The sequence below is a fragment of the Leucopleurus acutus genome (assembly GCF_964270905.1).
Source record: "Leucopleurus acutus genome assembly, contig: HAP1_SCAFFOLD_194, whole genome shotgun sequence".
NCBI lineage: Eukaryota > Metazoa > Chordata > Mammalia > Artiodactyla > Delphinidae > Leucopleurus > Leucopleurus acutus.
Genome location: NW_028139128.1, coordinates 77,967 through 150,055, shown reverse-complemented (window position 1 = coordinate 150,055; position 72,089 = coordinate 77,967). Strand labels below are relative to the sequence as shown.

The following is a 72,089-nucleotide window of genomic DNA, read 5'->3' as shown; positions in this document are numbered from 1 at the left end:
CGCTCCCTAGTTTCTTCCCGGCTCTTATTTGAACATCACGCTCACTTCCACATTGTCACTAGGTCCACGATGTTCTGCTGTATTGTGCCTCACAAAATGAAAAGTTCCCAGGACTTCCTTTTTCCTGCTGAACTGAAAATATTTTTCTCTTACCCTATATGCATTTATTAGATGGTTCACCGGTATTACTAATAGCTTTATTCCCAGTTGCCATTTAGATTGTTTGGGTCAGGGTCATGTCAAGTAACAGCCACCAGGTTTGTCTAGAACAACTGAACCCCTCTGATTATTGGCCTTGTTCCCGGAACTGGCTCATGAGGTCACACATATTTCCCACGGGGACTCTCTCTGAAACTCACCAACCATGCTTATCCTTTTGTTCACTTTCTGTGTGCAAAGTCATCAACTACACAAGGGCAGTATGAATCCTCACTGTGGAAACAGGTCTAGGATGTTGGGTGGGGACTGCTGGCAACACCTCAGTCACAGCCGCTGGCCAACCCCACCTGAAAGCCACTGCACCCGGGGAGAATCCTGCTACATGAAGAGTAGCTGGCTTGAGTTATTTTATTTTCTCTTTTCTTTTTTTAAACACTAAAGTCATTTAATAAATTATATTGCTTGGGATTTTATTTATTTTTGGATAATTTTAAATTTCAAAGAGGAAGTAAATCAACATTGTCATTTTATAATTGGGGGGAAAAAAAGCACACTGAAGTCCATAGCTGTGTGAGGGGTAGACTGAATCAGGATAGAGAGGAAGAGAGCATGTATTGGAGTATTATTGGGAAAAATAGTGCAGCTCTGGACTTCCCTGGTGGTGCAGTGGTTAAGAATCTGCCTGCAAATGCAGGGGACAGGGGTTCGAGCCCTGATCCAGGATGATCCCACATGCTGTGGAGCAACTAAGCCCGTGCACCACAGTGACTGAGCCTGCACTCTAGAGCCTGCGAGCCACAACTCCTGAGCCCACGTGCCACAACTGCTGAGTGCAAGCACCTAGAGCCTGTGCTCAGCAACAAGAGAAGTCACTGCAATGAGAAGCGTGCACACCACAACGAAGAGTAGTCCCTGCTCGCCGGAACTAGCACACAGCACCGAAGACCCAACACAGCCTAAAATAAATAAATAAATAAATATATTAACAAAAAATAATGCAGTTCTGAATGAGGGAATTAAGTGATATTTTGAAGGTAGAATTCGTAACATTCTCTGTGGTCCTAGAATCCAGGTCTGAGACTATCTCTCCAAAGTTCCACCATTTGTCTCTTCCGAATGATTTGTCTACAGTGATAGTGGTTCATATGTATTGAGAAATTACTCTTCTAGGCCATATGCTAAATATCTCCTATCTATGCTCTCCTCTAACCATTTGTATAGCCCTGTTGATTAGGTTCTATCATCAACGTACTACAAATGAGAAAATCCAGGCTTAGAGAAGTTAAGTTAATATATCCTGTGTCACAGAGAAAAGGAGTATCAGAACTGGGCTTGGTCAGATGGCCTATCACAGAACAATACCCAGGGGAGCTGTGATTATTATGTAACTAATACTATAGGTGCAGTGAAAACATCCCAAGAAATAAGATATTCTTATATAACTTACATCTCTGCCATGGTAACACCTGCCACCTCAGCAAATACTATAGCTCTATTTATCAAAATGTCAAGCGTAGACAATGTTTATTGATTCTCCTGTTAATCCATCTGGAAAGTATACATTAGAGGTCAGAAACTCACCAGCACTCCCTGTATTCTCTCGTGGCCCCTTTCAGCAGATCACATCTTCCAACAGCATGCAAAGTTTGCCAAGAAATGGGATTTTGCTCACTGACCCTCCTGACGTCTCCTTGAATCTTTTTTTTTAATTCTCCTGACCCTATTTCTCTAAATTCTATGCCATCTTCACAAGCCACTTACCCTCATCAAGGAGATGCCGTTTGGTACCTTACCCAGTATTTCTTGCTCTTGACCTCAACTCTACTGTTGGCGCTTGTTCTCCCCTTGACTTGGTGCATTTTTGGGAACTCTCAGCTGAACTGGCCCTAGAAACTCCTTCTTTTCCTGTTTGTGTATATTGTCAACTCCCAACCCAGATGCTATGAGGGATGCAAGATGACACATATCCATGTGCCCGCAAAGACCTTGCAGTGCGGTGGGGTCATGAGCCACGTCCCTCCAGAGCCACTAACATTGCAGAGCCAAGAGTCTTAGTGTCTCTTGACACTAATAACAGGCTTATAAGTAAAGGTGTAAATATACACAAACCGACTCATGTTAATTACACTTCAGAACAAATTTGGTTATGAATAGATTAAAACATGATTGTTTATTCTAGAGCAGAAAAATCCATGTGTGTGAAACTACATCATTTAGATTATTATATCACTACTGCTCCTGCTAGGAGAGAAGCCTGAAGCAGGAAATCTATGGCAGAGCAATGGAAAGGGTGATCACAGTTAATGAGTCTAGTTTCGCTTCAGTCCATTTACAGGCTCAGCAATAAGTTTTGATTTTGGGATCTGTGTGATGTCCAGGGATGTGTAAAATAATTTTTCTTATTCTCCTACTTCCAACCAATAATCAATATTCAAGTAGGGGAACAACTCAAATTCTTAAATCCATGACTCGGACACTTGACATTACCATGAATTCCAGGGAAATATCTGCCCTGGGAGAATCTGCCTAACTGAGCAGAAAAGCTACAAGGCTCCTGTCTCCTCTCTGCCATAAGGTCTGCATGAAAGGTCAAGTGAACTGTCCCTGAGCCCCTTTACTTTATGCTCACCTTAGATCGTGTCCCCGTATGTCCCAGTGCTCTGAGGCAAAAAGTGCACAGAGATGAAGCTAGGGAAGGAAACACAGTCTTCCCTGAGCCACTGGGATGGCCTAGGCTGTCCACACAATCACATGTCTCTTCTGGTCCCTCTCACAATCTGGCCAGGATTCTTTGGTGCAAGGACCGTGCTCAGCATGTCAGCCCTCATTGTCACCAAAGACCAGGGAAAACAAACGACTGAAAGGGAAGCACTCCAAGTGAGGGGAATCGCACCCATGATGAACTTACTAGAGTTTGGCTTCATTTGCTAGAAAAGGAGTGGAACTCTGCCCGGTGGGGTTAACAGGAAGTGGTGACTAACGGAAATCTTGAGCGCAGCCCGCCTTCGGGGAGCAAGCTCACTTTAATTGTTTTGTTGCATGTCCTCCAAGCGTCGTGTTGACTAAACAATAAGGTTTCACCCAAGTTCTTTTCGGGAACTTGGAGTCAGCTGCGTCTAATTCAAGCTTGAGCTGGCTAAGACTTGTTGGGACCACTGCCCCCAAACCTGGGCGAGTGCAGGTGTCCTGTGAATGACCGCTTCACATCAGAGGACCAGAATGTCCACCCTCAGACCATGCTAAGTGCCTCCCCCTTTGAGCCTACATCCCACGAAGAAGCACATTACTCATACGCCTCTGCAGAACACCAATTAGCTCACCTTTCCCTACTTCCAGTCACCTTTCCCCAGGCCTAAGGCCACCCAGCTTCTGTATCCCTCCAGTATCTCAGCCCCTGACCTTTGGGGAGGGGGATCTGAGATTTGTTCTCCTGTCTTCTCTCTTGGATGCCTTGTGAATAAAGCCTTTCTTTGCCGCACCTCAGTGTCTCACGTTTTCGGCTTTCTTTGCATAGGACACAAGAACCTGGTTCAGTAGCAGGAGCACCCATGTTTCTTGTCTTGAGGTTGACCAAAGCTCCTCTTACCTGGGAGCGGAGTGGAGCAGGGGTGGCTCTTAACTTCTCTGTTGGATTAGGCTGGGTCACTGATGTTGGTTTACATTGAAGAAGTCTGGAATTCTGTAAATGAAGATGTATAGTGGCAAGTTCAGTTAGAATCTCTCCATATTACAAGTTTTAAAAATCCAAAAAGGAAGCACATACCCTCCCAGAGTCCATGCACAAACAGTGCACTGCCCTGCTCGACATCCATGTAAGAGTCAGCCTGGGAGCCCCCAGCAGAGCTGAGTGTCAGGCAGAGACCAGAAGGAAAGGAGGACAGTGTGCTGGGTCCTGGTGGTGGTTATCGACAGACACCATAATGGGGGATCCACACCCAGGACCTGTAGGCTGACATGAGTGGGAAATAGTGAGAAAAGTAACATTTATTGTCAAAGCATTAGCTGTGAGAATGTCAAAAAGGAAGGGCTTGGAAATGAGTATGGGGCATGGGGCAGTCTCAGGCCAGCAGCATGATGGAGAAGCAGGTGGCCTCTTTAAAGGGGATGATCTTTGGGGGGTGTGGTAGAAGCACAGAATACTGCTAAAGATGAGACTTGTTGGGCTTCCCTGGTGGCACAGTGATTGAGAGTCTGCCTGCCGATGCATGGGACACGGGTTCGTGCCCCGGTCTGGGAAGATCCCACATGCCGTGGAGTGGCTGGGCCCGTGAGACATGGCCGCTGAGACTGCGCCACCGGAGCCTGTGCTCCGCAAAGTGACAGGCCACAACATTGAGAGGCCTACGTACAGAAAAAAAAAAAAAAGATGAGATTTGTGGAACCTGATATAGTAAAAGGAATCAGAAGACATATCAGGAACAAAAAGAATCTGTACTGTGTAGCTGCACACAACCATGGCAGCCATCTAGGACGCTCTCTAAATAAGAATCCAAGTCACCACCCACATGCCTCTCACCACCTCCTCATTTATACGCGCCATGATATTTGGTGGTTGAGGCTGGGTTTAAGGTGCAGTGGTCAGTGCTAACATATCAGGTACGGAGTGGCTAATGTAGCCTTCTGAAAAAGCCAAAAATCTCTGGTTTCTTTCCTGGATCTGTAGAAAAATGATACTTCTGCATAGGGTTGATCTTAAACTTGTCTTTCAGATCTTCACTTACCCATCCATAAAGTACAGTTCACATCATCTCTCGTGCCAGCACAGACACTTTAAGTGTGACCCACCCACAAATTCTTCAGAGGCTCACGGAGTTGAAATAAGAAATCCTACCTGCTCATCCACCCTCATGATTCCATTCCTGCCCTTCCCACTGCCATTACCTGCATCACACAGGAACAGTTCACTTGTCTTACCGAGCACACATGGGGTGGAAGTCACTTTCAGCGCATGGAAACTAGATATTTAATGGTGATTATATCAGGCATTCCATATGTCATCTCAAGCACTGGCCTACTTTATTTTTTCAAAAAGGAAGCGGAGCAAACACCAAGAGTACCCACCCCAGTTATCCCTGATTTTCTCTCATTCTCCATATTTTTTCTTTTTACAAGAATGAAATCTAAAGCAAGAAGTTACGGTAGAGTTGAGCACAGTAAAGCCACACCAAAGGACAATGTATCCTTTCCAGTGTCGCAGGTTTTCATCATCAGCTTTTGGACGAGTGTCACCACTGTCCTCTCTCAGCCAAAAAGAAGCAACGGGGGCTCTTCCTTCAATAACCTGATGCCTCCTGAGTGTCGTGTCCCCCGCCTGTTTGCAGGCACATTGCAGGTGTTCTGCTGGGTTAATAAGGGATTGTTCACACAGGGTGGTCCCCACTGGCTCAGCAGCATCTCAAGCACAAACCTGGGCCCCACATGACTCATATGTGGGGCTCCATCTCAGGCCCAACAACTCAGACGCCCCCGTTTAGTTTAAAGACTAAACATAAAAATTTTTCCTATGACATCCTTCCTGAATAAACTTGTTAGCCCATCCAAATGCATTCTCTCCTTTCGGTGACCCTTTCCCCCTTAAAGTGTGTGGCATAGGATCTTTCCTTCACGCCCCATCTGCCCCAAATTTTCTTAGTTTACCAGAAGAGTCTGCTTCTTCCCAAAAGAGACCAGGCCTCTCCCCTGTCTCCATAAGAGAGCTCAGTCATCAGCCATCATCAGTTCAAGCAGAACGTCCTTCCAGCAGAAGCACCGCAGGTTACCTGGCAGCCCCAGGTCACGAGCAGCTGCCACTAATGTGGGCAGAAACCCGTGGCCTCCTTCCCTGGCTACACCTCCTGCCAAGTCTCTCTCCCCCGAGAGTCATTTTCCTGAAACCTGACGCCTGTGCAGAACAGCTGCCTGGAAGTGAAGTGGTGTCCAGAGAGGAGCAGTGCCGCATCCTGTCCCAGCAGCTCTCAGTTCTCGCTGTCACTTCCCACCGTCAGCCATGGACTCTCTTTCCTGTCTTCATATGGATCCCAGGCCCTCCTTCAGAGTGTCCTTCTGCTGAGTCCCCAGCCGCCATTGGGCCTCACCTGCCACAGTGGACTTCCTGTCCCCTCAGAAAACAGATTCTGTTCTTTAAAACAATTTGAGTTCAAAAAAATTGTTAATGACATTTTCTTCCAGTTTTTTCCTTCTTCTTACATCTTGTATCTGACTTTGCAAACCATTGGAGGGTTTACAACTCTCCAGGTCACTGAAAAGGGAGAATTTTCAGTTAAGTTTCAAAGAGGATCTGGGAGGGATGGTCAGGGTTTCTGCTGGATGGTCCAGGAGACATGAGCACAGCAGTTACCCAGGGCCACTGGAAACCTCAAAGACCAGGACAGCCAATGTGCCCCTCAGCAGTGGTGGCCAGTGCTCACTCATTGGCAGCAGAAGGTCTACGGGTCTCAGCCAGTTTACCTGATGCCCACACCCTGCTGATGAGGGATGATTTCTCTCCACGGTGATTCTCATTACCCATCAGTAAATCCAGCCAGGTCCCCTCATCCCTGAAGCTACAAACCCTCCAAGATCAGCCCACTGTCCACCCACTTTTCCTCTCTCAGTCAGAATGAATCTTGTCTCCTCTCCTGGGACAGGGTGGTCTGTGTCATTCTTTTCCTCTTTCCTCTTATTGCTGGACAGGTTATCACTGTGCTGCTCTTCTATCAGAGTGTCCTCATTCTTATTTTCTAGGTCCTTCTCTTCATTCAGTGAATTTCACCTCTTCCAAATGAAAGGGATAGCTTTTGAAAACAACTATTTCCAGTCTGGACTTAAATAGCTTATTTTGAAAATATAAAAGCAGAACATTGGACCATTCTTTCTCTTTGCATTCTTGTGATAAAAACCTAATCCTTTTTGAGGCAACATACATGTCCCTTGCTAACAAAAGAAAGGGTCATATTGAAGAAAATAATTTAAAAAATAGAGAAAATTATTTCATGATATCTCCCTATGTCTGTTAACAATATAATTTATAAAAACTCAAAGGAGTCCCCACAAAGGGTAATCTCCAAATGCATCATTTTACTTTGGGAGAATAGCATCGAACACTCTAGAAAGTTTCCAGTGTGCAGCTCTTTGTAACTCATGCATTAAGCCAACAATGCAGGTAAACATGGTAATTCAGAAATGAGTAATAAATAAGCCTTGCTCAGATACTGTCAGCCAGGGGGACTTTTTGGATCGTGTGATATTTGACTCAGTTCCTATAATCCTAAGTGTTATGGAGCTAGACACTATCAACCTTCCATTTTTCATGGATGTAATACTGAAACCATGTCCCTTCCTGGGTTAACAGAAAGTAGTGACTAAGAGAAATCTTTGAGCTTGTGTTACAGAGCAACAGATAAGGGAATAGCGTGTTGAAAACCTGCCTCTGCTGATTGAACTCACTTTAGTTATTTTTTCCCTGTCTTTCTTTAATTCCATACACTCCAAGCTTCACGTAACCTAGGTAATATATAACAAAACACTTTAACCACCCCTGTAGATAATGCCTCCGACTATGGGTCACTATAGTAACAGGGAGGTTTAAGTAGTTTTAAAGGAATTTCGAGTTGGTTCCTGTTCAATTCCATCTAACTAAGACTGGTTGGGCTCCACCACCCCTAAACCTGGGTCTGCCCAGGGGTCTGATGAATGACCATTTGATGTCAGAGTGTCTAAACCTCCAATCTCAGAACATGTTGAGTGCCTCCATCTATGAACATGCGTCTCATAGAAGCCTGTGATCCAGACACACATGGGAAGAACACTGATGACCTCAGCTTTCCCCCACAGCCAATCACCTTTCCTCATGCCTAAGGTCGCCCTGCTACTTTATCCTGTAAATATCCTGAGCCCTCACCTTCGGGGAGGTGGATCTGAGATTTCTTCTCCTATCTCCTCACTTGGCTGCTTCATGAATAAACCCTTCCCTGCTGCAAACTTGGCGTCTCAGTGTTTGGCTTGCTGTGAATCAGGCAAGTGAACCTGGTTCGGCAACAATATCTGTTTTAAAATTTCAGATTTATTGAAGTAGAAATGACATAAAATTGTAAGATATTCAAAGTGTACATCATGTTGATCTAAAATATGTATAAATGTGAAAAGATGCCCACTGCTTAGTGAATTAACACATCTGTCGCCTCACATATTTATCATTGTGTGTGTGTGTCAGAGGACATATAGGTTTCACCCTCTTAGCAAATTTCAGTTACAACAACAGCGCTATCAACCATAGTTACCGTGGTATACATTAGATCGTCAGACCATAACCATCTTATACTTGAATGCTTGTTCCCTTTTAGCAACCCCTCCCTCTTTACCCCAACCTGGAAACCACCATTCTTTTCTCTATTTCTATGAGTTTAGTTTCTCATGGCTGTAATATCTGAGGGACGTAAGCAAATACAAAGTTGCTTTCTCAAGATCATCCCTCCAATTGTGTGTTATCTTCCACGTTATGTAAAAAGACTCTCAACCAAAAATGGATCAGGTCATGTCCCGAGAGGACTTACAGTGTGGAAAGCATTACTTTGGGAATTGATCATGGGATTAATCAGTTACACAATTTACAGCAACCTAATTGACATCACACAAAAATGGATTTATTTATTGTTAGAAGGTTGATGTTAAAGCAAACCCATACAACTGGTGTTTAAAACTAGTCACCATGGGAAATTAAATATTTCCAGGGACAGATGGGATATACTTTTGTAGGATAACATGGGTTCTTCCGAGCCTGTGTTCAAAAAGACTAGCCTCCAGCCATGACCCTTCTGGTATAAACAGCCAAAGCAGCCCATCACCATGGTAATAAAAATTCCAAATACGGTAACCATGGATGAAAGAAAGCTCTGGTGACAAGATTTATTTTAAAAGTATAGAACTACACAGAACTGTGATGCCAGAGCTGCGGTTTTATTTCGCCGTGTTTGCTTTTAGTTATGTGACTGAGATTGAATGAGAAAACTTGTATAGAATCAATATTTAATAAATCAGGCAGGCTTGTTTAATCTTCTCATCTCTTGATCATTAGGACAAGACCAAAGTGAAAATCCTGCACACGGTGTAGTATATGGAACACTTAATTATCAATTTATCACAGAAGAAAACACTTTAAACCAGGAAGCACAAATGTGCAAGTTCAACAATAGTAGGCAATTTTAGCCAAGGATGGCTTTGTTTTTGACTACCAAGGATTCACCATCAGTAAGTGGATGAGCTTTTTATTCTGCTCTCCCCGGTGAGAATATGATTCCTCCTCCAAATATCTGGCTGTTGTGCAAGAGGTGGGCTCAACCTAGGCATGTCACTCACGCTGCTGAATGGGTAGAGATCAGCAATTTCAGAGAGCTTATGGGTGGAAGCAGGGGCACTGCACTACAATGAGAAGAGAGAGAGAGAGAGTATGTGTATCAATTACGTGACTTATAGGTCAACCAGGAAGAGATTTTTTATCTCCCAGAAATGGAATCTTGAACCATCCAATTAGGAATCTCCTGATCAGGACTACTTAGGTTATCTGCCCGCAAGGCCCCTCCCATCCCCTAAAGGAAAGGAACTTTGCAATTAGCAAGGAGCCTGCTGCCTATCGTAACTCTCTTGCCCTGCTCCCTTCCACCTGTAAAACCTCTTGCCTTCTTTAGCTCTTGGAGCTCCTTTCTGTCTGCTAGACCGGATGGTGCCAGATTCAAGAATCACTGACTAAAGCCAATAGGATGTTCAACTTTTACTCAGTTGAATTTTGTTTTTTAACATTTTGAAAAATTGTCAACTGAATTGCCAAGATATAGAGCATCAAATTACATAAGTATCAATAAGTGTAAGAAAAGATCTGTAAAATAGCTACATGTTAAGGGTAAATTGATCCGCTGAAGCACTTTTTCATCAATGAATGGTCAGCACAGGTCCTGGGAAGAAACGGAGTGTGAACTTTGGTCTCGTGGGGAATGATGACAAAGACACAGGAAGCAGAGAGAAAAACAACCCTGTGTTGACCGCAAATTCCCAGAACAGTGTCCTGCTTGAAACAAAAGGCTTTTATTTGGGGCTTCTTAGGACTGCAGCCCAGAAGACACACATCCAAGAAGCACTTGAACTGTGTTCCCGCAGACTACAAAATGGGGAAAGTGTATAAAGCAAAAAAAAATTCAAGGTTGCTTAAATTGTTTGTCAAGAAGTGGGATTGAAGTTGGCAAGAAGAGGCTTGTTAAGCAAGGATTTGTTTGGGTTCAAAACCAATATATAGATTTGAAGGAGGGTGATTTTGAAATTCCAGTGTTGCAACTGGCAGCTGCTGGCAGACATTGTTTGGAAAATGCTAGTCGTGTCCTTGAGTTTGATACAGCCCCCAAAATTCAAGTTCTCACTGATGCAGGGATGTATATAAAACCACATCGACAATGGCCACTCGACTCTATATGGATGCCTGAAGCATAGTTACTCTATTTTGATTTTTAAATGGTCTTAGATGTGTCATCAACCACAAATGAGCTCTGAAACCTCCCTGTTTACAAGACAGCTAGCACCCATCTACTTTCATCTTGGTCAGGTGTTCCCCTGGTGCATGACTGCCATTTCACTCTGGCCACAGCTGGAGACCAAAGTCAACACTGGAGAGAGACCTACATTGACAACATCTGAAAGAGGGAAGGAGAGGGTTACTAGGCAGGACCAAGAGTGCAGGCCAAGATGGAGAAGAATGAAGACCCAGTGAAGATAATTGTTGTAGGTATTCTTCCCTTGAGGTAAATAATATCCATCTCTCTACCCAGTCCAGTCATCAGGATGCCCTTTGTAAAGTGTCTCTAATTTCACACTGGAAATATAAAAGACATAATAAGATGACACTGTATGCCTATCATGGTCAAGACACTGTGGAATTTTACAGGAAATTTCTTATTTAATCAGCAAGAAAATATTATCATGTCCATTTTACACACAAGGTCACTGAAGTTTGAGGGGGGTGGGGTGTGAGGGACATGCCCTGAGTCACAGCTCCCACGAGGCAGAGCTGAGAGGCACCCCAGGTCTGTCTGTAATTATAAGCTGAGTTATCAGGTGGAGCATTAGGCCAGCAAAAGCTCAGGTCTTTATACAAAAAAAAAAAAAAAAAAACAAAAGTAGAAGTATTTATGTGAGATTTTTGAAGCAATGGCATTAGTTGAGGATTTCATGAATCAGGGCTGTAGTATTACTAAGTTATACGCTGTCCTGCTGCACAAGTGCTTTCTCCTCCGTGACTGGTGGGCGGCAGGCAGGCTGAGGCTGCGGTGTCCCCTGCGGGACCGTGGCCTGACCTCTGCTGTCTGGGGGTCTCTTCCCGTCCTCTCCACTTCTCGCCTCTTCTGCTGTGACTTCTTCCACCATCCCCCACCCACCAGGTGCTCTGTACTCCGCCCCTTCTGCCTGTCACTTCTCTTTTTTCACTTGCTTTCCTCTTGCGGTGCCGTCGCTGCCTTTGGTTCCCATTCATGACCCAGTTTTCACATTTTCTCCCCATCTGCTTTGAATGCTCATCTTCTCCTGGGGTCTGGTCTGCTCTCGGGATCCTGGGCCTCTAGGGAACCTAACTCCACACTCATCTTCAAGTAGTGTTGTGTGTGACTTCCCTGGTCACAAGGACTTTTGCTCCCTCTGCCCACCCTGACAATATGGCCATGTTGACCAGGTCACTGCTCATCACTGTGGCCTTGAGGTCAGGGCTCGACACATAACTCACGTCCTCAGGGATGTTCAGTGTCAGGAAGAACTTATCTACTTCCTGATGTGGGCCGAGGAACAGCAGTGGTTGTGACATGTAGGACGTCCCCATGAGGCAAGGGAACAGGCAGAGTCAAGGTGGAATGAGAGGAAACTGTCTGTGAGGAAAAGGTGACAGGGTGGCCTGGCCAGCCATCTGTCCAGGGACAGGCTGATACCCTTGTTTTCTGAAGCAAATGCAAATCAACCATCATCCCGAATTCTAACCCCCAGCAGGTAATGGCTTCAGTTCTTTGAAGTGCACCACCGCAAATAACCCAAGAGGGTCTCCCCAGCTCAAGATGCTTAACTTAATCACCCTACAGAAGTCCATTTTGCTACGTGACTTTACATCTTCATACTGGAGATTAGGGCCTGGACAACTTGAGGGGCCATGTTTCTGCTGGCCACTCTACCCTTCTTTGTCACTTGAAAGGACATTATTTTACATAATTGAAAATTCTCCTCACAACACTTTAGAATACAGCTAAGTACTAAAATATGAGTTACAGATAATCAAACAATGGGGGTAATCAGCGTGGGTCATAATAGATGGATACAGAATAATGCTTTGTTAGTTTATCACCTTCAAGAAGCAAGGCGTGCACACTATATGGTGACAGCCTGTCAGGGCAGCTTCGTGGAGGACGAGGTGGGGAGGCCAGGTGGTGTGTGCACAGCCAGGGATGAGCCAGGAGGGTCCCCGGGAAACACAGGCACAGAATCCAATGGACAGCTAGGCCTGCTGGGGAGTTTAAGCAGAAGAAGCCCAAGACCTTGGGGTGGCGGCTGGGTGGGCAGGGTGCATCTGTGGGTGTGGGTGTCCCTGAGACACTGACGCTGCTCACTTCAGTTATTTGCGCAAGTACCCCGCCCTCTTTAACACCTAGTCTCACCCTGGTGTCCCGATCTAGAGTCCATTCAACACAAAACAAAACAGAGAATATTCGGAACAGCAGAGTATTCGGAGCACAGAGTGACTTCCCGACCATTGAGGTCGAGGAGAAGCACAGGGAAAAGCAAAGGCCTTGAGTGAAGAATGGTGAACCCCACTTTGACTTGAGGACACGCAGGGTGGAACAAGGGCAGAGAGCAAGGAAACCCTCCTGGCAGGTGTCCATGGCCTGGAGCAGGTGTCCCCAGGTGGCCTCCACTTCTCAGACCAGAACTCGCCCAGACCCTCCGGAGGTCACGTCGCTGCCCCTGTGGGTGGCGGACAGCACTGGTCGCCTCCTTTCAGCAGCGTCTCAGGGCCCGCGCACGGGGTTGGGTCAGGTTCCTGGGACGGGAGTCCGGGCGACCGAGGCTGTGGAAGGAAGGAAGGACGAGAGGGAGGGCTCCGTGCTCCGGGGCCAAGGGGCGGGCAGTTTGACCGCTTCTTCGGTCAGAGCAACAACTGGCCTCGCTCGGAGCCCCTTCAACGCCCAAGCAGCTCAGACCCAGAGGAGTCGGAGCCGGGCTGTGCTGTCCCTGCATGTCCAGGCGCAGGGGCGTCAGGGTACCCTGGGTGCGCAGCTGCGAGTCTGGAAGCTCAGGGACCTGCCCTTCGGAGACTCTGCGGACATTTGACATCGCGCCTCCTGGAGCTGCCGCCCCGGATACCCTGCGCAGAGTGCGGCGAGGCCGGTGAAGCACGTCCGTGGCCCCGAACGCACGGCAGGTCCCCATCCCGGTAAGACGCCGCCGCATCCGTGTCGGGAGGCGCTGCTTCCCCGGCTCCTCCCACGCTCATTCCCAGGACCTGCCGACGCAGCGGCAACCCAAGCCTTTGAGCAGGGCCTCCCGTCTAAGTCTGGGGGAGCACGGACGCTGCCACTTCCCGCTCCGCCTGCCTGCTGGTCTGGCGCCCAGGGAGCGGGAGGACTGGAACGCTCCGGCCCCTCCGCTGTCTGCGTGCTGCGCGCGGGGCCGCTGCTGGGACACCAAGTCCACGCCGCACCCCGCGCGTTCCTTCTCTGATCCTTTTCTCTGGTGTGAATGGGCCCAGGTTTCCATCCTGGTAATAACGGTTCTATAAAATTATTTTGTAGAAGGCGTTCTGTCCCCTGCCAAAACAAGATGGTTCATGAATCCAAATGCCAGTCATCCTTAAGCTTTGGCTGTGAGTCTCAAGAGCTGGTCACAGCCTCAACCACCTTTGGGTGCACAAAGCACAAAACAGCTGCCATGCTCCACTGGCCATTAGCCGTCAGAGAAGCAGGACTCAGTGGCCGGACTCCACGTCCAGGGATGGGGCTGGAAAGACAACTTAATGCCTTCTGGGAGACACTGTAGGTACTGGTGACTTGACGGATGATGATCTGTACCCAGCAAGTAGCTGCTGCTCAGAATTAAAGGGGGTCCTGCATGCGGAAGAACAGGGGGCACAGGGACAGGACAGCTTTCACTCACTGCCAGTGGCTGGGGATGGCAAGATGAGGAGGCCGTGCCTGGGGGGCTGGGGCATCTTGAGGGGGGACTTGATGGGGAGCCTTTGGTAATTTGGTATTTGTTTTGTTTTAATATTTTCTGGCATGTGTCAAATGCAATCAGTTTATTTTGCAACGCTGATCTCTAAAAAGTGTCGGTTCCACTGTGGCTCTATAGATCATTCCATGGCATCCTGCATCCCGTGCGCAAATCCTACCCCAGCCTGTGCTGGTAGGACCTGCAAGTTAAGAATGGTTTTTATAATTTTAAATGTTAAGATATTAAAAAAAAAAATTGTGAGACGTGAGAATTATATGACCGTCAAATTTCAGTGCCTATAAATAAAGTTTTATTGGAGCACAGCTATGCTCATTCATTTACCTTTTATCTGTGGATGCTTTCCTGCTGCAATAACAGAGTTGAGTTGATTCAACACAGGTCATGTGACAAAGCCTAAAAGATTTACTATCTGCCCTTTAGAACATTTTGCCAGACCTGGGCTAGGAAAGTAGAATTTTTAAACACTACATGTTGGAGTTTTACGTAAAGAGCAGGTAAACTTAGGAAATTTTGCCATGTGAAATAAACCTTTTTTTTTTGGTAAATATAAAACTGGTGACATTACTCTGAGTAATCTTAGTTAGAATAAACACTAAGACCCAAAAGGTACAAATTTTACTGCTCTGGGGAGGGAACCTGCTGCCTTCTCTCATCTAGGAAAAAAACCACAAATCCCTGTTACTGAAATAGAGCTTCCACCTGGATGAGCTTCAACTATAAAAACTACCAGGTATTTTCTGAGTATGAAAACAGGGCACCAAAAAGCACAAAATTATTTAGTTTGAACTTTGGTTTGGAGACATCTCTTTTGACTGTGGCAGTGTTTGCCAGAGGTCATTGAATATGTAATTTTTTTAAAAGAATAGCGGGAGCATTCAAGATGGCAGTGTGGGAAGATGCGGAGTTAGCGTCTCCCCAGCACTAGGGCGTCTGCAGGCGGCTTGTGGGGAACTCGGACCCCCAAGGAGACGGGAGGAATCCCAGAGTGAACTGGTAGGACATACGGGGACCGAAGGGGAGGAGAAGTGTAATCCAGACAACATAGGCGCCCCTGAGGCTGGGGATATCAGGAGAGGCAGGTGGGAGGGACTCTCCGGGAAGAGCAGGAGAGGAGTGGAAGGCGATCGCTTGACCCACTTGGGCCGGAGAGCTTGCTGAGCTCCTAAGCCTGTTCCCCCCCTTCCAAAGCCCCATGCAAGCCGGATGTGCCCTGGGGGCATAGGAGGGAGGCCGGCTGGATCAGGAGAGGTAGGTGGGAGTGGCCCTCTAAGACCGGAGGAGAAAAGGCGAGGAGAGGAGGGCATTTGCTCTACCCATTCGAGCACTGGAAGCCTTATGGGCTGCCAGGTGAGGTCCCCTACCCTCTGAAGCCAGGGATGGTGGGCACGCGTGGGCCCCTTTTGTTCCTTGAGCCTAAGCCCCACCTCCCACAGCACCCAGAGCCCTTTCCAGCTCTGTGGGTCCTGAGCATTGGCACCACCCACCGCCCAAACCTCACCATTGCTTATGTCCTGCTCTCCACAGCCAAGTCCTCCCCCTCCGACCCGCCCGTTATTTTTCTTTTCCTCCCTCCTCTTTTTTACTATTGCGGTACTGTTGTACCTTCCAGTTGTTGATTCATCTATATATTTATTTTTATATTATTTCTAACATATCTGTTATTTTCCTAGTCTAATATTATTTTTTACTTTGTTATAGTTCTTTTCTCCCTTTTTTTTCTTTTTGGCTGTCCCACGTGGCTTACAGGATCTTGATTCTCGAGCCTAGGGTTGAGCAGAAACTCCTGCAGAGGGAGATCCAAGTCCGAACCACTGGACTATCAGAGAACCTCAGGCCCCAGAGAATATTCTCCAGAGTGAGGTCTCACAGAGGTCCTCATCTCGGCAGCAAGACCCAGCTCTAGCCAAGAGCCTACAGGCTGCAGGGTTGGAAGGCTCAGGGATAAAATGCTGTATAACAGGATCACAATCCCAATCATAAAAAAAAAAAAACAAAAAGAAAGACATAGCAAAAAACTATGTCACAGTTTAAGGAGGAAGGTAAAAACCTACAAGACCAAATAAATGAAGTGAAAATAGCAACCTACGTGAAAAATGATTCACAGTAATGATAGTAAAGGTGATCCAGAATCTTGGAAATAGAATAGAAGCATGGATTGAGAAAATATAAAAAATGTTTAACAAAGATCTAGAAGAACTAAACAATAAACAAACAGAGATGAGCAATACAATAACAGAAATAAAAAAGACACTAGAAGGAATCAATAACAGAATAACAGAGGCAGTAGAAAGAATAAATGAGATGTAAGACAAAACGTTGGAAATAACTGCTGAGGAGCAGAATATAGACAAAAGAATGAAAAGAATTGAAGACAATCTCAGGGACCTCTGCAACATCATTAATGCACCACCATTTGAATAATAGGGGTCCCAGAAGAAGAAGAGAAAAAGAAAGTGTCTGAGAAGATATTTGAAAACATTATAGCAGAAAACTTCCCTAACATGGCAAAGGAAATAGTCACTCAAATTCAGGAAGCACAGAGAGTTCCATATAGCATAAACCCAAGGAAAAACACACCAAGACACATATTAATCAAACTAACAAAAATTAAATTCAAAGCAAAAATATTAAAAGCAGCAAGGGAAAAACAAAAGTAACATACAAAGGAATCACCATAAGGTTATCAGCTGATTTTTCAGTGGAAACTCAGCAGGCCAGAAGGGAGTGGCAGGTTATACTTCAAGTGATGAAAGAGAACAACCTATAACCAAGATTACTCTGCCCAGCAAAGATGTCATTCAGATTTGATGGAGAAGTGAATAATTTTTCACACAAATAAAAGCTAACGGAATTCAGCACCTCCAAACCAGCTTTACAACAAATGCTAAAGAAACTCCTCTAAATGAGAAACACAAGAGAAGAAAAGGACCCACAAAAGCAAACCCAAAACAATTAAGAAAATGGTAATAGGAACATACATATCAATAATAACTTTGAATGTAAATCAATTAAATGCCCCAAGCAAAAGACACAGACTGGCTGAATGGATACAAAAACAAGACCCATATATATGTTGTCTACAAGAGATCCACTTCAGACCTAGGGACACATACAGACTGAAAGTGAAGGGATGGAATAAGGTGTTCCATGCAAATATAAATCAAAAGAAACCTGGAGTAGCAATACTTGTATCAGATAAAATAGACTTTAAAATAAACAGTATTACAAGAGATAAGGAGTGGCACCATATAATGATCAAAGGATCAATCCAAGAAGAAGATGTAACAATTATAAATGTTTATGCACCCAACATAGGAGCACCTCAATACATAAAGCAAATGCTAACAACCATGAAAGGAGAAATCAACAATAACACAATGATAGTAGGGAACTGTGACACCCCACTTACACCAATGGACAGATCATCCAAACAGGAGATAAATAAGGAAAAACAATCTCTAAATGGCACAATAGAGCAGATAGACCTAATTGATATTTGTAGAACATGGCACACAAAAGTGGCAGAATACACTTTCTTCTCAAGTGCACACCGAACATTCTCCAGTATACATCGCATCTTGGGTCACAAATCAAGCCTCGGAAAATTTACAAAAATTGAAATCGTATCAAGCATCTTTTCTGACCACAACGCTATGAGATTGGAATTCAATTACAAGAAAAAACTGTAAGAAACACACATACATGGAGGTTAAACAGTACACTAATAAATAACCAAGATATCACTGAAGACATCAAACAAGAAATTAAAAAACACATAGAAACAAATTACAATGAAAACACGCTGACACAAAACCTATGGGATGCAGCAAAATCAGTTCTAAGAGGGAAATTTATATCCATTCAATCTCACCTCAAGCAACAAGAAAAATCTCCAATAAACAAGCTAACCGTACACATAAAACAACTAGAGAAAAAAGAACAAAAAAACCAAAGTTAGTAGAAGGAAAGAAATGATAAATATCAGAGCAGAAATAAATGAAATACAAATGAAGAAAACAAGAGCAACAATCAATAAAACTAATAGCTGGTTCCTTGAGAAGATAAACAAAATTGATAAATCCTTAGCCAGACTCATCAAGAAAAAAAGGGAGAGGATGCAAATCAATAAAATTAGAAATGCAAAAGTAGAAATCACAACAGACACTGCAGAAATACAAAGGATTATAAGAGATTACTACAAACAACTATATGCCAATAACATGGAAAACCATGAAGAAATGGACAAATTCCTGGAAAGGTACAATTTTCCAAGACTGAACCAGGAAGAATTAGAAAATATAAACAGATGTATCACAAGTAATGAAATTGAAATCATAATTAAAAATCTTCCAACAAGCAAAAGTCCAGGACCAGCTGGCTTCACAGGGGAATTCTCTCAAATTCTATTCTATTCTATTCTATCGAATTCTATCAAATACTAGTTAGAGGAGAGCTAAACTGATCTTTCTCAAACTCTTCCAAAAATTTGCAGAGGGAAAAACACTCCGAAATTCATGTATGAAGCCACCATCACCCTGATACCAAACAAAACCAGAAAAAGATATCACAAAGAAAGAAAACTACAGGGCAATATCACTGATGAACATAGATGCAAAAATCCTCAACAAAATACTAGCATACAGAATCCAACAGCACGTTAAAAGGATCAGACACCATGATCAAGTGGGATTGGTCCCAGGGATTCTTCAATATACGCAAATAAAACAATCTGATACACCACATTAAGAAATTAAGGAATAAAAACCATACAATCATCTCAATCGATGCAGAAAAAGCGTTTGAAAAAATTTAACACTGATTTATGATAAAAACTCTCCAGGAAATGAGCATAGAGGGAAGCTACCTCACCATAATAAAGGCCATATATGGCAAACCCACCACAAGCCTCATACTCAATGGTGAAATACTGAAAGCATTTCCACCAGGATCAGGAACAAGACAAGGATGTCCACTCTCACCACTCTTATTCAACATAGTTTTGGGAGTCTTAACTACGGCAATGAGAGAAGAAAAAGAAATAAAATGAATCCAAATTGGAAAAGAAGAAGTAAAATTTTCACTATTTGCCTATAACATGATACTACACATAGAAAATCCTAAAGATGTCACCAGAAAACTACTAGAACTAATCATTGTATTTGGTATGGTTGCAGGATACAAAATTAATGCACAGAAGTCTCTGGCAATCTTATACACCAACAACAAAAAATCAGAAATAAAAATCCAGGAAACACTCCCATTTACCATTGCAACAGAAAGAATAAAATACCTAGGAATAAACCTGCCTAAGAAGATGAAAGACTTGTACTCAGAAAACTATAAAACACTGATGAAAGAAATCAAAGGTGACATAAACAGATGTAGAAATATACCATATTCTTGGATTGGAAGAATCAATACTGTGAAAATGACTATACTACCCAAAGCAATGTACAGGTTCAATGCAATCCCTATCAAAGTACCAATGGCATTCTTCACAGAATTAGAACAAAAAAAATTGCAATTCGTATAGAAAGAAAAAAGACCCTGAATAGCCAAAGCAATCTTGAGAAAGAAAAACAGAGCTGGAGGAATCATGCTCCCTGACCTCAAACTATACCACAAAGCTACAATAATCAAGACAGTATGGTATTTGCACAAAAACAGAAATATAGATCCATGGTACAGGATGGTACAGATACCCACAAACATATGGACACCTAATTTATGACAAAGGAGGCAAGAACATACAATGAGGAAAAGACAGCCTCTTCAATAATTGGTGCTGGGGAAACTAGATAGGCAAATGTAAAAGAATGAAATTAGAATACTCCCTAACAACATACACAAAAATAAACTCCAAATGGTTTAAAGACTTAAAAATGTAAGACCAGACACCATAAAACACTTAGAGGAAAATATAGGAAAAACACTCTTTGACATAAACCACAGCAAGATCTTTTTTGACCCACCTACTAGAGTAACATAAATAAAACCAAAAAGAAACAAATCGGATTTAATTAAACTTTTGCACAGCAAACGAAACCATAAACAAGACAAAAAGACAATCCGCAGAATGGGAGAAAATATTTGCAAATGAAGCCACAGACAAAGGGTTAGCCTCCAAAATATACAAACAGCTCATGGAGCTCAATATCAAAAAAGCAAACAATGCAATTAAAAAATGGGCAGAAGACCTAAATAGACATTTCACCAAGGAAGACATACAGATGGCCAAGAGGCAAATGAAAAGATGTTCAACATCACGAATTATTAGAGAAATGCAAATCAAAACTACAATGAGGTATCACCTCACGCCAATCAGAATGGCCATTATCAAAAAAGCTAGAAACAATAAATTCTGGAAAGGGTGTGGTGAAAAGGGAACCCTCCCACACTGTTGGTGGGAATGTAAATTGATACAACCACTATGGAAAACAGTATGGAGGTTCCTTGACAAAATAAAAAGAGAACTACCATATGACCCAGCAATCCCACTACTGGACATATACCCTGAGAAAACCATAATTCAAAAAGAGACATGCACCACAATGTTCATTGCAGCGATATTTACAATAGCCAGGACATGGAAGCAATCTAAATGTCCATCGACAGATGAACGGATAAGGAAGATGTGGCACATATATACAATGGAATATTACTCAGCCATAAAAAGAAACGAAATTAAGTTATTTGTAGTGAGGTGGACGGACATAGTCTATCATACAGACTGAAGTAAGTCAGAGAGAGGAAAAAAAATACCGTATGCTAACGCATATATATGGAATCTAAAAAAACAAAAAAGGTACTGATGAACATAGTTGCAGGGCATGAATAAATAGGTAGATATAGAGAATGGACTTGACACAGGGTGGGGGGCAAAGTGAACGTAGCATCGACGTATTTACACTACCGAATGTAAAACAGTTGGCTGGTGGGATGCAGCAGCATAGCACACGGAGATCGGCTAGATGCTTTGTGATGACCTAGAGGGATGGGATAGGGAGGATGGGAGGCAGCCCCGAGAGGGAGGGGAAATGGGGATATGTGTATGCATATGGCTGACTCGCTTTTTTGTGCAACAGAAACTAGCACAGTATTGCGAAGTAAGTATACTCTAATAAAGATGTATTTTTAAAAAAGATATGACTTTAAGAGTGATCACAGATTTAATTTTCCAGGTACTGAAAAAAACCAAAGTAGTGAAATTGCACTAAGGAAGACAATAGAAACCAACTTCATTTTTATTTTATCTGCACATTGCACAAGAACTTTTAACCCTGTACATCACTGCTTTTTAGAAGACAAATTTCTTTCATTATAGGATCCCTTTTTTTAAATAAATAAATGTATTTATTTTATTTATATTTTTTAGAAAAGAATACTTTATTGATAGAAAACTATCAGGAGTTAATGAGTTCTAATTTACACTTGGGAGTAAAGCAAACTCTAAAAATGGTCACATTGATGAAATAATGAATACATAATTTAATATGCTACTGAAAACTTAAGAAAAATAACCAAAGTCTAGAACTACATAATTTTCGGTTATTAAATACAAAAACATCTTCATGCAACTTCCAGAGATTCTTGCATGTCTTCTAACATTTCTTTCTTAAAAGTGCATTCTTGCATAATAATAACAGAAAAAAATACATTTTGTTTTTTTATTATATATTTATCAATACATTTCATTTCAAATTTATCAATAATGTATATAGCTTATAGCACATTTCAGGAAATGTCTATATGACAATACTGTGTTATTTGGGAGTTTTGGATTCTCTAAAATTAAGCTAAGAGAAAATTAGGAGCCCAAAATAATGATTTAAATAGAGATCCTCTTGTACAGTATTCTTGAAAATGATGCCCCATGGATGTTCAAATAAAATGGCAGATAAATGAATTTTAAGGCACATGTGCAGCAGAGTTTCTATTCTAATAAAAGCCATTATTGATTTTCAAAACTTTATTTTCGAATCCAAACAATTAATTTAAAAAAATACTTATTTCATGATCCAGTAAACAGGAAACCTGGCTCTTAGGAAAAGAAATCTAGCTTTACTCTTTCTAAATCTTGCAGTGCAACTTTACAGAAGTTCAGAATATTAGACAGTATTTTTAATAACCCAGCCTTTCTGAAAATATACAGCCTAGTCAAGGATCCAGAACTGACAATGTTTTCAATGTCAACTTTACTTTGTAAAGTGCCAACTTTTCTTTGTAAACTAGTAGCAAAATTTTGGAATTATACAATGGGTAAACCCTTATTTACATTTAATTTTTAATATCAGTAGTTTTATTTTGCAGGGTAATTTAATTTACTGTATTAAGAAGAAGTGTATGAAAGTAAGGCCATAGTATTATTTACCTTTCAATCCTCATACCAGTTCAAATTCTGAAATATTGGAGGGTCTCAGAAAATAGTTGTTAATAAATGAAAATTTGATTAAGGAATGAATAAGGTGATTTAGATGATCTTTCTCCTGAATGACACATTTATGTGGTTGATTCCAGAGTCATATTTTCCCGTAGGATCACATGGATGCTATAGTCTCTCCTGTGTGTTTGTATGCTTTAATTTTTATTTTTAGCACCAGTGGAAGTCCTACAACTTGCTATTTCCATTGAACAGTCCATCATCAACATCTTTCCAAGTCAACACCTTTACACCTATAGATTTACTTCATTTAAAAATATCAAAAACTAAATACAAATTAATAATATTGCATTGTGTAGACATACTAGAATTTCCTTACCTGATCCCTCTTAATGGCTATGTTTACTGAATGTTCCGTTTTTATATTAAATAATTCTGATATCAGTAATCTTATTACACATGTATTTGCACAAATGTTGCTCACACACCGCTTTCTTATCATTGGACTTTGCTTGTGGAATATGTAAAGATGAATTTGTGGTCAAGTTTATCATTCATTTCTTGGACGATTTTTGGACTTTTAAAAAACATGCAAAAAAAATGCTTTACAAGGACTCCATTTTGAAACCACAGAATAAAAATCATTCATACATGTTTTCTACGTGTACTTTCATGGTTTCAGTTTTAGAGTCCACGCAGCCCAAGTCCCCGCAAAATCCCTAAGTGCTCCCAGGAGCAGGGACCCGCCCTAGCGCTGTGGGCCGCTAGTACGCCCGCCCGGCCGGGAATCGCGTGGGGAGCGGTTCTCCGCGGCAGCCTCCCGGCGACCTCTTCCCAGTCCCCCGCCCTCTTCTTATGTGGCCGGGGTCGCTTCCCGCGGTACTGATACAGGAGCTAACGACGAGACGGACGCCCCGGGACGAACTCGGGCATTTGGGGGCCCGCGCTGTACCCTCGCCGGCCGGCAATCGGGATCCATGCCTCAGACTTTCCCGCCGCTTGTCGGGCGCCAAGTGGCGGCCGCTTTGAGACCGTCCCTTCCATCCGGAGCTTCAGTGCCCATTGCGAGGGCTGGGACTCAGCCGCCGTGCCCGAGGCAGAGTTCCGGGAGGCCGGCGACGCTGGCGGTGACTGTTCCAGTGGCGCCGGGACGTGGGCGGTTCATGCTGTCGCCGGAGATTGGCTGAGCAGGTCTATAGCTTCTGAGGCTGGCGCTGAGCTGTGGGAAGGTTTGAGTATACTGGATGGGTCGACCAGCACGCCGTGGTTCCCCTCGGGTAACGGGGACCACGGGGCTGTTTTGTGTGACCAGGAGAGTGTGTCCGTGCCTGGCGTCCTCCTCCGTGTGTCCCGTTGGTCGTACATTCTCATATTTTCCAACTCGCCTGGAGGTTGGGAGCAACACGGATGTACGCAGACATCACCAACCCTAACCGTAACCCTCACCGTAACCGTAACCCTAACCCTAACCCTCACCCTCCCTTTTTGACCTTCAATGAGCCTTTCTGCATGTGTGTAGTTGGGAAGGTCTCCTTGACTTCGAGAATGAGGAATATGTGCTCTTTATCTCTTATCTGGGCAGGGCCCAGCCTCCTCTCTCACTCCTGATATTTTGGAGTATCTGTCCACAGGGGAGAAACTCCAGCTGTTCACCCTGGGACCCATCTATCCCCTGCCTCATAAGGATGGTGCAGGGGTTTAGACCACAGACTTCAACCCTAAAATCTCTTACATTGGAAGTGGCAGTTCCAGGACTCTGGAGAGGTACTCTGCTGGACCTCCAATGGCAGACCCTGGCCACTTTCATACAGTGCTTCACCACCCAGGCCCTCTCCTGGGCCATCATGCCCAGGTCTCCGAGGCAGGTGGTGACGCACTTGACCACACTGTTGAACTGGTGACAGTGGCATGGATGGTTTGTGCCATGTGCTCATTTCCAAATGTGTTTTCTGGGACCAGATGGAGCCCAGGCACTGAGCGGGAGTCACCTTCTTGAACACGGCCTGGGGAGCAGGGGGAACGTCACATGGGTCTGCCACACCCTGTCTTTGCATGCCCGGCAGGGGCATCACTGACAGTGGGAGCTCAGAAGTGGAGAATATAGCCAAGCCTGCCCATCTCCACTAACTGCCAGCTCCACAAGGCAGCTCAATTCTGCCCAACCCAAGGGAGCATCTTCCACCCACCCCGGTCAACCTTCTGCTCTAATTCCTTGTTCAAATGCACATTGCTCTGTGCAGCTACAACCAGGGGCTTTGTCTGTTTCTGTCCCTTGAAGTTAAGGGCACTTCAGGTGTGTAATAGGTGCTGAGGCTGCTGAGTCTCTAGGCAGATTGGGGGGTGACCCGGGTACCTGGCTGCACACAGTGAGCTCTCCTCCCCCAAGCAATGGACCAGGCTCTGCCTGATGTTCTGCCTGTTCTACCTCTTTTAATCTGCACAGCAACTGTGTGGGAAGTCCTCTCATTGTCCATCTCTACTGATCTCAGGTGGACAGTGAACTTGCCCAGGTTATGTGGTTGATAAGTGGTGGAGCTGGGGATCTGCACCCTGATCATAGGAGTCCAGGCCACGGAAAGACAGGTGTGCGGCCCCAGGCCCACCATGAGCGCCCACCTACTCTGCACGCCCATCAGAGCCAAAGGTCCTGGTGCAGCTGTCTCTAGCACTGCGTTGACCCTTCTTCTGACCCTTCAGCAAGCAAGAACCTTGGAGCTGGCACTAGAGCAGGATAAAGAGAAAGGTTCACCCACGTAACTGACCCCCTGTGCCTTCCCCCAAACAGAAACATCTACTGTCTTTAAAAGGAATACCCAGCCCCTAAACCCTAACGCAGAGAATCTTCCCTGCCTGCAGTCCCTTTACCCTCTGGCTTTGCCTCAGTGGACTTTAAAATCTCCTCCTGGACCAGGAAAATGGGGCATGGTGTTTCATGTCTGAGGCAGGCAAATTGACCTGCATGTATGCCTACTTTAGCCTAAAAAAGGGGCAGAGCAGGGGCTGCCAGGTAAGCTGCAGGTACTAACACAACCAGGTGCCTAGGATGAGAGACAGAGCGTGGGGGAAGTCACGTGTTTAACAGAGCCGGATGCCTGGCCTCACTCAATGCTGTGCACCCGAAGCACCCTCCTTTGGCTCTTGGACCCAGATGATGGCCTCAGCCCACTTCCAACCCCACTGTGGTTATCCTTGTACTGGAAGGCCTGAGCCCGTCAGAGATTGTGTGAGTCTGGTCTTCTTACTGACTCCTCTCCAAGGTCATGGGCACAGCATACTCCATCCTCCATGCACATGAGCATCAGGACTGAGCTTGAGACAGCTTTGTGAACATGCTGCTCGCCTCACCTCCTCTTCTGGCCCCCAGTTATGGGTGCCAGAGGAGGTAGATGTAGGGAGGGCAGGTGGAGTGAGACGGGGCTATGGAGGGGATGAGTCTCTCGGGGACTAACCCAACCCCTCTGATTCCAGGGAGGCTGGGACCCTATCCACAGCTTTCTGACTCATTTGCTTCTTCGGGGGAAACCCCCAGACATAAGCGTTCCCATGGGAACTGAAAGGTGTGTGAGCTCCAGTGTTCTGCCTGTCCTTGCCCAGCACAGCCTCCAGACTCCCACTCTGTGCTGAGGCCTAGCACAGTGGTATTTGAGTCGACAGAGGAGCCTGTGAGCCCAAGACCACTCAGAGTTTTAGTTGGTCCTGTGGTTCATATTTGTGTTGTAATATGGGAGGAGCACCCGTATCCAGAGGCAGTCATGAGGGCATCACTTCTCATGCACTCTGGACATGACTACTTAAGATGTCTAGATAGATGATCTGAAACTCAGTTTATAATTTAGCCCCAGGGATTGTGTCTGTTTTATTCTTTAAACTTAGTGTCTAGGAAAATGCCTGCATGTACTGGGTACTTAATCTGTATTGCTGAATGAGTGAATGCCAACCAGAACCATCCCAGGTATCTGGGTGGGCCTGGAGTTCCTCTGCCTGCTCCCAGAAATTCCTAATCTGGCCACACCAAGGACTAGGTCCAGAACAAGATGGATGCAAACACCAAGTTTCTTTGCAAATAGGAAATCAGGGTGATTTTCATGTGCTTTTCCAAACTCACAAAGACCACAGACCGGTGCTGGATGAGGCAGAGAGTTTCTTCACTGGGGAGAGAGAAATATATATGTGAAGACACACAGCATGGCCAGCAGCCTTCTCTTCAGAGCCAGCCACCAGGCAAGCATCTACCGTGACTTGCTACAGTAACACTAGGAGGTTCATACTTTTATCCAACTACTTGTGAGAAGAGCAAAGTGAAGCTCAGAGAGGTGCGGTGACATTCCAAAGACACACAGATAAAGGTGGGGCACTCCCCACCATGCTGTGGCTGGGGCAGCCCTCGCCTATGAAACTGATGATGTAGGACCTGCTGGGCAGTAGTGAAGGCCTTATCGGAGCACAGGAACAGCGTGGTGTAGGTGATGTTTCTACCTGAGAAAGCTGGTACCAGGGACTCTCCGTGATTCTTCCTTGTGCCTGTTTTGAGGGGCAGCATTATTCAGGCATCATCTGGGGACAGGGCTGTCTCTTTTCACACCGTGTAGACAAGGAAGGACATATACACAATGGCAACACCATAAAACACCAGCAGGATGAGGATGTGGAGTTCAGACCAGAAACTACTAGCATAGCAGGAACTGGTGCAAGAGGAGGACCTGAGTGCCCACCCCGAAAAAGTTTCTATGTTTAAATGTATAATTTAAGTGGAAGGGGATAATAGACCGTTGATGCCTTCAAGGCATTCTCTTATCTGAGGAACACCAGCACCTCCCGGTTTTAAGTGCATCATCCCATTTAATCATCAGTAAACACCACTGTAGACATGAGAAAATAGACGGTTAGGAATTACAAACAAGTACTCAAGATCATGCAGGTCAAACAGGGAACTGCCCAAAGCACGGGCTGCATGACATTCTCTCTAAGCTGCCTGAGGCTTGGTCTGCTCTTCATGTGGAGCAGAAGGCCCTGGAAAACCACATTTCTCAGAGGACCCCAGGCACTTGCCAGATTCATGTTTGGGTTGTAGGCCAACCCTGATCACGTGTAAGTCTTGGGGTTTGAGACGACTCTGCACCTGTTCTCACTGAAGACCAGAATTTGATGTTGGTGGTGGCCTGCCCCTTGCCTAGAAACGTGGAAGAGTTGAACCCATTGACCAGCTCCTCAAAGATCTCTGGGTGGAACTCTGCAAAGAACTGTCTGGTAGCTGGGCCAGGAGTGATCAGGAGCCTATCTGAACATTACCACAGGGAGAGTCCCCATGAGAATTTCTGTTCCTCAGTTCAGGAACAGAGAGGCATCTGTCAAGTCCCCCAGCCAGGGGGGAGAGCAGATGAAAGCTCTAGGGATCAGGTTTAACATGTGCGCAGATGACCTTGGCCTCGAGCTCTCACCTCTCATCAGGCCAGCCACGAACTGGGGTTTGGGCATGAGAGACCCCCCCAGGCTTCCGACACTTGACAACACGCTCCTGCCCTGGAAGACCGTACCCTCATTCCCTGGCCCCGCCACCCCCTTCACACGCAAACAATGCTGGGCTGCCCTCTGTTACCTTTTGGTGCCTCCTGCCAAACGGCCAGAGGTATCGGTGATGAGGGCTGAGCAGTGTCCACAGCAACCAAAAAGTCCCTCAGCCCAGAGCCTCTGCAAAGTGGGGAACAACAGGAGAATAGATTGTTCTCTTGAGAGTCTCCAGTCGAGTGAGCTCTTGGGGGGCTCTCCCTATAATGTGGTTGCCTCGCTACCAGTGTTTAAGTTCTGTTGGGGCCTCTCACCAAGGAAGTGAGGTCACTTATTCAAGATTTTATTACCTGCGATCCTCCCTTCCATCAAATCTACCCAAATCCGCTTCTATGCTGTTAACTGTTCCACCCCCCCATGTCATCCTCTTTTTTGTACATGATGAGGTTGACACAGCCCTGGCCACAGCTGTCTGGAAATGTAACTAGGGTCCTAACTTTCAGGAGATAGAGCTGAAATCACTCCCTTTTCTCACCAGTTCTGTGACCTGGAAAACACTCTGCTCCTCTCAGCTGTTCCTCAGTCTTCCAACCTGCACAGTGGAGATCGGGCTAGAATGTCCTTTCTAGGAGCATCGCCATGTGCATTGAGATAATATCTACAACAGCTGTGGCTAGTGTCACGTGTGTCTAAGGCACAAAGGAGAGACTGGAAAATTACAAGAAGGGGTGGGACACAGCATAAAATAACTCAAAAGACGTCTGAGTTTCAGGAAGGTGATATTGGAACTGTCACTTCCTCTCTTGGCCTCATTTTTAGGTCAGGAGCATGAGGGAGCTGAAATTAATGGAAATTCACATATTGTCACCCTTTGGAGTAAAACTGTTCAGTTGTTTCCTGTTATAATTTGAATGAGACCCAAGTGACTCAAATTGGCCTGTGTGGTGGGCAGCCTCCACATGGCACCCAGTGACACCACCTTTCCTATACATACCCCTGTGTAACTACTAAGTGGTTAGCAAATACCCCAATCAGTAGATTTTAGTCAAGTGATGGAATGTCATGTGTATGCTTTAATTTCAAAAATCGCTCACCTTCCTTTTATTCCCCAATTTTCCACTTCCCTCTCTTATCCCTGAATTGAGGAATCAAGCACATATTTTGAGCAGTCATAAAAAGAGCCACACAAAGGAGAGAATCGAGGCATTGCCCAAGTCAACACACAGAAAGAAAGTCAAACTCCAAATCCAACCTGCATCCTGAAACCTGTGAGTAAAGTTGGGACCAAATCCTCTGTCACTTGAGTCTCAGTTAAGGCTGCAATCCCAGCCTGTGAGACACCTTGATGCAGAGGAGTCCATTAAGCTGTGCCCGTATTTCTTACCAACAAAAATTGCGAGCTATTAAATATATGTAATTTTAAATGCAAGGTTTGGGGTAAATGTTAGAAAGAAACAGATACCTAACAGTCTAGCAGACCCCAGGATATGGCCCTGACTTCCTGACTCCCCCTAACCCCCGCAGTTTTTTCTCCAGTTCTACTCATCACTTTCTAGCATCTCTGGTCCACTCACCTCTGCACACAGGTGCCTGCAGCAGTGGTGACTTCTCCCTGACATGCTGCTACCAGATGTGTGAGGGTTGGTTCGCTGTGGTCATTCTGGTCCCCGTAACTGTCACTCCAGTGAGGCCTCTGAGACCCTCCTACCCAGGCACTCCCCAAACCTCCCTCAGAGCACAGTCTTCATTTCCAGTCCCACACTTGCTCTTTCCTTTCATGTCTTGCTCCTGTACTTTTGGCCATCTCTGCTCCAGGCTGTGAGCTCCTGGAAACTAGGGAACTCTTGGTCATTTTGTGCCCCACACAAGGGCACCTGGCAGAGAAGGAGTGCATGGTGCATAGTTGCTGAAGGAATATGTGTGACTATCTTGGCGCCCTCATTTTTAACCAGCTGGACTGTGGATGTGAATGCTACTGACAAGAGTTTAAAGTTGTATGTGTAACAGGGGGGACCACAAAGCCCTCTATGTGGCCCTCAGTGGGCATCAGTGATGCAAAAGCCTGCCTGCTCCTAGGTGACCAGCACTACAACTGTGGTCCTGGGCCTGCACACCCCACAAAAACTGGTACCTTTATTTGGGTGTCCTCAACACAGAAGCTCTTCAGAGTCACAGGGGCATAGGGTAGAACATACAGGCTCCAGAGCAGCGCAGTGAAAGTGACCCCAGAAGCTTCCTTTTCCCCACCGTTTTGTCCATCACTGTGGTGTCTCTTTGCTCATCAGGGATGACCTCAGCCAAAACAATGATATCCCCCCATCCAAATGAGGACCACGAGGCCCCAACTAAGACTGGTCTTCTTCCTAGAACCCTGTCTCTGGGTCTGAGGCTCTGCCCCCTTGTGCTCACAAGGCCTCGTTTCCCCAGCTAATCCCTCCTCTGAGGGACCTCCGTGAAGTAGAGAGCATTTTGCCAAACTCTCAGAACACAGTGGTCAGTGGTGGAGAACCAAGTTTCTAAGCAGTCTTTCCAAGCATGCAGAACACTTGCAATCCGCCACGGCACTCACACAATTTGTAGAGAAAGAAAGCCCTTCTCCCCTGCAGCACTGTCTACACTGGGGAATGGGGTGTGTGCTCAGCCTGGGTCTAGAAGATCAGAATGGTGGACTGTAAGACCCCAGGCCCTGTCCGCTGGAGAACACTAGCGAGATGGCCCACGCCCAGGCAGGACTATGGGAACTTGGAGAATCCCCCTCATTCTTTCGACCTCTGGACACACTGCCAGATGGATGGACGCCCCTGCTCCATGGCAAAGCTCTCTCCAACATTTTCTTGCTCTCCTCAACACTTACATATTGTTTTCTCTTCCTTAACCACCCTCGCATCATCCCCAGCTGTTAACCCTATTTCTATTTGTACATACATATGTCTGCATGGAGATGCGGAGAAAGTAATGGCCCAAACTGAGCCGAATTGGCAGGAATTCACCAGGATCTTAAGGGTTCTTATTTCAAAACCAAACATGATGGGAGGGACTGAGTACTGGCTTTGGGAGCTGGATTCCTCACTTTTATTCCGGCCTCTGCTCACATATGGTGTCCTAGACAAGTCCCTGCCTCTTTGTGGGCTTCAGTTTTCAAATTATATAAAGAGGGCTTCGATGCAGAGATGCATAGGCACGTGCACAGCCAGACAGGTTCTCAGGCTCCAGCAACAGTAGATAGGTTGTTGGCGTGAGTGAGCTCAGGCAGGCACGGGTACACAGGCCTCCTAACATGGGCAGATGTAGGCGGACATGTAGCAGGAGTGACCAAGATACCTATGTCCTAGCACAAGCAAGAGACAGGGCTCCTGTATCCCACCTCCCTGCACCAGCATGAACACTGCAAGAAGGGCTCTCCTCAAAGGTGAGCTCTGTCTGATGCCCCCACCTGCTGTGTCTAAAAGGTCCACATTCTCTGGAGCCCTAAGGACAAAGATCATTCACAGTGGAGTGGTTCCCAGCAAGTAAATTGGGGATGGAAGTGATATTTTCTTTGTAGAGGCTCAGGCCCTGGAAACACGCTCCCTCATTTGCCATACATTTTCCCTTTACAACTGAGTGGAATAAACCCAAGGAACATACCCGTAGTTGAAAGCACATGTTGTTGTTGGACAATCCACAAATCGAAGGTTGCTGGGTCCCTGAATCTCTTATTGGAAGAAAATCAACAAGCAGAATCATTTGCTATTTCAAAGCCTTTGTTGAGCTGTTATATGATGTAAGTTTATGAAAGGTTCAAACAACTGATATTTTCATGTATATCTGTTAAGCAGCTAATTTTAAAGTCTGTAACAAAAGTATGTTCTGAAGAAACTTTTTCAAGAAAAATTACTTTCCAAAGTCTGAAAACAGAAAATCTCACGTGAAGTTCTGAAAGGATAAGTTTTAAAATGTAATTCATGAGTTTGTTTATTTAAGGAACTGATTATGAATTTTGTAAATAATTTTGGATATTAGAAATGTGTATCTTAAATACATTATCATTTTGTTTTCTGATATTTTATATTTAACGTATTTTACATTACTTTCTTGTGCATAAAAATATAATTGAATAAAGGTGGTCATAAGCAGAATGTTTTTTCTTGTTTCCTTATTTTTTGAGAGGATTTGCTAAATGAGGGAAAACACAGTTTGATTCCCTCCCTGACAAGCTCCAAGGTATGTCAGCTGTATTCCACTGCTTCAGATAGCTAACGGTTTCTTGGAATTAACTGTGGACTCCTATTCTCAAATGAGGAAAAGTCCATAGATTTTCTACTCTCATCTTCTGTTTCAGTTATTTGTGATTGTGATCAACTCTGTATATTACTATAGAGAATTTTATTCCAAGCAGATCAGCTGTCCTCTGTGTCTAACAGGTTGAAGATCCAGTGGAGAATCTGATGGTAGAAATTGGTGGCTCTTTTCTAGGGACCTGAAATGGATACTGTCATTGTGGCATAGAATAGAGGTTATTATCATTTTTGGGGGGATGACCTAAAAACCAGATGACATGACTCCAAAGAGTGGGGCACATCCCAGGCAAGAGAGCGGCCATGGCTGTATCAGAGCATCACCAGTGCCATCAGCACAGAGGCTGGGGCACTGAGATTTTGAGTAACTTAGCATCCTGGCTGGGAGGGGGCACATGTTCTCCAGTGAGTTCGAGCATCCTACACTTCCCCCAAGGGCCTGCAGGGGGGGGCACGAAGCCACTATGTCACAGGCGATGGGGCGCATGCGCAACTGCATCCGCACTTGATGGGCGGTCTTCCCTGAGGACGGAGTGGAGGCGCCATGGCGGTTGCGGGCCCGCGCGTGGGGCTGGCTGGTCTGCGGGAGGAAGACGTTCCCCGCCCGCGCCCCGGCCGGTGCAAAGGGGCTGTGCCCGCTCCTCGAGGTTCCGCGTCTTCCTTTCCGGCCGCCCCGCGCGGTGTATCCCCACCTTCTCAGGTAACGTTCGATGTCGCTTGTTGTCCCTCGGATCCGGTCTCCGAGGGGCCGGCGGCGTGGAGGCTGTTCCTGGCGGGGCGTCTGTTCCGGACGCGGGGCGGTTGGCGGGAGGAGCCACGCCCGAGTCGGAGCGCGGGAAGCGCGTGTCCTCGCGGGCGGCGCGGCTGAGTCCCGGACCCTCGGGCCGCGGGGAAGGAGCTGGGGCGCGGCCGACCGGGAGAGTTCACCGTCGCGGAGTGACTCTGCTGCGTTTCCTCAGACGCTCCCGGAAGGTTGTAAAAATGTCCCTTTTTTATAGTGGCCAAGAGAAATGTTTCCGCCCCTTGTCCTCAACCGCACGGAATTATCCACTTATTCCTTTGTTCAAAGACCTAAACTAACAGACTATACACGGATGATGTGCAGGTAACGTGGATCTAGTTGAAAACGTATTGAAAGAGTAAAAAAACAGGGCTTCCCTGGTGTCGCAGTGGTTGAGAGTCAGCCTGCCGACGCAGGGGACACGGGTTCGTGCCCCGGTCCGGGAAGATCCCACATGCCGCGGAGCGGCTGGGCCCGTGAGCCATGACCCTAAGCCTGCGCGTGCGGAGCCTGTGCTCCGCAACGGGAGAGGCCACAACAATGAGAGCCCGCGTACCACAAAAAAAAAATAAATAAAATTTAAAAAAACAGTAAAAAAAACAGTGTAGTAAAACACACTATGTTAAGTTTTATAGTTTAAACATTTTACTTGTACTTTTACTTTTCCGTCTTAAAGGAATAAAATTATTTGGAGCGTATTGTCAGCTATGGATCGGCACTTGCCATCTACCTCGACAAGGATTAAATCAGGTGCTGGTGCAGCTGCTGCAGCCGCTGACCTTCAACACCCCCTGAAAGGAGTTCAGGGTGGAGAGCGGAAATGACGTGCTCTGTGCTCGGGGGAAGCTGGCAGGACAGCTCTTCAGAGAGTTAGATACTTTCAGGAGCTGATTTTATGAGCCCAGTTCTTGTATCTCCTCGTGTCTAGAGAAGCACTGAAATCCTTCATGGTGACGTCACTAGCCGGAGCCTGCATGAGACGAGCAGAAACCTTCTGCAAAAATTATATGTGCTCGATTGCGTGTACTCCCCCTTCACCAAAATTACATATACACTGAACTTCCCCCTGCCTCTTCGGAACAGTTTCTTGGAGCCATCTGAGATTCTGTCTCCCAGGATATAGTCTTTATTTTGCCCCCAATAAAACTTAACTCATAACTTTCATGTTGTGCTATTTTCTCTACATCACCAATATTTATTATTTATTTATTTTTACCAATAATTCTTTTTTAAATTTATTTAATTTATTTGATTTTTGACTGCATTGGGTCTTCGTTGTTGCATGGGCTTTCTCTAGTTGTGGCGAGCGGGGGCTACTCTTTGTTGTGGCGTGCGGCTTCTCATTGCGGTGGCTTCTCTTGTTGCAGAGCACGGACTCTAGGTGCGTGGGCTTCAGTAGTTGTGGCTTGCAGGCTGTAGAGCGCAGGCTCAGTAGTTGTGGCTCACGGGCATAGTTGTTCCGCTGTATGTGAGATCTACGCGGACCCGGGCTCAAACCCGTGTCCTCTGCATTGGGGGGTGGGTTCTTAACCACTGCACCACCAGGGAAGCCCCAGATGAGCAATATTTAAGATGTAGTTCTTAGCTTTTTTCTCATTTTCAAGTCAAAATATTGCTGTGTTTGAAATTTTCTCATAATACAGTGACAGTCTTAAATATTTATACACATAAGCTCATTGAAAAATCTTCTGCAATATTCCAATGTGACTCGTATTATTAAAAATCATAATATTCATGTCAATACCAAAGTTTTATAAGAATGTAATTTAAAAAATCGTGAATCACTTTTAGAAGCTCCAGGCACAGTGACGATTTTTTTTTAACATCTTTATTGGGGTATAATTGCTTTACAATGGTGTGTTAGTTTCTGCTTTATAACAAAGTGAATCAGTTATACATATACATATGTTCCCATATGCCTTCCCTCTTACGTCTCCCTCCCTCCCAAGTGACGATTTTTAAAATATCAACCATTGCATACTTCATAAGACCATTTAAGATGAAATATATTAAAACTTAAAACTTCAACAGAATACTTAAAAGGTAAGACAGGGGCTGCTTTTTGTAAATTAAATACATTCATAGCAAATAAATTTTCTCCCAATATAGAATATGAAGGTTTTTAGCTTAATGTTGTATAGCTCCATTCAAAAGGTGAAATTAGGATATCTATAATCTCCTTATTACTTACTTTAAGCCTCTTTCCCATAAGAATTGATATTTCTATCTGTAGAATCTTCGTAGCTTATTCATTTACTTTTTATTTTGGTTTATTTTCTACAACAGAAAGAGTATTCCTATGTCTTGTTAAAGTTTTTATTCTCCTAACCTAGTTGAAGGTTACTTTCTGACATTGGTTGTAAACAAGGGGAGAGGCCTTATAATAAGCATGCGATTTTTCCTATAGTCAAGATGTTTTTCTTGGACGACTTTCTTTACAATTTCCACTTTGCTCACAATATTTTCCCATTGTGACAACTGCATAAAAATTTGTAATCTATTTATACCCAGATGCTTCTTATTTCACCACAGTACATTTGCTAATATGATTTTACATTAAATATTAATATAACATAGTTGATTTTATTCATACATGCTAACATGTCTTATATAGGTACACACATATATGAGTATCTGTTACATGCCATTCATTTGCATAGAATGATAGTTGGTTGTATCTGATCTTTCTGACTGACAATTGGATAGACTTATTTGTGTTTAAAGTACTACTTAGAACAGACATTAAAATATCACATCGTCTCATTATACAGTATTTTAAAGGTCATATTTTAAATTGTGGGAGCAGAAATTTTGTCCATTAAGGTTAAGAAATGATCAGGTCACACTTTTGGCATCGTCATGCTCAGTGGAGGAACATGGCTTCTACGTCTTCGTACATGTGCCACAGTTACACCTGTATAATATCTGTGAGCATGAGCATTTTTATGTCAACATTATCTTTTCCCAATATACTCATAATTACCTGAGGTATATCATATCTAGTTTCTCCTTTTACTTCAGTACAATCAATAAAGCTTTCTTTTGCAGTGATGGCATTTTTTCTTTTTTAACATGAAGGTACATTGTCATCTGACATATTTGTACATGATGGGCTACTGCTCTTGTACAAAGCAAAGTACTTTCATTTCATATTTTCATCTGTATTCCAGATCTAGCCTGATTTCTTAGGAGCATTATATACTTTTTTAAACTGTACTAAACACATAAGAACAGATCACTTTTTATCTTTACCTACCTCATGAGCTAAATGGATATAGACATTATAATAACATGTAAGTCTGACAAAATTGGGAAGCATTCCAGGGTTTGAGCTTCAAGTAATGTTATGTAATCTTCTAAGAGGTAATTTATTTCTGGCACATTATATGGCAACATCTACAATCACTTTCAAGTTTGTGTGCCATTTGGGCTTTCTGATATTGTCACTTTCAGCTATCCCCTAGGAACTGAGTTTGAAATTTTTTTTTTTTTTTTTTTTTTTTTTTTTTTTTTTTTTTTGCGGTACGCGGGCCTCCCACTGCTGTGGCCTCTCCCGTTGCGGAGCACAGCCTCCGGATGCGCATGCTCAGTGGCCATGGCTCACGGGTCCAGCCGCTCCGTGGCATGTGGGATCCTCCCGGACCGGGGCACGAACACGTGTCCCCTGAATGGGCAGGCAGACTCCCAACCACTGTGCCACAAGGGAAGCCCTGAATATTTTAAAAAACACTTCTGATTAGAAAATATCAGGATGAAACATTGAATTTTTGTGGTCACAACTCTGTTCTCATTATTCTAATGTAATATTTGAGTTGGCACATAATTTGATTTTGTTCCATTAGTATGAAATGTAAGCATGGAAACAAAATTTTTAAAAAGCATTCTTGGAATAAATGAACCAGTCACAATGAATTATTAGTTATTTTATTTTTATTTTATAAATGGGCTGTTTGAATATGTTCAGCCATGAAGTGACATGTAGACTCACTTCTGAGTCCTGACAGACATCTCTGGTGAGTGACTTCTTAGAAAGTGACTCAGGATACAGCCATACCAGTAAAATGACAGCAGCCAAAAGAAAGAAAAAAAAAAAACTCCCAAATAACATAATATATAATAAATGATTATACACATGTGCATTCTTAATTTAACATAAAATATGTAAAATTGGTGTTATTGGAAATTTTCTACTATCATGGTTAATTTACTTCTCTCTGTTATAAATTCTATTTAACAAGATGAAACAGTACAACTAGGTGACAGGGGAAATTAATAGTAATTACTGGTAGGACAATTTAAAAATAATATGTGTTAAAAAAATAAAAATTTGTTTAATACATTTTCATTTTAAAATTGTTTCAGATTTATAGAAAATTTGCAAGAATAGTGCAGGATTTCACAAGTAGCCCAGACTCAGTTTCCTCTCTTATTACAGTTTCATGTCATTAGGGTACATTTTTACAGTTAATGAACTAGTGTTGACACCTGTTTCTTAACAACGCACACTTTTTTCAAATTTTCTTAGACTTACCTTTTTCTCTTCTAGGATTGCATTCAGGATATCTCAGCCTCATTCCATTTAGCTGCCATTTCTCTTTAGGACACTGTTAGTTGTTATAGTTTCTGAGACATTTCTTGTTTTTGATGACCTTGACAGTCTCGAATTGGGATTTACCTGTTGTTTCCCTCGGGATTAGCCTGGGGTTATGTGTTTCACTTCGTATCAAGGGCACATGCTCTGCAGATGACTTACTACTGTTGATGTTGCCCTTGATCACCTGGCTGAGGTGGGGTTTGTCAAGTTCCTCACTGTGACATCAATCTTTACTCCCTTCCATTCGGTGTGTACCGTTTGGAAGGATGTCACTGTGTGCAGGACACATTTAGGGAGTTGGGAAGTTATGCTCCACCTTTCTGATAGTTAAACATCTGTATCTATTATTTGGGATTTTGCCTGAGCGATTCCTACACACCCATATTTATGTATCTGTTTTTCCCAGAAAAAATAGCCAGTAAGTTTATGAAATGATGCTCCATCTCAGAAGGATCAGAGAGATGCTGGGTCCAAACATCTGTGCCTTGAATACTGTCCAGCACATAGTCTTGCTCAGTAAATACCTGTGAATAAGGCTTAAAAGATATGCGGGAGGGCATACATAGTGTGCATAGTGGCAAAAGCAGATTCCAGGCAGAGGGGAGAGCAAGGTAAAATGCTGTAAAGAAGGAACATGGCTGGCTTGTTTGAGGAAAGTTGGGAATGCTGGGTGGTTGAAGTTAAGTGAGCAAGGGATAGAGCCCTTGGTGTTGTCAACACATTGTCGGCCATTTAAAGGACATTGGCTTTTACTCTGTGTGAAATAAAGGACCAGTGAATGGTTGTAAGCAGAGGATGACTACCATCTGACTTCCTCTGGCTGCTGTCCTACCAACTGACTGAAGGGGCAAAAGCAGAATTGGGGCGCCAATTAGGAGACTGCTGTAGTAACCAAGGGGGGAGCTCAGGCACGTTGTTAGCCCTGGTGATGGGGACCAGTGGTCAGATTTTCGTTGTGGTTTTGCAGGTAGAACTGGGGCCAGCTACATGGATATGACACAAGGTTCTTCACTCAGAAACACCCATGCTTGGTTTCATGCTCTTGTGTCCATCTTGAAATTCTTATTTTTTTTTCTCCTCTAGACTTATTGAGACATAATTGATATACAGCACTGTGTAAGTTTAAGATGTACATTGTGGTGATTTGATACATATATATAATGTGAAATGATTACCGCAATAAGGATTCTTCCATAAACTCACATCATTAACTTTTTTGTGTGGTAAAATTTTTGAGATCTACTCCCTTAGCAACTTTCAAATATATAATACAGCGTTGTTAACTATGGCCACCATAATGTATGTTAAAGTTCCCAGAACTTACTCATCTTAAAACTGAAAGTTTATACTCTTTGATGCAACGTATGATTTGCAGATATTCTCTCCTAATCTGTATGTAGACTATATATATATATATAAAGCTTTTTAGTTTGATATAATCCCATCTGTTGGTTTTTACTTTTCTGGCTTATGCTTTTGGGATCATATCCCAAAATTATTGCCCAAACCAGTGTTAAGTAGATTCTTCCTTATGTTTTCTTTTGGAGTTTTATAGTATCTGGTCTTATGTTTCAGTCTTCAAATTAATATTTGTGAGTTGTATAAGATAGGTGTCCAGTTTCATTTTTCTGTATGTGGTTTTCCAGTTTTCCCAACAGAATTTGGTGAAGACACTATCCTTTCCCCATTCAAAATTGCATTAAAACGAATAAATATTTAGAAATAAACTTAACGAAGGAAATGAAAAATTTGTCTTTGAAAACTACAAGACTTTGATCAAAAAAAATTGAAGAAGACAAAACAAGTGGAGAGATATAGAGTGCTGTGTTCTGTGGTCAGCAGGATTATTGTTGTTAAAACGTCCATACTACCCAAAGGCATCTATAGGTTCAATGCAATCTCTATCAGAATTCCAACAGCATCGTTTACAGATATAGAGACATCAATTTTAAAATTTTGTACGTGACCACAGAAGACTGCAAATAACCAGAGCAATCCTGAGAAAGAAAAAATTGGGAGTCATCACACTTCCTGATTTAAAATTATATTACAGGGGCTTCCCTGGTGGTGCAGTGGTTAGGAATCCGCCTGCCAATACAGGGGACACAATATCAAGCTCTGGTCTGGGAGGATCCCACATACCACGGAACAACTAAGCCAGTGCACCACAATTACTGAGACTGTGCTCTAGACACCATGAACCACAACTACTTAACTCACGTGCCACAACTACTGAAGCCTGCGTGCCTAGACCCCATGCTCTGCAACAAGAGAAGCCACCACAATGAGAAGCCCGTACACCACACTGAAGAGTAGTCCCCACTCGATGAAACTAGAGAAAGCCTGCGCGCAACAGCAAAGACCCAGCACAAACAAAAATAAGTGAATAAATAAATAAATTTATTTTAAACAAAAAGAAACAATATTAAAATCCTGTAGTTACACGACACTATGATATTGGCACTAAAATACACACATAGACTAAAGGAACAGAATAGAGAGCCCAGGAGTAAACCCCAGTGTATAAGTAACTAATATTTGAGATGAGAATAAATCACACTCACTGGGCAGGATAGTCTCTTCAACAAATGGTACTGGAACAACTGGATACTACTTATAATTTTGGGGGGAACCTCCATACTGTTTTTCATAGTGGCTGTATTAATTTACATCTCTACCAACAATGCACAAGGATTTTCTTTTCTCCATGTTCTTTCAAACATTTGTAATCTCTTGTGTTTTGGCTGTAGCCATTCTAACAAGAGTGAGATGATCTCGTGATTTTGATTTTCATTTCCCTGATGATTAAAGACATTGAACACTTTTTCATATATCTGTTGGACATTTGTATGTCTTCTTTGGAAAATATATCTATTCAGATCCTTTCTCCATTTTTAACCAGTTGTTTTTGTTTTGTTTTGCTTTTGTGTGTGGTTTTATTTTTTTCTGTGCAGAAGGTTTTTTAGGTTTTCTTAGTCCCAGTTTATTTTTGCTTTTGCTTTGTTGCCTGTCCTTTGGGGTCATAACCAAAAAATCACTATTCCCAAGACCAAGGTCAAGGAGATTTTCCCCCAGAAATTTTTTAGGTGTTTTATGGTTTCAAGTCATACATGTTTGTCTTTAATCTCTTTTGAGTTAATTTTTGTGAGTAGTGTGAGATAGGGGTCCAATTGAATTCTTCTACATTCATTAGACTGTACCAGTTTACATTTCCACCAAATATGCACACAAGTTGCCTTTTCTTCACATTCTCACAAACATTTGTTTTTTCTTCTCTTTTTTAGCATAGCCATTCTAACAGGTGTGAGCTGATGTATCATTGTGGCTTTGATGATTATTGATGTTGAGCATCTGTTCATGTACCTGTTGGACATCTGTATGTCTTTTTTTGGGGAAAATGTCTTTTCAAGTCCTTTAGCCCATTTTTTATTTAATTTTGGACTGCTATTATTTTATGTTACTTCTTATATATTTTGAATATTAGCCCCTTATCAAAAAAATGGTTTGCACATATGTTCTCCAGTTCTATAGCTGCTTTTTAGTTTGCTGATTGTTCATTTTGCTATGCAAAGTTTTTCGTTTGTTTGTTTGCTGTTCCACTTTTTTTTTTTTTTTTTTTTTGCTTTTGTGGCTCCCACATTTGGTGTTGTATCCGAAAAATATTTGCCAAAGCTATATTGAGGAACTTGTTCTTTATGCTTTCTTCAAGTAGTTTTACAGCTTTAGGTCTTATATTTAAGCCTTCAGTCCACTTTGAGTTAATTTTTGTGAGTGGTAGAAGAAAGGGGTCCAATTGTATTCTTCTGTAGGTTGTTATCCAGTTTTTTTCCAGCACCATTTATCGAAGAGACTGTGTTTCCCCTACTGCATCTCCTTGGCTCCCTTGTCAAATATTTGTTAACAGTAAATGACTGGTTTTATTTCAGTGCTCTTGATTCTGTTTCATTGGATTAAGTCTCTATTTTTTGCCAGAATCTATTGTTTTGATTACTATAGCTTTGTAATAAAGTTTGAAGTTAGGAATTGTGATGCCATTAGATTTGTTCTTCTTTGACCAGGTTGATTTGGCTATTAGTGGTGTTTTGTTGTTCCATACAAATTTTAGGGTTGTTTTCTCTTTCTGTGAAAAAATCATTGGAATATTGATGGAGATTGCACTGAATTTATAGACAGCTTTGGGTAGTATAGATATTTTTACAATATTCTTCTGTTTCATAACCATGGAAACGTTCTTCATTTATTTGTATCTTCAGTTTTTTCACCAGTGTTTTGTCATTTTCAGTGTATGGATATTTTACCTACTTGGTTTAATTTATTCCTAAATATTTTATTTATTTCTGATGCCATTTTAAATATGATTGTTTTTTACATTTCTTTTTCAAATTGTTGTTAGTATATAGAAGTACAATTGCTCTTCACATGTTGATTTTGTATCTTGCAACTTGACTGAATTTGTCTATAATTAGTAATACATTTTTTTGGAATCTTTGGGATTTTCTCTATATAAGATTATATTAAATGCAAACAGAAATAGCTTTACTTCATCCTTTTCAATTTGTATTTCTTTTATTTATTTTTCTTGCCTAATCGCTCTGGCTATGACTTCCAGTATTATGCCAAAAAGGAGTGGTGAGAGTGCACAAAACTTATTTTGTTTATATTTTTAGCAGAAAACCTTTCAAACTTTCACCATTGATTTTAATGTCTGCTGTGAATTTGTTCAATATGACTTTTATTGTGTTGAGGTACATTCTATGTATAGCAATTTGTTGAGTATTTTTTATCATGGAAGGTTCTTTAATTATTTCACATTCTCTTTCTGTATCTATTGAGATAACCATATGATTTTCATATTTCATTCTCTTAATGTGGTGCCTCACATGTTTGAATTACATAGGTTGAATTACCCTTGCATTCTAGGGATAAATTCCACTTGATCATGGTGTATGATCCTTTCAATATACTGTTGAATTTTGTTTGCTACTATTTCACTGAGAATTTTTGCATCTATATTAGTAATACTTGACAGTTGTTTTTTTTTTTCTTGTAATGTTCTTATCTAGCTTTGGTATCAGGATAATGCTGGACTCATCAAATGAGTTTGGGAATGTACCTCAAAGTTTTTTTTAGAAAACTTTGACATGGAGTTGTTTTAATTCGATTTAAATGTTTGGTTGAATTTCCCAATGGAAATTGGAAAATTTCCATCTGGTCCTAGCCTGTTTTTTTTTTTTTTTTTGTAAATCTTTTATTACTGATACAATCTTTTCACTCATCATTGGTCTGTTTGGTTTGTCTATTTCCTCATGATTCAGTTTTGGTAGTTTTTATGTTGCTAGGAATTCATTTCTTCTAGGGTATCAAACTTGATGGTATATATGTGTTGATGGTCACCTCTCATGAGCTGTGGTATTTTTGTTGTATCAGTTGTAATGTCTCCTTTTTCATTTCTGATTTTATTTGCATATTATCTTTTATTCTTCATTAGTATAGCTAAAACGTTAATTTTGTTTTCATTTCAAAAACCACCTCTTGCATTGATGTTTTCTATTGTTTGCATGGTCTCTGTTTTATTTCTGTTCTCATATTTCTTATTTCATTGCTCTGCTACTTGTGAGCTTAGTGGTTTTTCTTTTGTTTGCTAGTCCCGTGAGAAGTAATGTTGTTTACTTGTGATCTTTTTTTTTCTTATTGTAGGCATTTGTTTCAATAAACTCTCTTATTACTGTTTTTCTTTCAGCCCATAAGTTTTAGCAAGTTGTGTTTCAATTTCCTTTTAAGATTGTTTTTAAATTTCAAAGACATTATTGTAAAGCTGTTGTAATTTTCCCTCCAGTTTTATTGAGATATAATTGAACACAGTACTATTTAAGTTGAAAATGCACATTATAATGATTTGACTTCCATATATTGTGAAATTGTTATTGCAGTAAGTTTAGTTAACATACATCGTCTTATATAGATGCAAGAAAAGAAAAATAAGGAAAATATATTTTCCTGTGATGAGAACTCTTAAGATCTACTTGCTTAACAGCTTTCAAATATACCATATGGCAGTGTTAACTCTATTCATCATGTTGTATATAATATTCTCAATACTTATTTATCCTATAACTGCAAGTTGGTACTTTTGGACTTCATCAAATTCTGCCTCTTCTCACCTCCCTCCTCTGGTAACCAAAAATCTGACCTTTTTCTGTGAGTTGTGTGTGTGTGTGTTTTCCACATATAAGCTTGATCTGACTTCTCTCACTTAGTATAACGCCCTCAAGGTCCATCCATATTGTCACCAATGGCAAGATTTCCTTCTTTCTTATGGCTGAATGTTACTCCATTTTCTAAATATACCACAAGGTTTATATCCACTCATCTGTTGACAGACACACGTTTTTTCCATGTCTTGGCTATTGTAAACACTGCTGCTATGAACATGGAAGTGCAGATATCTCTTCAACATAGTGTTTTTAATTCTTTCAATATATTCCCATAGATGAAAATGCTGGACCATATGGTAGTCGTATTAAATTTTGAGGGCCTTCTCTAGTGTTTTCCATAGAGGCTGAACCAATTTATAAGACAAGCAAAAGCACACAAATCATCCCTTTTCTCCACATCTTTGCTAGCAGATCTCTTGTCTCTTTGATGAATTCCATTCTAACAGTCCTGAGGTGATATCTCATTGTGGTTTAGATTTAATTTCCCTGATGTGTAATGACGTTGAACACATTTTCATGTATTTGTTGTACATTCACATATCTTCTTTGAAAAAATGTCCATTGGGCTCTTTGCAACAGGTTTTAATTGGCTTAACTTATTTTGTGCTACTGAGTTCTATGATGTATTTTAGATATCAACCCCTTATTTGTTGTAAGGTTTGCAAATATTATTTTTGATTACATAGGCTCTTTCCGTTATTTATTTATTTTATTTTGTTTTGTAGCAGATTTTGAGTTTGATATAGTTCCACTTGTTAATTTTTTAAATTGTTGTTTGTGCTTAAGGTATCATCAAAAATAATATTAAAATTTCTGTGTTAAAAAGATTTTTACTGTTTTCCTCCAGGAAGAAAAGCTTCCCATCTTACAGTTGTCTTTACCTTATCTTGTTTCTATTTAATTGTCATGAGTGGTGTTAGACAGGAGTCTAGTTTTATTCTTTTGCATATAACTATGCAGTTTTCCAAGCACTGTTTAATGAAGAGATTGTCTCTCCACCGAGTGTTCCTGACTGTCTTATCAAATATTAGTTGACCTTATATGCATGGGTTTATATCTGGATTCTCAGTTCTATTCCATTGTTGTGTATGCCTTTCTACATGACAGTACCATACTACTTACATTACTATAGTTTTATAATACAGTTTGATATCATGTGATACCTCCAGGTTTGCCGTTCTTTCTCATGGTCGCATTGCATATACAAGTTCTTTTGTGATTCCTCATACATTTCTCTGTTGTTTTTTTCTACTTTAAAAAAATGCCATTGGATTTTGATAGGAATTGCATTATATCCATAGATGGCTTTGGGTGGTATGGACATTTTAAAAATATTAATTCTTCCGATCATGAACAAGGGATAACTTTACGTTTATTTCTGTCTTTTCCAATTTTTTTCATCAGTGTATTGTAGCTTGTATTGTAGATATCTTTCATCTCCTTAGATAAATTTACTCCTTTTTATTTTATTAGTTTGGATGCTCTTATAAATAGAATGGTTTTCTTTTTTCAGATCATTGTTAGTATATAGAAATATGACTGATTTTTGCATTTTAAGTTTTTATTCTGCAAATTTACTCATTATGTTGATTAGTTTTAACAGGTTTTTGGTGACGTTTTTCAGAGTTTCTATATATAAAATCATGTTATCTTAAAATAGACACATTTTTACCTCTTAATTTCCAGTTCTGATGCCTTTTATTTCTCTTCCTTGACTGATTGCCCTGGCTAGGACTTCCATTTCTATGCGGAATGAGTGGTGAGAGTGGACTCCCTTGTCTTGTTTCTGATATTAGAGAAAAATTTCACACTTTCACTCTTGAGTGTGCTTTGAACTGTGACCTTGTCATATTTGGCCTTTTAAAAATATTATTTACTTTTGGCTGCATTGGGTCTTTGTTGCTGCATGCGGGCTTTCTCTAGTTGCAGTAGGTGGGGGCTACTCTTCGTTGTGGTGCGTGGGCTTCTCATTGCAGTGGCTTCTCTTGTTGCAGAGCATGCACTCTATGCATATGGGCTTCAGTAGTTGTGGCACACAGGCTCAGTATTTGTGGCTCACGGGCTCTAGAACACAGGCTTAGTAGTTGTGGTGCACGGGCTTAGTTGCTCCTTGGCATGTGGGATCTCCCCGGACCAGGGCTTGAACCCATGTCCCCTGCATTTCCTGGCACATTCTTAACGACTGCGCCACCAGGGAAGTCCCGATATTTAGCCTTTATTATGTTGAGTTACATTCATTTTATACCTAACTTATTAAATGTTTTTTCTGTGCCTATTGATATTATATTTTCCTTTTGTTCTATTAATATGATGCATCCCATTTATTTGATTTGTTAGTATTTATTCAGAATTTTTAAACCTATATTCATCAGTGTTATTGGCCTGTAATTGGCAGTGTCCATTTCAGATTATTATATCAAAGTAATGCTGGCCTTGTAAAATGAGTTTGGGAGATATTCCTCCTCATTCATTTTTTCTCTTTCTTTTTTGAAGAATTTTAGGATTGGCATTAATGCATTAAATATTTGGTTAAATTTACCAGTGAAGCCATTTGATCTTGAGTTTTTCTTCATTTGAAGAGTTTTGATTACTGATTTAATTTCCATACTACTAATTGCTTCATTTAGATTTTCTCTTTCTTCCTAATTCACTTTTGGTAGGTTGTATGTTTCTAAGAATTTTTTCCATTTATGTAGGTTGCCCAGCTTGTTAGCATGTAGTTGTTCAAAGTAACATGTTATCCTGCTTATCGTTGCAGTAGAGTTGTAATGTTTTCTCTTTTATTTATAATTTTGTTGATTTGGGTCTTCTCTCCTTTTCCTTGGTTAGTCTAGCAAAAGGTTCGAAATTTTACCTTTTAATGAACCAACTCTTAGTATCACTAATCTTTTCTGTTGTTTTCCTCTTCTCTATGACATTGATTTCTGCTGTAATCTTTATAATTTTCTTGCTTCGCTAATTTTGGGCTCAGTTTGTTCTTTTTCCAGGTCCTTGAACAGAAGAGTTAGGTTTTTGATTCGAGATATTTCTTAACTCGTAAGGTAGACATTTGTTGCAATAAACCTCTCTCTTAACGCTCCTTTTGCTGCATCCCATAGCCTTTAGTATACTGTGTTTCCATTTCAGTTTGTCTCAAAATACTGTCTTATTTCTTCTTAAATTTATTCTTTGATAAATTAGTTGGTCAGGAGAGTGTTGATCAATTTTTTTGTATTCATTAGTGTTCCAGTTTTCATCCTGTTATTGATTTCTAGTTTAATAATATGCTCAGAAAATATACTTGGTATAATTTAAGTCTTCCTGAGATCACTAAGACTTGATATGTGGTCTATCATGTGGTCTTTTCTAGAAAATATGTTTTCTGCACTTGAGAAGACTGTGTATTCAGCATATGTTGGATAGAATGCTCTGTATATGACTCTTAGGATCATTTGGCCTTTAGTGTTGTTCATATCAATTGATTTTTTTAAATTGAAATAGAGTTGAGTTACAATGTTGTATTAATTTTTGCTGTATAGCAAAGTGTCTCAGTTATACACATATATACATCTGTTTTATATTCTTTTCCATTATGGTTTATCTCAGGATATTGAATATCCTGTTCCCTGTGCTATACAGTAGGACATTGTTTTTTATCCATTCTATATGCAATAGTTTGCAGCTACTATCCCCAAACTCTCAGTCCATCCTTCCCCAACCCCCTCCCACATGGTAACCACAAGTCTGTTCTCTATCTCTGTGAGTCTGTTTTGTTTTGTAGATAGGTTCATTTGTGTCATATTTTAGATTTCCCTTATAAGTAATACCATATAACATTTGTCTTTCTCTTTATGGCTTACTTCGCTTAGTATGCTAATCTCTAGTTGCATCCATGTTGCTGCAAAAGGCATTATTTCATTCTTTTTATGGCTGAGTAATATTCCATTGTATATATGTACCACATCTTCTGTAGCTATTCATCTGTTGATGGACATTTAAGTTGCTTCTATGTCTTAGCTATTATAAATAGTGCTACTACGAACATTGGGGTGCATGTATCTTTTCAAATTATCATTCTCTCTGGATATATGCCCAAGAGTGGGATTGCAGGATCATATGGCAACTCTTTTTTAGTAACCTCCATACTGTTCTCCATAGTGGCTGTGTCAATTTATATTCCCACCAACAGTGTAGGAGGGTTCCCTTTTCTCCACACCCCCTCCTGCGTTTGTTATTTGCAGACTTTTGATGATGGCCATTCTGCCTGGTGTGAGGTTGTACCTCATTGTAGTTTTAATTTGCATTTCTCTAATAATTAGTGATGATGGGCAACCTTTCATATGCCTATTGGCCATCCGTATGTCTTCTTGTGAGAAATGTCTGTTTCAGTCTTCTGCCCATTTTTTGATTGGTTTGTTCGGTTTTTTGTTGTTGAGTTGTATGAGCTGTTTGTATATTTTGGAAATTAAGCCCTTGTTGGTTGCATCATTTGGAAATATTTTCTCCTAGTCGGTATGTTGTCTTTTCATTTTCTTTATGGTTTCTATTGCTGTGAGAAAACTTATAAGTTTGAGTGGATCTCGTTTGTTTAGTTTTGCTTTTATTTCTATTGCCTTGGGAGACTAACCTAAGAAAACACTGGTACAACTTATGTCAGAGAATGTTTGGTTATGTTCCCTTTTAGGAGTTTTATGGTGTTATGTGTTATATTTAAGCCTTTAAGCCATTTTGAGTTTATTTTTGTGTATGGTGGGAGAGTGTTCTAACTTTATTGATTTGCATGAACCAACTTTTCCAACACCTCTTGCTGAAGACACTATCTTTTCCCCCAATTGTCTATTCTTCATGAGAGATGAATTGACCATGGGTCTGTGGATTTATTTCTGAGCTCTCTATTCTGTTCCATTGATCCATAAGTCTGTTTTTGTTCCAATATCAGGCTGTTCTGATTAGCATTGTAGCATTGTCTGAAGTCTGGGAGGGTTATGCCTCCTGCTTTGTTATTTTTCCTCAGGATTGCTTTGGCAATTCTGGGTCTTTTATGGTTCCATATACACTTTAGGGTTATTTCTTCTACTTCTGTGAAAAAAATGTCATGTGTAATTTGATAGTGATCACATTAAACCTGTAGACTGCTTTGGGTAGTATGGACACTGTCATTTTAAACAGCTGCAGCCTGTTCTCACTTTCAGTGGAACCAGCTTCCCTCTGGAAGCAGGTGTCCATGCAGGGCTCTTAGAAATAAGACAGACAACACCACCCACGTGGACTCTTCATACACACCTCTGGCCACTGTGTCTTTGCTTTCTAGAAGTAACCTCCTTAATCAAGTGGGTGGCATCTGGGGATGCGGCAGCCATCACCCTCCAGGAAGAGTCAGTGCCCCTCCTACCACTGAGGAATGAGTGGTCCTGTGCCTCATTCACACTAAGGGCTGCAGTTTCAGGAGTTTGGGGAGCTTTTGTTTTGCTGCTTTAGTGGATGAGAAATGACACATAACCCATTGTCTCCTTTTCACTTCTCTTCTGATGATTGAGGCTGGACTTTTGTCACTTTCAGTTATTTCCAGAATGCAGCCACTTTTCCCAGTTCTGGGGGAAATCACTGAGCATGCCTTCCTGGGTGTTCCCAGCCACAGACTGTGATGCACATGCAGCGAGGAAACTCCACTCTTTGTGCAAGTACTAAGTAGCTAGTGACTGGCTTCTGACCAACAGAATATAGCAAATCAGGGGAGGTCAGTGTTAAGATTCATTGACAGAACCTCTGTCACTTACATCTCACTTGCTGCATCCTGTGTTCTCTCTCTGTTTCTGTCTGACTCTCTCTTTTATCCCTGTACCTGGGGAAGCCTGCATGGGTGTTACTAGGTTCCATATGGAGAGGCCCACATAGGAGAGAACACAGGGAAGTCCCAGGCCTCCAGGCAGAGGCACTAGGCTCTCAGCTCAGACTGCATCCTGCCGGTACCCATCTCAGTGAGTCTGGGAACAAATCCTCCCCTGTGGAGCGACAGCTGAGACCTCAGCCTCAGCTTCGTAGAGACCTTGAGTCGAGGGCACCCAGCTAAGTGCTGTGGGAGCTCAGGAGTAACTAGGTGTATGTATTTTGTATGTTGGGAAACCCTCCATAATGATCTGCAGTAAATCAGACAATCTTTAACATAGAGCAGGTCTACTCAATGTTATGTAGAAACAACCACAAAGATAATGCATATTAATAAAGGTAATAAAATGGGCTACAACAATAATAGTGAGAATTATGATGATATTACCATTACTACTGTTAAAGAGAAAAATAAAAATAGAAAGATTGCAGATTTGCGTACAGACTACTCTAAGTAAATTTCAGTGTACCTATATCAGATGTCCTCTGGGATATTTTAGAGTCAGAATGCTAGGTTTGCACAAAGAAATTTGTTCTGAGAGGAGAAAACAAGCAGGTGATCCTGGGTCAGCAGGGAGGATGATATGTTGGCACAAACAGTGCAGGGGCTCCCTGGGGGACTTAGAAAAAGAAATGGTTACTTGAGCAGGCACGTCACCATCTCTATGTCTGCCAATGCCGCACCAGCTTTTCCTGGACCCCTGAGTGAATTTAAAACATGTCCCCAGGTTCAGGCATGCCAAGGATACTCTCCTTACTTCTCACTTGTCACAATGTCAGCTCCTGGGCTGACTTTTCTAATTCGGAGGACTGGACTCCAGGAGCGATACCTTCTCCAGCCTTCCCAGGAGACATGATATTAGTTCCTGGCACAGAGTTGAGGTGGAAAATCCTGTGCTGAGTCTGGCAGGACAAGGGTGTCTTCCAGGGCTCTTGCACTGGCACCACCTTCTGGTCACTTAAGAGGACTTAAACATTGTTCTAGAGGCTCAAGAAAGTCAAGAGTGTCCTCCCTGGGGTTCACTTACCAGTAACAGCTGTCTCTTCCTCCACTGGGTAAGTCTGAGTATCTCAGGAGGCTCTCTGACCCACAAGTACCCATAAGTACAGCAGGAACCAGGAAGCACCATGTGTATGTAAATCTGTTGAAAACTCTCCACAATACTCTTCAGTAAATTGGATACATTCATGAGCAGAGAAACTTAATAAGAAATGCAATAACAGCAACAGTGATAAATAATAATATCAATAGTGATTACAATCATAAAGATATTAATTGTACTACTACCAATCATAATACTAATAAACTTAAGGACTGAGGGATTATAGACTTTCCTAATTGAATGACAAGTTTCCTGGGGTATTTTGGAGTCAGAGTCCTAGGTTAGCAGCCAAAGTTGTAGGTTTGCATAGTGAAGGTATAAATAGAGCAAAACTAAATAGCAGCAGGTAACAGAAATCCGTGGGAGGGCGTGGGCTGACTTAAGTCTCATATTCCAAGCCCAGAGGAGAGAACTATGTAGAAGAGCAAAGAAGATCCTGGGCTTTCCTGACACATGGAGCCAGCAAAGCTCATGAGTTCTGATGACTGGTGTCTGCGGCTCTAACCCGGGAAAGAAAAGCAGGACTCCAGATACACCTTCAATACGTGAAAAAAACACGTAAAATGTACATGGAGCTTCAGCTCTATCTCTACCCCCACTGCCTGACAATTGACAAAGTGGCAGATCAGGGCTATTGATTGCCTTTTGATGCACCTACAGACTTACTTGGAATTGGGAGGAGAATATTACTTATGAATTTACATGTAAAATTTTTATAATAACCTATCTGGAAGTTGAATTACCACTTTCTTGGGAAATTGATAGGTTATTTTACACAACACCTCATACGCTTCCTTTAGTAACATTTCTTCACAGTATATATATTTCTGAATATGTATGAAAGGCACATGCCATATCAGCCCAGAGAAGCCATTGACGGGGCTTTAGAGATCAGTGACCTTTGAGAACGTGTTTGTAGAACTCACTCATAAAGAGTAGGAACTGCTGGACATATTGCAGAGAAAGATGTACACAGATGTGATGCTGGAGGACGCCCGTTGTCTCATCTTCTGAGTGCGTCTCTCAATATTTATTTACTTCCTTATGCATGTCTTATTGAAATAGGCTCTGCAGCTTCCACATATGCTGCTGCACTCTTGTCCCTGACTCATGCTTCTGTAGCACTTAGAGCAACCTGGAACGAATGTGTTCCTTTACTTATCACAGCACATTTGTCTCTGCATGGAGATAAAATCTCCATTACCACAATCTCACGTATACATTACTAGTCTGCCACCAGCACGCAGAATAATACTGGACACAGATGAGGGCTATTTTATCTAACAGACAAGTGACTTTATGTTGCTAAGTAATTCTTCTGCTCGGGGGACTACTATGAGGTTTGAACACAGCAAAAAACACATAACAGCTTGTATCCCCCTTTCTACCTGAACTCCAAGTAATAATCTCATGGGTCCTTCGTTTATTGGATTGTGTTAGAAAACAGTGTTAACCACATTATGAAAACGTTGCTTCCTTCCTGGCTGAGACGTCTAGGCAGCTTGCAGACTGTCTTTCCTCTTGGACAAGAAGAGCAGCAACCAGAGATTTTACTGTCTCTGAGTGAAGTGTCGGGTGAACACCTTCAGTGTTTCCCCCATTCAGTGTGCTCGAACTTGGGCTGCCATTGATGCCCGCACACTTGAGCCTTGGCATGTTGTCCTGCGCTTGCATTGCATGCACTGTTCTCAGCACAGAACTTTAAATCCATCTAGCATTTCCCACATGTATCAGGGCATCAGCTCTGCAAAGCAGATGTAATTTCCCAGTGGGAGCAAGAAGAGTAGGTGTGGAGGGAAGAGGAGGGTTTCCCCAGGCTGGGGTCCAAGTCAGCTCCAGACACATGTGCTCTGTGTGGGGAGGGAGCAGGACACTTGGAATGTCAACTGGAGGTTGGCTCGACTAAAGGATATTTTTAGAAATGTATGTGAAGCCATTGAGTCAGATTATCCAGATTCTGTCATTATGCATCACACATCAATTTCTCTTCACGTTTCCCCCTGTACTTTTCACCTCAGAGAAGCAAAAATCCTGTCCACGTGGGAATTAAAATTTCATGCTTTTGTCTTTGCCATGGTCTCTTTAATAATTTTTCCTCTCATATTCCCTGTAGCGTCTGAATTTATTTTATTTTTCTTTTACCTAAACACTGAACATCTTATTAACATTTTTCTAAACCATGTTTCTATTCACTGGTGTATTCCTCAAATTCATGTTCTTTCCCCTGTAATGTACTTTTCAACAATTTAATCCCCAAATGTCACATGTGTTGTTTCTTATTTATTTATTTAATTTAATTATTATTTTTGTCTTATTTCAAGCAAAAACTGTGACCATTAAAAGCAAGAAATGATATCCAGGCAAGTTATTTTCCTGGTGGAACAATGTAGCTGTAAGAAAATAGTAAATTTCTTCAGGTGTGAACCCTGGTCATCCACATGTGAAACCTGGGAATGAGGTAAGTTAGGAATTCAGCAGGCTCATAGAACTCAGTTACAGTGCAGTGTAAACACCAGACCAGCATAAAGTGTTCATTTTATGGACTAAATTAGACTGAATTTTGATGATAGCTAGTAGAAATGCTACAAAGGGGGGATGTCCATGCAGAAGATTTACATACTATGTGTATGTAACTGACATGGAGATCATTTTAACTGGAGAATATCATTCAATAGACTTACATACACATGAGTTTTCACAGCATAGAAAACGCTTTTACTGTAATGAATGAAGGAGAGCCCTGAGGGATTTTTAATTCCTTAGTCACCATTGAATCCTCACACTGGATCTATCAATGCTAAAATCAACCTGAAAAGCCGGAGTTCATATCAAAATTCTCAGACATGGAAAAACTCTTATCAAGAATGTTTTACCACACATTTCAGCTATGAATTCATAATTTTGGCTAAAAACCTCTTATTTTATAAATAAGTAGAATAAAAATATAGATTTGTTAAGTAATCTTAGAATGATAAATACAAAACTTTGAAACAATAAGTACTTTTGTAAATAGATTAGCATTAAGAAATATATATAAACAAAGTTATATGTGACAATTATTATGATCCACTTAATTGTGATTGTCAGTAAGATTATCAGTTGCTTTCTCATCAGAAATTTTGCAGGCCAGAAGAGAGTGAAATGATATGCTTAAAGCATGGCGGGAACTACCTACCAACAATTCTATATCTTACAATATTATTCTTCAAAAATGAGGAAAATGCGAGACGGTCTCAGACAAAAGCTGAAGGAGTTCAGTACCATAATATCTATCCTTCAAGAAATGCTAAAGGGAGTACTTCAAGTTCAAATGGAAGGACACCAGTAACTTGAGGCCATATGAAAATATATATGTCTCTGATAAAGGAAAATAAATGGACAAATAGAGAAAACACTATAATTTTGACTTTTGGCTATACTTTTTATTATTCTAGGATATTTTTTTAAACCAAAATATTAAAATAATTATAAATTTATTGCTATTGCGTGATTGTTTCCCCCAAAATTCATATGTTAAAAATACAACCTCCAAATGTGTTGGTATTAGGATGTAGGGTCTTTGGGGGGTGCTTAGGTTATGAGGACAGAGCCACCATGAATATAATGTGTGTGCTTTTATTTATTTTAAAATATGTATGTATTTACTTATTAGGCTACATTCGCTCTTAGTTGCAGCACGTGGGATTTTTGTTGTGATGCACAGGCTTCATATCTAGCTGTGATATGGGGGTTTGGTAGGTGCAGCACACAGGCTCTCTAGTTGTGGCAGACAGGCTGTAGAGCCAGCATACAGGCTCAATAGTTGTGGTGCATGGGCTTAGTTGCCCTTTGGCATGTGTGATCTTAGTTCTCTGACCAAAGATCGAACTCATGTCCCCTGCATTGGAAGATGGATTCTTAACCACTGGCCTACCAAGGAAGTCTCTTGTGTGCTTTTAAAAGAGACCTCAGAGAACTCTCTAGCCCCTTCCTCCAGGTGTTGATATAATGAAAAGTCTATGACTCAGAAAAAGACCTTTACCTAACCACCTTGATCTCACACTTCAGTCTCCAGAACCATGAGAAATAAACTTCTGTTTATAAGCTACCCAAGCTGTGGCATTTTGTTATAGCATCCCCAAATAACTAATTCGTACATCTACATTAACAGAAAACAATGTATACATATGTGACTTGTGACATTAATAACATGTAATTAATGTGTAATGTAATAGATGTAATAGAGATTTTGCGTATGATTAAAATTATGTTGATATCAGTTTAAGCTAGCTTGATAGGATTTTATATGTAACCTCCATGGTATCCACAAATTGATTATCTATAGAATATACACAGAAGGAAATTAAAAGTAAGTCAAGTCAGTGGACTTCCCTGGTGGTCCAGTGGCGAAGACTCCACGCTCTCAATGCAGAGGGCCTGGGCTCAATCCCTGGTCAGGGAACTAGATCCCACATGCCACAACTAAGAGTTCGCATGCTGCAAAGAGGATCAAAGGTCCCCCATGCCACAACTAAGACCTGGCACAGCCAAAGAAATTAATTTTGAAAATGAGTACAAAAAGTAAGAACAAAGGACGTCAGTATGTGAGAAAATGTGGGACAGAAAAGCTATATGACATTACAGAAAACAAATTGGCAAGTAAATGTCATTCCATATCAGTAATTTATATATATATATATATGTATATATATATATATATATATATATATATATATATATATATATATATATGGCTTAAACTCATCAGTTAAAAAACAAAGATGTCCCCAGCCTTTTTCCGGCATCTGGGCCTGGAGGGGCTGCTCTGAAGACGGGCGAGCAGCAGGGAGGCCCGCGGCGAATCCCAGCCCGATGCGAGCTGTTCGTCGTTTTCCCGGGACAGCTCCAGGGTCTTGGTGTCCAGAGAGCTGCTGATGGAGGGCAGGGGCGGCCGCGGAGGTATATGGGACAGGATGCTCATCAACTCCAAGCGTAATTCCAGAAAGAATTCCACTCTTCAAACAGGATAGAGAGGAGTCCCCTATTAGACCAAGTACAGAGCTTTCTCCCACAGATGGCTCAGGCAAAAGAAAAGCTAAGGAAAGAAATGGCAGCTGCACCACCTGATCATTTCAATATTGAAAATATTGACACTCTCGGAAAAGTTATGCAAATGGATATGACCTTGTTTGAGATGAATCAGTCTGATTCAAAAGAAGATGACAGTTCACAAGAGAATTCACAAGACAGTTCAGAGGACAGTTCAGAATTTGAGGATGAAGATGATAGCACCTCTTCTGAAGGTGAAGTCACCATCGATACAATTAAGCTTCCTCATTCAGAAGATGGAAAAGGCAAAATAGAGGTTCTGGACCGTCCTGCCAGTGAAAAAAAAGAAAACAGGGACATAAACAATCTGAGAAACAGGTGATAGTTCCCGCTAATTCTGTGGAAAAGAATGTGGCTTGCTGATTATTTTGCATTTCAGATACCTATAGTGTTTGTTTGCAAAAATGAATGTATTTTGCTTCTTGGAGAAACAGAAGCTAGCTTTTAAAGAGTTGGAAGAGATAGCATTTGGGGAATCTTCTAAGAGCAGACTGTTTTTGATCTCATGCTAAAGAGATTTAGTTTAGAAAGCTTAACTTTATGTATGGTGATGAGTGAATTTGTTGGCATCCTCTTTCATCAACATAGACTTCAGAAATCTCAAACTTATTTTAAAGTAAAAATACAAGTTACCCGTTTGTTTTTGTTTTAAATTGGCCTCTTGGGGCTTCCCTGGTGGTGCAGTGGTTGAGAGTCCGCCTGCCAATGCAGGGAACACGGGTTCATGCCCCGGTCCAGGAGGATCCCATATGCATGGAGCGGCTGGGCCCGTGAGCCATGGCCGCTGAGCCTGCGCATCTGGAGCCTGTGCTCCGCAACGGGAGAGGCCACAGCAGTGAGAGGCCCGCATACTGACAAAACAAACAAAAACTTAGGTTGGCTTTTTTTTTAGGTTATTATAAAGTCATATTTATTTGTTACCATCAAAATGGGTTCATTGAGGGAGAACTTTTTTTTTAACATCTTTATTGGAGTATAGTTTCTTCACAATGTTGTGTTGGTTTCTGGTCTATAACAGAGTGAGTCAGCTATATGTATACATGTGTGCCCATGTCCCCTCCCTCTTGCGTCTCCCTTCCACCCTCCCTATCCCACCCCGAGGGAGAAATTTTTTACAAAGAAAAGAATTACTTATATTTAGATGCCCTCAGATATATCTACTTTTTAAAAACAAATCCTTTCCAGTTTGAGCTGGAAAACTGGTGCTCTGTGGTTTAATCACTGTCAGTGACTCTGTAGCCTCTCAATGCATGTAAAATTTGCTGGTTGGAAAATTCTGTGGTTTTTTTGGTTTTCTTTTTTCTTTTTCTCATAAAGGAATTTTTTGTTTGTTTCAGCTATTAAAATTATTCCTTCCAGGTGCCCACAGTTTTGAAACCTATTAATTGTAGAGAATAGGGACACCCCAGGAAAATAGGGCACAGTACATAAAGAGGTAGTAACAGGTTTTACCTTTCAAAAGGCAAAATGATCCTGCATTGGAGTTGCCTTTCTGCCACATTCTTGATCTTATTTAACTTGTTTGGGACCTCATCTGCCATGGGCCTGGCTTTGCTCAGGATATAGACCTGAGAATTTAAAGGACTGTCTCCAAGTGCATTGAGCTGATGAGACTTGGTTGCCTAATATTTTAGGGGTTTGTTTTAATTATTTTTTCCTACTCCTCTCATTAGCTTATAACATCTTGTAAATACGCTGAAGATAATTCTCCAAGTTCCTTCTGGTATTTTTCATTGGGAATTGGAAATCGGCTGTGCACTCAAAGTATGCAGAAGTGAACAGATCTGGAAACGAGACTTCTCAGCTGCAAAGGGTAGACTTTGTAGCACCAAACACAGCTGTGATGGATGATTGGTGTGAATATTTAAGGATTGTCTTCTACCAGATAATATTCATGCCACATTGTGGGAAGAGTTGTATTTGTCTGGTTCACTCCTTAGCTTGGTGCATGGTACACAGTAGGCACCGAATGATGTCAATAAATGAATTTACAGGTATATTGAGGATGTACAGGGCATTTTAAACCATGGTATCTATGCGGATATGAAAGTGTAACTTCACTGGAAATACAAAGCCAAGTAGAAATAGTCTGATGGTCAGTGAAAGAGACTAGTCTAGAATACATACTAGTATGTAGAATTATAATTATATTTCTCCCCTGCTATGGCCTTCTCATATAATATGACTAGGTATTCTATACAGTTAAGGAAGTCAACTAAATTCAGTTCCTCTGGACATTCTTATGACATAGGAGGAAAAGGAAAAACAAAAATTTAATATGTGATAGGGATGTCGTTTTAAGTAAGTGTAAAATGGTTGAATTATTTAATATACAGAGTCAGGGCTGGCTGTTTTTAAACCAATTTGGATACTAAGATAAATTATGTATGTCTTAAATATTTAAATATAAAGAAATAAAATTATAAGTTTCATACTAAAATATAGGTGAATATTTAATAACATTAAAAAAACAAAGATGGACAAGATAGACATAAAGGGTCCAACTATATGTTGTCTACAAGAGACTCACTCAGAAGTAAGGACATTCATATGCTGAAAGTGAAAATATTGGAAGAGATATTGCATGAGAACACTAAGCAAAGAGAAGAGGAGTGGCTCTTCTGCTTCTGCAGCTGAGGCTGTGGCCCCTACTTTTCAGGGAGTAAACAGAGGCAGGGGCAGGGGCAGGGGCTGGGGCACCCCTCCCACCCTCTGCACCCTGAGCCAGGGAAGTCAGAGGGACTTGGTCCCCCTCCCGAGTTCCATTCTTCCTCCAATGAGAATGGTGCTAATCAATAAGGACCAGGCTATAGAGCTGATTCACTTTGTTATAAAGCAGAAATTAACACACCAGTGTAAAGCAATTATACTCCAATAAAGATGTTAAAAATAAAGAAAAATAAAGGCCTGGGGAAAAGAGATGGTCCTCGTGGAGAATGCCTATGTCCTAAGTTTATCTGCTGTCGGGTTGGCTTGAGAGAGGGCAGGAGTTACATGATGTGTTCTCTCCCTTCAAATCCATTAACTTTTTCTTTCTTGATGTACGCACACACCCACACACACAAAACGAGTATAAAGCCCATATATATAGAAGGCTAAAGGGTTGGTCTATGAGCTTGAAAAGAGGGAAATAGAACACTTGAGGCCGACTGCAGCAATGTGTTTGTGTCTGTGCATGTGCATTACTAGGTAGAGGGTCCACAGTATCCATCAGATACTTAAGGGAGAACATATCTCACAAGTGTTCTGGATTTTGTAAATTATCATAGGACAAGAGTCCTCAAGAAAAATCAGGTAGCTCTCTCACACACCACTCATTAAAGTAACAAATATTTATTGAGAGTCTCCAGGATTCCAGCATGTGGAATTTTCTGGAGACTAAGAGGTGAAACGTATAACATAACCACCTTCACCAAGTTTATAGCTCAGTGGAGGCAATAAGAATTAATATCTCACAGTTTTTCTATTTAAGTATGACTCAGAGTTTAAGGTAATTTTTCTGCATCATGTCCACAGTGTCCCAGGACTGACGCCTTCCTCAAGCTCAGCACCTAGAACACAGATCTGATTGAGCTTAACTGGTGATGCACCTACTTCCCAGCAAGGCTGTGGCCTCTAATGGCTGTCTCCTGCTCCTGTGTCCGTGGCCTGCTCAGGATATGGGAGACACTTAGGCTGATTCCTCAGTGCGTTGTGTACTTCCAAGGCCAAGAACTTGCTGAGCAAAACATAACTTCTTTACTTTTGTGAACACCTGGCCTCCAAAAGGCAGAAATACTTAGTGACAATGTACTGAGGACATAATTCCTTATTCATTCCCTGACCTCCACTCTCTGTCACAGAGACATGCAAAACCACAGTATCAGGCTTATGGGTCATGACTTGGCTGTGTCAAGAAGTTCTAGGCCATGTGGGAAGACTCCTCTCTCCTCTGAGATTTCTGCTTCAACCAACGGGGAGCAGCTTCCCTTAAGGTCTGAACTGAAACCCTATAAGTTCACATATTGAAGTCCAGACGCTTGTACCTCAGAATGTGACTGTATTTGGGAATAGGGCCTTAGGAGAGATGATGAAGTTAAAGTGGGTCATATTGGTGAGCCCTAATCCAGAGCTATGCCCCTATGAGAAGATTAGGACACAGCCATGCACACTCAGCTCATAGAGTTATGTCCATCTGAGGATGCAGCAAGAATGCAGCCACCTGCGAGCAAGGGAGAGAGGCCTCAGAAGAAACTGAACCTGTAGACACCTTGATCTTGAACTCAAAGCCTCCAGAGCTGTGAGAAAATTAAGCCTCCCAGTCTGCACTATCTTGTTCTGGCAACTCTAGCAAAACCCTAATACAGCTTTATTTCTCCTCTATCCTCTTTCTTGCAAATAAAACTTATGAAAATAGCACCAAAAAACACAGTGTATAAAGTATTTGAAAGAAAAACGCAGGGGAGCCACTGCAGGGGCTGATGAACTACACAGCCGTTGCTTCCCCTGGTTTTCTTTGCTACCAAAGTAAGGGAAAATAGTCAAAATCACCATGGAAGGCTTGAGTAGACATTTTAGAGAAGGCATAGCTCCATGGTGAAACAAACTTGACACGTACTCGGTAGAAATAGTAAATGCATTTAATCCTTGGAGGTTTAAAACATTCAATTTCTTGGATTTCTAGAGAGGTTGTAATACATGTACATGGTTGAAGGTCCTGAAAATTGCATTACATTGTGCCCCGCACCGCCTCCCCCTCTTTGCCCAGGAGCCCCTGCCCTCCACAGGTAGCCATGTATCTGGTTTCCCACAGCAAACTTCCAGAGTGTCTTTATGTGCATACAAGCAAATATGAATATACATTTCTCCTTGGCACCCTAATTAAAAACACAAATAGTAGAACACTAGGCACGGTGCTGTTATAGCTTGCTTTTATTCATTTGACAGTATCTTGCAAATTATCCTCTATCAAGACATCGTTTCCTGCAGGACACTGCACTGAATGGATGACGTACTATAATGCACTCTGCCAATCCACGTTGGGATGCATGCTGATATTCAATAATCTGTTTATATTACAAACAATGCAGCAATGCATAATTCTGCTAGCAAACGTGTAGGGTATGTTTCTAAAGGATTTATAAACTGCAGTGTTACAGAGCATTTGATAAGATACTCAGTTACTGAACCCTTTGTGGAGACTAGCAATGAGCCTTTCTCTTTCTGTAAACTGCAACTTACCAGATCTGTGTCCCCCCACATATCTTTAAGAATGCTTTCCAGCCTCTTGTACCATTCAGAAACCCTCCATAATCTGCTCAGCACCTCTCTTTATTCTCACACCCGTCACAGCCTTACCTGGCACATACCTGCTGTCTCCACCTTGACCTCTGCCCATTTAGCAGGATTTAGAAATACTGAAAACCCCTCTTTGATCATCTCCAATTAATCAGCTACTGTGTGACTCAACTTTACTCAGTTTTATCACTAATTACAAACAATGGTAATTACAATGCTGTTGAGTAACGACAATAGTAATTTTCAATTCTGTAGATCTCAGAATTTGTCACTTCGCCAGTGTCTACACTAGTGGATCTCAGAACAAATTCTCAAGTCACTGAAATTGTTTCTTGCCACGACAACGCTGTATGGTCATCTAGTCTTCCTTGCAGCAGCGGACGCCAGGTAACAACCAAACGGAGGAAAAACCACCGGGATAGATCTGCATGGCACGGAAGAGAAGGTGCGCCTCCACCCGTCCGAACTCATACCCTCTGGCCCACCACAGGTACCACTTCACTCCACGGGTTGTCTCCTCGTCCACACGCGCGTTCAGAGGCCATTCCTGTACAAGATTCTCACGAGGAGCCTCTGACAACCGCGCCCACCCAGGACCGCGCATCGCCTCGTGCCTCCTCACGACCATCACCAGACGCCCCAGGCAGCTCCCCATTTCCCCATTTGTTAGGCTTCTCCGACCACCAAGCCACAAGCGGAACCGTGGCTGCGCCTGGAGAGCCCTCCCCTCTCGCCCGCGACTGTCCTTGCTGTCACCTGTGGTGAGAGGACCTGGTCCACACAAGCGCTTCGCCGACGAAGCAAACAGAAGTGGGGACGCCGGGCGCTCCCCCGTAGACGCACTTCGGCCTGCAGGGGAATACCGTCTGCGGAGCGGCATGACCGCTTTTCGCGGATTTCGGAGAAAGTAGCCGCTTGGGAGGAGCTCCACCACGGCGACGTGACCGGTACGCACCGTTTTCCCAAGGCGGCCAAGAAGCAGCACCGGGCGTCCTATTGGACGGGGCGTCGCGGTCCCGTGGGAAGGAGGACGTGAAGGCCGGGGTCGCACTTCCAGTGCCTCCTCGTTACGCCATTCGGGCCCTACCCACTGCGGAGAAAAACATATTTGGGAATAAGGGCAAACGTGATCAAGAGAGAAGGCCGGCGGAAACTTGGTGGCGTCCACGTCCGTAGGAGACTTGGAACCTCTCAGGCGACACTTGGAAAGCGGAAGTACGACCACCGGGCCACACGGACGACTCCGGTGATGGATACTCCCTCTTAACCACGTGCGTCAATGTGGGCGTTTCACGCGCAAGGGACACAAGGGAGTGCCGGTCGAACCGCCCAGACCCACCACTCAACGACTTTAAGGGAGCGCAGCGCCGGCCTCACAATAGGCATGTCTGCCCGTCCAAATCCCGTGAAAGAAGCATGCGCCCATGCCCCGGAGACCGGGACCCAAGCGCGCCAGTCAACATGCACATCGGGCCCTCCAGCGGCCTCAACGCCCGTGCCCGGTGCGTTCCCCACGTCCGGAGTGGGACGCTCGTGGACCGAAGTGGTAGAAAATGAACACTCCTAAAGTGACTCAGAAGGACGTACCATCAAGCCTCAGGCGCTCCGGAGGGCTCGCAAGAACCTCTCCCTACACAACGCGGCGGGCGGCCCAGGTAGGGTCGAGTCCGCTTAGTTCTCGTGGCTGGAGGAGCAGAGGCGGTTGCTGGTCGACCAAGCTAGGCAGCCCTCACAACCCGCTAGGGAGCGAGGCAACGATCACAACCTCGTAAACCTACACACCCAATCTCCAGCGAATGCAGGAGGAGCCCATGCCCCGGGACAACCGGGACAGTCGCCACACGCATAGCCGGGCTCCCGGAACGCTGCCTCGCGCCCGGCGTCCGAATGTCAGCCCTCGCGAAGATCGCCGAAGCTCGGGAGACAAGGGACGATACAAAAGCGGCCGCCAGGTGGCGCCCGACCACCGGCTCCAACGTCCCCGGGCCGGATCCCGATCGCCGAACGGCGAGGGTGCAGTGCCGGCCGCCCAAACGCCCGAGCTCGTCTCGGGGAGTCCGCCTCGGAGCTAGCGCCCGGCTCGGCACGACACGGCGCGACCCCGGCAGCAGACGGGAGACGAGGAGCTGGGAGGATGGTGCCGGGAGGCTGCCGCGAAGGAGACGCGCTCTTCACGCTATTCCTGGGCCGCCGGCCGCTGTAAACAAGGAAAATTCTGCAGGGGAATGGACTGCGTGAACTGTAAGCTGAAACCATGAACGAACCAATAGAAAACACGGACGACATTTTATTCTGTAATTGCAGAGTGGAGATGTTACTAAAACATCAAAACCAGGGCCCAGAAGCCATAAAGGAAACGATTGATAACTTGACCACCTAATTGATCTTTACATATTTCACAAGCAAAGTCAAATGACAAGAAGTGGGTAGGTGGGAACATTTGTGCAAATACATGTGTACTAAGAATATTGATATCAGTATTACTTAAGAACAGAACATTTAGAAAACAGCCAATGAGAGGGACCAGGTAAGTAAATTTCAAGTACATTCAGACAATACAGTACTATCACTTTGTGCTTTGGTTTATTGATATTTTTTTTAAATGAGCTAGATGTATAGGTATTGACTTGGAAAAAATGTTGATGACAAGCTGTTTAATGAAAATAGCGAGTTTATAGATATCTTTTGAAAAGAGTAAATGGAAAAGTAGAGGATTGGAATAGGTAAAGCAACTTTGCAAAACAAGAGTAAATTCCTCCTTACAGCCTGGAGTCAAGAACCAGAACGATGAGTGTGTCAGAAACAAACATGAGCCACACTTCCTGCTTTTCTGCCCCCTCCTTCTGCAGTCCTGGGACAGGCAGCTGACATCAGCCCCTCAATGTCTCTCCTCCACCCACACCCAGAGCCACCTACAGGCAAGAAGAACTTTCACTCTGCAGGCCTGGCCTCCCTATGTCCTCAGCCTGTTTCCTCATATCAGGAACCCTTAGCAATTCACTTGGTTTGCCCAGTCGTCCATGCCGAAGGTTGCTGGTCCCAACCTACACCTGTGCAGCCTTTCTCTCCAAAAGCTTTGAGCTGATTTCTCAAGGGAAGAACATTCCCCTGACATAGCAGGTATGAGCCAAGAGGACAACTGGAAGTTCGCGCCTGGATCCATCATACAAATTTTGTGTGCACTCAACTCCCAAAGACACAAGAGCGACGGAGGGTCCACCGTATTGTTAATGCAACATGGCCATTGGTTTCTTAAAACACGCAGGCTGAATCAGCAAGTCCAGCTGTGGCACCAAGAAAAAAGAAACACACACGCACACACACATATCGACAGGTAATCTGTACTCCTGCCAGGTCAGAGAGTGGTGGGAGCAGAAGAGAGATCATTGTTGCCACTCCTTGGGTCCCCTGTGCTGACAAACCCTGATTGCTGTATTGATGTTACTGGCGGGGAGTGAGGGCTTCGAGCTCCCTAATGTGTCATTTCCTGTCCAGTGCCCTACATTTCATTCTGTCTATCATACACTTTCTCCTCAATACACAGTTACAATTAAGAAAATAATAATCTGCATATGTTACATTCAATTTTCAAGTTTGAACAATGGTGAAGAACACATAGGGAGGGACTTCCCTGGTGGCGCAGTTGTTGAGAGTCCACCTGCCAATGCAGGAAACATGGGTTTGATCTCTGGTCTGGGAGGATCCCACGTGCCGCGGAACGACGAAGCCCGTGAGCCACGACTACTGAGCATGCGCGCCTGGAGCCCGTGCTCAGCAGTAAGAGAAGACACGGCAATGAGGAATCCGTGCCCCTCAACGAAGAGTAGCCCCCACTCGCAGCAAGTAGAGAAAGCCCGTGCTCAGCAACAAAGACCCAACACAGCCAAAAATAAATAATAAATAAATAAATAGGAAACTCTTTAAAAAGAAAAGTACACATAGAATAATTGAGTTATTGTGAAGGAAGGAAATTTTATTTATCTTCTTTTGTAGACTTAAAAATGTTCAAATATAGTCTATAAAAAGCTTAATATTTTAAAAATTAGAAATAGTAAACAATTCCTCATTACTCTTTATTGTCCAGCATCCACCTCCACCCCAGCACCTTCAATATCTGCTCCACCCCCCCACCCCGCACACCCACCCTGGGTCTGCAAACTTGTTTCTCTCATTACTATCACCTGTGTTAACCACACACCTAAGGCTGTTGTAGTCATTCACATGGTAATTAGGGAATTTTTCTTTACTGAGGCTAAGGGCTGTATTTATTGTTTTTAGTGAAAATCTCTCCCATGTGTTCTGTGAAGTCACAGCATTAATGGAGTCTGGAACAAGTGGGTGTGAATGACGGATGGAGATTATTTCCACATCAGTCTCCCTAACAGGGTGGTGAACATAACTGGCATTAGTATTTCATGGGTGTACTTAGAAGATCCAGGCCAAAAGGAGAAACCTGACCATTTGGCAAAAGACGGACCAATTCAAGAATAAAAATAAGTCTCTTCTCACCTGTTGTTCCATTGTAAGGAACTCAGCCAACACTTGTCCGCCTCTGCATACTTATGCAGGGTCAGATGAAAAACTGAGCAGGTAAAGATGAGGAAAGGGAAAGCAACCAAGGGAATCCAGGCATTTAAAACATTGTTAGGCATTCCAGGCATGAATCCCCAGCCACTCACCTGGGAATGAGCTCTACCACCTAACCCCCGGGCATGTGTAGATATGGTGAACCCCCTCTCTCCAGGGTCAACAATAAGGCAGTGTAGGCTACTGCACATAATCAAGACAGTAATATTTTCATTTACACATAAAACATGAAAATCCTTGGGTGTTGTATTTTTATTAGAGCTACTTTTTCAGAGTTATTTCATTAATGTTCAGTTCCTAGGAGTTACACCAAACTGCAGGAAACCCGCACAATGATCAGTTGGGGAATGTTGACTCCACAGAACGAACACCACTCTCAAATGTTTCATGAAATAATTCTTGATCAAACGTACCAGGATTTTTTCTCCAACACCCGCCCCAGTGCTTCAGAGGCCCCACCCTCCCTGCTGTGCCCTCTCCCCACACCCCGGATGCCCTTGCCCTCAGTCACCTTGATTCCTCCCCATGTGGGAATCAAGCAACATGAGGGCTCAACCCTATTGCTGCCCTCCATGGCCTTGGACCATGTGGCAAGGCCACTTTGGATCTACTTCATGGTGGGGAAAACAATCCAGGGACTCATGTCTTGTTGGAAGGTCTTGTCACACAAATCAGGGCTAAAAACCCCTTGCTCAGGAAAGCAGCAGGAGTACGTACATCATAAGCCCACTGTTGGGTACCACAATCCACACAGGGCAGATATGCTCATCAAATATAGAGTGAAGTTTAATTTGGGGTGAAATTTAGTCGACACCTTCAGATACATTAGCGAAAGAGTAGGTGGAGTTCTGTCCTACTAAATGTCATGGGGAGAAACATTCTTCATTACATAATTTTTCTATAGGAAAGTATGTGTCAACTGACAAGTGCTACCTAAGTCAATGTTAATCATTAACTACTGCATAGACAAATACTGATAATGCGTCAGGAAGAGGGGTGGATCACAACCCTTTGATCCTGAGATCCTGAAAAGAGAAAACATTCCTTTTGAGACCCTGTGATTGAGATTTACCTACGTTTGCTCATTTATCTTTAGTACAACCCTGTTACTTATAGATTAGTTACCTTTTAACAAGTAACATAAGCTAGGTTCTGAAATTTTGCTTATGTGAGAAGATCATGCAGCTAGAAAATGACAGAGCTAGAATTCAAACGTAGCTCAGGCTGTTTCTGAATCTCAAATTCCTAAATATGCTGGTGTTGAGGTGTGGATCCCAGATTCAAATTTCACCTGGATATGTCGCCTATCAAATCAGTGGTTGGAATCCTCCCTGTTATCATAACACTTCCCCTCCAGTCTGTTCACACAATGACTACCGTGCTTAGGTTCTCCCAACACAGGAATCATCCAATGCATTGACCCAGCCTCCCGATCATTCCCATGTCTCCTGAGTTTTATGGAACAATTCTCAGGTCCCTCTGCCCTCTCAGCACAGCTGATGATCAAGACCCCAATGAGAGATGACAAAAAGACTCCGCTTCCTATGGCTGCATCTATCATACGTATCTCCCAATGAGTTTTATAAATATCTGCATCCTACCAGGACGTGATCATAAACCATTCTCCCATGTTTTGCACACATTTCGAATGTTCCCCTTGTTTTTTTGAATCCCTGAAATTCTCACCTTCCCTCACTTTCAACAGTGTGCTCACCTCCTACCATGCAGATGAAGTAGAATATTCGAAGAAATGTGTCAGCTCACTGTCATGAAGTCAACACCTATTCCTGAATCTTCACCCATTGGCGATGCCGCTCCTGTTTAAACTGAAAGTCATTTCTACTCCTGGATAAGCCCATTTTTCTCAAATGTATCCCCTTCTCTCCTGCTCTCTGGAGGATATTTTATTATTAATGGTAAACTGAAGCTCTTCTACCAGCGAACACCCATCTCTTCCCAGTCCATTCCCTTTCATCTATTTCAGTTTCTTCATTCTTGAAACAAAATCTCTGAACCAATTTATCTCTAGTTCCTGCCCAATGAATTTCCTCCTTCCAAAGTAAACTGAAAGCGTAGTGCAGGATTAGTGACAATCTCTGGGCACCCCTCCCACAGTTTGATTTACTAGGGGTGATCTCCCTGTTACTGTTGACTTGCGTATACATAAACCTTTATAACATTATAGTTATCTCTCCGTGATTAAATCCAATGAATGTTTCTCGTATTTTACTTGGACCCAAGCAGAATTGGACTATGACCTCCGTCAGGAAATTTATATTTCCAAGGTCCTCTGACATCACAAACTCCCCACTGTCTTTAAACTAGTCAGTTCCTGCCAGTGTACTGTGCGCAGTTCTCCTCAAACAATACTATTTCAACATCTCAAGACTCCATTGTAGCCCTCTTCTCTCTTTTTACTATATACACCATCTTCAAAAACTGTTATAATTATTCAGTCTTCTCCTGTTACCACTATGATAATAATGCGTAAAAACGAATGCTAGATTTCATTTCTGAGGTGTCATCCATAACTGCATGGGAAGCAGACACCTACAATGAAATGTATATCAGACAGAAGCCAGGAACTTCCTCCCCAAATAAAAACTACTCCTCCTCTCATCTGCAGTTTCAGATAGCAGCTCCACTAATTATTTGGGGCTCAGTCATTGACATAACGTCCCAGAACCACACAAACAGAACCAAGCATCGATTTTATCTCTACAATGAGCACTCTCGTCTCTGTTCATCTCCTCCCTGATATACACATACATAGTTCCAGCTACACTTATACCGCTTCACTTTCAGGTTCAATGGCAGTGCCTCAGAGATTCCTTCTTTAAATTACTAGCTAAGTAACTCTCCTCTCTCTGTTGTCTTGAATAGAACCTACAGGCAACACCCGTAATATTTCACGATATCTCTACTCATTTTTTTTTCTTTTCTTTTTTTCCTGTTTTCCTCTCTGGACAAATTGCAGAAAAGTAAACGTAGAGTCATAAAGCAAGTTTCTCTTGACTATTACATAAGAATTGTAAATGCACAGAAATTCCATGTACACAGTAACCTAATCTACTCTCAGATGGCCTGTGACCAATGTTCTTTGATCAAATTAAATAACTATCTTTAAATTAATAATTCTTTGAATAATAAATGACTTTGATTCCTCCTGGGGAAAATTTTATTTAGTAATCACCAGAAACAAAATGTGTGGGAAAACTGTGTTTGTGTCTTTACTTAAGTATGCAACTACCACACTCCTGAGTTCAAAGTTTTAGTCTCTTTCTATAGAATCAGGCAGAGAATTGTCTGTGGGCTCCTGTTAATAGATCTGATAACCTCATATATTGTATAATCATAAAGAAAGAATTCCTTTAATCCGGATGCCAATCAGGATAAATCTAATCAAGGAACAACTTCCCTAACACAAACTTTTCCTTCTCAACACGTTAACCACTTAGATACATGTAAGGAAAGTATAAGAGATTCCTTTAATTTGCTAATATTCTAAAAACCTCCAAAACCAGTCTTGATGCCTTGGCCGGAGGTCTCACTGTTTTGTGAATTGTGGTCAGTTCTGGGAAGAGAATTGCAGCTGGAGGATTAGTCTTTATATAAATATGTTTAACCTAAAAACAGTCCATCAGGCTGTGGGTTTTGTGTGGCTTTATATAAGGACTGGTGTTGTTTGATGATATCAAACCTTCAAGGAAGATATTTTTAGGGTTTTAGAGCATTTGTATTTTAATACCAAGGTAAATAATAATTAAATTATAATCAATTACATGAAGTTTCCAGGGAGGCAGGAGAGAAAAGAATACAATTGGAGAAATTGGGCTTGGCCAAGGAAGAGATGATTCTTCAATTCTTACTATGGGCTTGGGAATAAACCATGAGCAATATTTGTAGATTTTGTGACAGTGAGCTGAAGAATTTCCTCAAATTATCTGATTAATCTGTCTAGTAGAAGGTGGTCCCTTTTGTGGAAAGTGGCAAAAGTACTGAGAATGATTAAAAATCAAAAGATATGGAGAAGGTCTGAAATATTTTTAAGGCATAGAATAAGACTGAATCATCTAGATATAGTACAATGTCCAGGGATATTTGAAAGATGTTGGGAGATTTGCGAACCCCACCAGATTTAATATCCTAGTTAGATTCAGTCATGGAAGAAGCAGGTACTTGGAGCCCTCCAAGATTGGAATCTTGACCAGCAAATGTGATGAATTTGGAAGGAATATGGAAAGAGGAATATGGAAATTGTTGGTCTTCATAACTATATGTTGAAATTCCTTGATTTGATTAATTTGGAATAAAAATGAAGACGGTTGGCACACATGTTAGGAGAGTGGGGTCAGTGCACTGGAGGTTCTCCTAGCATTTGCGGCGAGGGAGGAAACTGACTAATAACTTGGAATATCATGGGTTAATTACCTTTAAATCTCTTTGATTTTTATTTCCTAATAAATAAATTTGGGAAACTAATATTTCCCTTATGAGAAGCAGTAGCCAAAGCCTTCTTAGTTTGACCGTGGGAAACAAGATTACTCCTCTTTTCTCATAGACCAGTTCACATTTGCAGGTGGGGTGGTTGTTCACTCCCAGGTAAAGATTTATGGGTTCATGACTCTTAGGTCTGAAAACTCTAGATAGGATTCAAGTCTCATGGCTTTCTTCTCTTTCCTTGGATTTTCCTGCTTAGAGTAAACAGTGTCTCTGAGAGAGAATACTAGCAGCTGAGTTCTTGGCAATGTGTCCCCAGGTGAGTGGGGACTTGCTCTCTCTCCTGAAGTGGTAACTCTCTTTCCAGTGGATAGAAAGGTGTCACCACTTGGACTGAGTGCTCTAAGTGTATCCTGGTGCGGGTCAAGACTCTGAGCACTAGTCCTGTCGTCTGGCATCTCTGTGAGTATCATGGAGTAGGGCAAGGGCTAATACAGCAACCGTCTCCTTTCCAACATTTATACCGACGTGCTCCAGACTCCATGAAGGCTGTGATGGTAAAGTGGGCACATGAGAGGTTGTATTTCTCTCCCCTCAGCTATGGGCTTGACGGGGGTGTGACTCACTCTATAAGCGAGTCTGCAATGCAGTGAGCTCTGTCATGTGATGGACACAAGTGGAGGGATGAGCAAGAGCAGAAGTTCAAGGTCTGGAAGGGGAGGAGGTGTGTGGACAGGTGAGATGAATACGTCCAGCGTCAGAGATGCTGGCTAGACGGCTATGCAGGGCTGAGGGGGCAGGAGAAAGAGAAGAAGCCCTTCAGCAGGACTGGCCCAGAGAGGACAGTGGAGTAAATTTTGCTTTTTCTTTCTTTGTTTTTCCAATTTTTAATCTATTTTCTGAGAATACAATTGACTATTTTGAAAAGTCTAAAAAGTCACAACAAAATATGCCCTTTCATTCTTGTTCCAAACCAGCCATTTCCCCCCTGTTTAGGTACCTTTGTTCAGAAACTGGAAGCACTTTACAGAAAGCATTTTTTCCTTAATTGGTACATTGAGTAGGATATAATAGATAGAAGAACACTTAGAAAACTGTGGCGATATGTGAAGCCCTGGAGAGGCCTGAACCATCGAGAGTCTCCGATTAGTCTCTGAACAGGGAAGACAGGAGGAAGCTACAGGAGAGACAATGATAGGCAAAGCGGTGAGGTCCCAGGAAACAAGGAGGGAAAGAGGGACCTCAACCCACAGGAAAGGTCAGTTGGGGATCATCTTAGAGTTTGACAACCCTGGGACCGCTGTCTTGTAAAGTTGAGCCCGTCTGTCCTCATATCTGTTGATGAATGCATGCTCTGTGTTGAGGTTAGGTAGGCAGCAACTGCGGACCCCAAGTTGTATATACAGTCTGTTCACTCACACAAAATGGTGGACATTGCATCAATGCTGTCTGACTTTTTAGTGACTAATTCACCTGTAGCTTTTATTTATTGGGTTTTGTTATGTTCAAACATGTCGTGTCAGCTCATTTAATCACTCAACTCTCTTGAGAGGTTATTAAGGTATTTCCCACATGTGAACAGTGAAGTTTGT

The 72,089-nt window shown here is 42.4% G+C and overlaps 1 protein-coding gene and 1 pseudogene across 4 annotated transcripts; both read left to right on the top strand.

Annotated features, from left to right (window-relative positions):
- Positions 1 to 33,075: 33,075 nt before the first annotated feature.
- Positions 33,076 to 54,332, top strand: LOC309978929 (uncharacterized protein). 3 transcript variants are annotated; one of them, XR_014327161.1, is made up of 3 exons: positions 33,076 to 33,247; positions 53,427 to 53,563; positions 54,220 to 54,332. XR_014327161.1 is itself a non-coding variant. In XM_082865784.1 (3 exons), exons 1-3 carry the CDS (start codon positions 33,092 to 33,094, stop codon positions 34,150 to 34,152), a joined length of 411 nt encoding a protein of 136 aa, XP_082721910.1. In that variant the 5' UTR covers positions 33,076 to 33,091; the 3' UTR covers positions 34,153 to 34,369. The 3 variants fall into 3 exon arrangements, 1 of the variants encoding a protein (XP_082721910.1); XM_082865784.1 differs by lacking the exons at positions 53,427 to 53,563; positions 54,220 to 54,332 and adding exons at positions 33,546 to 33,652; positions 34,005 to 34,369; XR_014327162.1 differs by lacking the exons at positions 53,427 to 53,563; positions 54,220 to 54,332 and adding an exon at positions 49,676 to 50,100.
- Positions 54,333 to 55,652: 1,320 nt separating this feature from the next.
- On the top strand, positions 55,653 to 56,911 carry LOC309978930 (NOP protein chaperone 1-like; annotated as a pseudogene). The gene is made up of 2 exons: positions 55,653 to 55,684; positions 55,916 to 56,911. The product of its transcript is annotated as an NOP protein chaperone 1-like (transcript).
- Positions 56,912 to 72,089: the final 15,178 nt, after the last annotated feature.

Coding starts and splice junctions, on each gene's coding strand:
- LOC309978929 (XM_082865784.1), top strand. CDS start 33,092: ATGGCGGTTGCGGGCCCGCGCGTGGGGCTGGCTGGTCTGCGGGAGGAA. Junction 33,248..33,545: donor GTGTATCCCCACCTTCTCAG/GTAACGTTCGAT, acceptor CCTTTTTTATAG/TGGCCAAGAGAAATGTTTCC. Junction 33,653..34,004: donor TATACACGGATGATGTGCAG/GTAACGTGGATC, acceptor TCCGTCTTAAAG/GAATAAAATTATTTGGAGCG.